The sequence below is a fragment of the Scophthalmus maximus genome, chromosome 2, assembly GCF_022379125.1.
Source record: "Scophthalmus maximus strain ysfricsl-2021 chromosome 2, ASM2237912v1, whole genome shotgun sequence".
NCBI classification, from domain to species: Eukaryota; Metazoa; Chordata; class Actinopteri; order Pleuronectiformes; family Scophthalmidae; genus Scophthalmus; species Scophthalmus maximus.
Window position 1 is genome coordinate 8,747,233 of NC_061516.1, and position 72,089 is coordinate 8,819,321.

Genomic DNA, 72,089 nt, shown 5'->3' on the forward strand with positions numbered 1-72,089 from the left:
CTTTCCATTACAAGAGCTCTTCTTAAAGCCATTTCAATGAACAATAAATGATTGGGGACAATACATACAGTCTCATTTCAAAGTGTCATGTTAGATTTGGAAGTAGCTCTGAATACATTTTTTCACAAAACAAAGACACATTTCTCCCATGGTGCTCAGGCATCATTCAATGTCTATTATGACCAATAGGAGTGATTACATCAAACAAAACCGTATTCAGTTATAGAATGAGCATCTGAGTGTATAGTTTGAGGAGAGACTTGGAAATTGTAAACGTATCCTTTAACTTGCTAAGAAACAGCATTTACTGTGGTGAACTACTGGTGGAAATTTGTTCTGAAGAAGTTAGTCCTTAGGATTCAAGAGAATACGTAGTCTAAGATGCCCCTGTGGACTTAAATTGATGGAATGAGGTCCAAGTTATCTATAGTCTTGAAGGACATAGGGCATCTTTTCTCCATTGAGAGAGAAGTTAATGGCCAGAGGCAAGACAATGTTATGACTGACCAGAAGCACAAAGCTACAATTATCAACCACATAATCACAAAACTCCCACGTTTAACTTTCTTCTGTCCTTAAACAAATATGATCACTGTCAAACAGCTATCACGTAGTTTCATTTAGGTGTGTATGAAACGTATTTTGTCGATCACTTATTTTTTCTGTAAAACCACTGACATCATCCAAAAGGGTGTTGAATCAGGAGCAACTGGAGTTGGTTGTAGATTCTTATAGTCCAAGTAGTCCTGATTCAGTCCTGATTTTAAATAACTATGGAACTATGTTCGAGAATGAATGAGAATTTCACTTACTCTTACACCTTTTTCTAACAACTGTCAATCAATCTATTTTCTCAGGAGGAGACATGTCTCGCACATCAATTCAAGGGAGTGCTGTAAACAAATTAGAGCCATTTAACCAGATTATTGGTGTGATGCTTTGTTACCACTTCTGTGGTCAGAGGGCATAATTTTAACATGTGTGGGAACTAGCCTACGGACAGTTAACCTTGACCACATGTTCCAACACTCCAAATGGACCCTTTAATGACAACCCACAGTAATGACTGTCTTCTCTTTGGAAGGAATGCACTATGAACATACACTGCTGCCTTTTTGGATTTTTTTTTTTTTTTTTTTTTAACTCTTGTCTTGTCTTACATTAACCTCAACGTTTGCTTGGCATACAATAAAACATGATTTAAGTAAGCAGCTTAATGCATTCCCGCTGCACAGTGCAATAAATACAGCTCTTTCTCAGCAATGCCTGCAGTTCTTGGTTCATATGATCCTACAGTAAATGCTATCCTGTAAAAGCAGTGATTCATATTGTGATTCAAGTATTTAGGGCAGGGGCGGAAGTATACTGACATTCCTATGTGGAGGAAACTGTTAGACATGCCATGACGTTAGTACTGACAGATTTGCATGGTTTTGTTACAAGGTATAAATCACTAACAGCACAGGGTTATAGTAATGTTCAGTTTATGGCTAAATTAGAGAGCACAGGGTTTTCTAGTGACCCAAACATTAAGTGTGCTGTTTTTCTCTACATGGAAACCAGCCCACCTTTATGAACTGGTCGAAGAAATAAAGGTCTAATTCATCAATCGGTTACTATTACCATAAAGGCAGAGTTAACATAAAAAACCAACAAAAACAAATTCAGATATGATCATATCAAAAAATACCAACTTGATTAATAAATAGTATCTAGATTAATCTGAATTTTTAAAAAAAAGAATTAAAGATGTTCAACTGTGTCTTTTTTTCTGGCAAAATATATCCTGGTATATGACACCAGGATGTATTTGCTTCATCAAGCAGGTGATACCTGATGACAACATGTAGTATTAGTAGGCCTTAATCACGATATGTTCTTCTTCTTCTTAGCAACTATCCTGGAAACATCTCTAATGTTGCAGAATACACCTCAATGCACCTCTGTGATTAATAACCAACGCTGTGACAGATATTCTGTGAATAACACTTTCGATGCCGAGCGTTGCCTGCTGAAATACCCGGGGCATTGTTTCAAGCCAACAACTAAGATTTTATAGCTGCCTTGCACTCTGACAGGGATTACAGCAACCAGCTACACGTAAGTGCAAGTCATTTCAGACAGAATGATTCACAATTGTTGTGTCAGTATGATCGCTCTGGGCAAGTTTTTTTTGGAATACGTTGGACTGGATCTCTAATGCAGACACTCTCTCACCATGTCACCATAACTTCAGCAGTGTGCCTCACTCAAATATGTCTCTGAGGTACATGCTGACGGATGATTAGAACAGCGGATCAATTTTCCTGCATCTTAACCAGCTGTGATATTCAAATGCTGCCTTCATTTTTTATGTATTAATAACAATATTCTGATAAAAGAATACATACTCTAATACACAACTCTAAAAGGGCCATTCTGCCCAACATGTAGTTTTACTCTGATACTTGAAGTGCATTTTTCTGCATTTTTACTTTCACTGAAGACATCGGAATTCTGGAGAGTAGTTGAACAAAGTGATACAGCAAATTTGCGTTTGATTAAAAAAAGTAGTAAAAGTACTTTCTCCTAAACTGGCTTTCATGATAGCATATATTTCACCGAGAACCCGAAAGGATGAGGCCACTGTGACATTTCTGGTTGTAGGAAATGCATTTTTCAATCGAAAAATAAATAATATCTTACATGCTCACTGGGGAAACAATGCATTGTTTGTGCAATGAAAGAGACTAGACTACAACAAATAACCTGACTGCCATGAAATGACCACAGATTGTCATTTTACACTTTCTAACATTGATTTTTCAGACATTAACTGTTCTTAAGGGATTGTGCTCTGACGAATAGTGGAGGGACATAGATAAGTGCAACCCTTTCTTTTTTTAACTGGAAGATTTTTATTAAGGGGAGATAATTCCATGACAGACACCAAAAACATGCATTAACATACCACTGCAAAGCCAAGGTTAGCGAACCCGGACCTTACTCGCTTATTACCCCTAACTACCCCTTTGGAAACATCTATAATGTTTGGCACACAGTCCTCTAATAACAAATGGCTAACAACCAGTCATTATGGGGGTTTGAGCTGGAGATTTACAAATCTAAGGTTTAGGGGCGTTGGACATGTTCCCCTCGCTTGAAAATGGTTATTCCGTCAAGGGCATGGCGAGCAGCGTGATAAAATCTTGTGATTTATTCCTGGCGGCTGATAATTACTGGTGTCTTGTCATATGTCAAAAATGAATGGACGGGGAGAGTCCGAAGCTGTAGTCGTCATGCTCTTTACACCACAGCAGTAAATCTGACATGTTTGTGAAGCCATAAATCACAGCTTGTGATAGAGCCTGGGTACTCCACCGAGCTGAGCAGTGTGGGCTGAACATTTCAAACAGTTTTAGCTTTAAAGGTATGCAGTAGATCAGCAGGGTTATTTATAAGGTAAGGTAATTAAGATGTTATTTTATGACTCCCTAAGAATGGAGCATAGGTGAAATGCAAAAAAAATAAAATAAAATAAGCGAATGCTTAAACATCATCATTGTGGTTTGACTGCCTTAACCACTATAAGATAGTACACCTTAGCAAATCTTTGGAATATTCGATACACATATAAACTGTATCATATTCAGGTTACAACTGGAGTTTTTGAATATTAACTACCATGAAATATTGTAATAATTCAGCTTTTTTAATTAACAAAGATTCATAGCAAATCTTAGTGGATTAAATGGTTTTGGCAAGTTTTAAAATTCAGAAAACACAAGCATAGTGTGGTATGCAAGTTTGACTTATGAATGGCTTTGGGGTTCAGGTCTTCCAGTTTCAAAGCAAAAATAATTTAAATCTATTACTTACATAATTATAAATGCACAGCATTTAATAGAGATTATTCTGCAGAAATAAATCAAATATGTTCATTAGGCACTAAATGTTTAGCAATAATAGATTGTACAAAACCTCGGGAGGTATCTAAACATTTGCATTTATATATATATATATAGTATATAGTTATATATTAGTTTATATGTGGGGGTATACAAATAAAAAACTTTAGAATCAGTGAATAATCCAGTCTATGTTGATCTCCTGGACACAACAGTAGAAAGACCAGACTGAATTTTCCCACCTCAAATCAATAGCTGTACTTAAAGGACTGAAATTCTGGGCTGCAATTGTTTTTAAAGGTTGGCGTCTCAGAGCCGCAACACATATAATAAAAAGAAGAGGGCAGGAAGGAAGCAATGCTTCTCAAAGACCCCCAGTTCAGTGTCTGAGGCCCTACCCTTTAGTTACCTGACCCGCTGCACTTGGCCAGAAGCCTAGCTAAAGGTCAGTGCAATCACCTTTCACTGTCCACTCCAATAGCTGATACAAAGATCCTTCATGTGGATGTATGTTTTTCTCCAACTCCAGTTTCCAACTCCAGACTCCAATTAGAGAATTCCATGTAATTCATCAGCTTACTTATAAATAAGAAAAGGATTGAAGTGATTTTTAAAAAGGCACATTTTTATCTAAAAAAACAAAGAAACCACAGCTTTACTAGCATAAGACTATGTAAGATCGATAGCCTAGGCCAGCAGTAATTGCAGGCTCTAATTGTAAAATTTTTGCCCTTGTTTTTTCCCCCTCTTTGAAGTTTAAGGCTCTGTCTACTCTTGTCCTCAGGTGCTGCCCAGGCCTGATTTATGGGGATGGGTTCCAGGGAAGCTACTCTAAATTACATGGCCCTTAAACCTGAGCGGAGAGAGACAGGGAGAGAGGGAGAATGGCCACTCTAGAGACAGCTAATTGCAAGGACAAATCTAACCTGCAGTGGATAAAGAGGTTCTCTCTTCCCAGACCTGAGAAAAGGAGAAATGCGTACAATAGATCAGGCCACTTGGATGATGCAATTTGTCACTTATGTCCCTGAGATAAACAGTTATGGAACACAGGTGTAGATGAACATTTGTTCATTACTAATGATGGTTAAAAGAAAAGAGATATACATGGTGCAGAGAGAATGTCGGTGGTCATTCCCTCGGAGTGGCTGATACAGTGGCATCCTTTGTAATGGAGGGAATTAGAACTCCAGCAAATTGACCAAGTGACTCCCAAACTGGAGTTGTATCATCATTTTATGAGTGAAAATAAATTCCTCTATAAAGGTGTTATAGGAAGTGTCAAATTAGCAGCTTTTTCCAAATAATCAGTGTGCTTTGCTTATGTGTGTACACTGGTGCAATGTTGAAACTGCTCTGTAAGATCCTGTAAGAGATGTGAGGAAGAGTCAGAGTAGGAGGAGGAGGTGACAGTGCCATTTGCCTGGAGGGCGCCCATAAACCTTCAGTGGGAGAGAGAGAGTGCACCATTCCTCAAAGGTGACTGTGCCATGTGACTTCAAGAGCTTTTAAAAGCAGGCCAACCTGTCTTGTCGAGGTACAAGTAATCACAAGGCACCAGAGGAGTCAGAGGAGGAGAATACCTGGGCTGTCGGCACAGCAGCGAATACCGACAGCCCCACAAAGACAAACACTGAGGGAGCGATCGCAGACTGCAAACACTCTTCACTTCAACTACATTACAAGTACGGGGACTTTACTCAGACTTGTCTAGTCTCCACTGTTATTGACAGAATGAGCTGCAGCAGTGTTGCAGGTTCAGAATTCTCTGAGGAGGAGCTGGAGCTCAGTGTTCTGGACCAAGGAGAGGATGAGGGAAGTCCCAAGGGATCTTTCCAAGACAGTGAGAGCTCAACCAGCAGCCCAAGTGACCTGGAGGAAGGCCAGACCAAGAAGCGCAATCGACCAGTCCGCTCCAAAGCTCGGCGAATGGCTGCCAATGTCCGTGAGCGAAAACGCATCATGGACTACAACCAGGCCTTCAATGCCCTGCGCGTTGCTCTGAACCATGACCTCAGTGGCAAACGGCTCTCAAAGATCGCCACGCTGCAGAGGGCCATTAACCGCATATCAGCTCTCTCCGTATTCCTGAGCTCCAACCCTCCCTGCAAGCCCTGTACGCACCTGGAGTGCAACAAGGCAACAGTGGGGTCAGCTGGGACGGGAGCCTCTCGAGCAGAACAAACCAGGGTAACGGTTCCTCGTCTGGAGCATCAGCGTTACATCCCCTGGCACGCGTCCATCTCTCACCAGATGCAGCCACAACAAGGGCCTCATGTGCAAAGGCTGCCCACGGAGCCACACGTCTACATGGATAACACTGTGTCATCATGTCCCCCGTCACCACACTATCCTTGCTATCCCACTGAGGGTCAGCTTTATGCCTCACATGGACACTGCAGCAGCCCCCACAACCACCCGCCCAGTCCTCTACGATACCCTCAGGTGGGCGAGGGGTTGGGGTACCAGCCGGGGATGTGGACCTCCTGTACTGAGGGTTACATTGACACTTTTGTTGAACCGCCTCCCGCTCTGGGGTTTCCATGGCAGGTGAGCTACAAGCAGGAGCTGGAGCACGGCGTCTCTCTGTGCTCTGACGTACTTTAACAGGTACATCCACCACTGTGAGCCCTGAAGACTGCTGACAACACCAGTGGACTGTTAAATGATCTCAGGGAGAAAAGTGACATGAGGTCTTTTGAGCTTTCTGCTGTTGCGATCAGCTCAGTATTACAAGGACACTCTCTTATGGTAGAGCAGAGTCATATAAATGTTACTGACAGATATGAATAAGAGTGCAATGGCAATCTAGACTGCAGAATGTCGTAAATAATGGCAAATGTATTTCACAATTCAAAATGTTAAACTTAAAGAATGTTACGCTATCTGCTGTAGATAATTGACCAACACAACTGTTTTCTAGTTGTTAAAGCTACAAAGGCTGAATTATTGAACATTACTGTGTGATACCATAAAAAGTAGACCAGTAGTAGTAACCAATAGTGATCCTACATGTCTGCTTTACTGTTACGTTATTGTGTCTTTACTATAATTTCAAGTAAATGAAATATGATTACAATCATAAGACGAAGTTCAACATTTGTAAATGTATTTATTCTCTGTATGGCATAAAAAAAGGCATGGCTGTTTTTAAAATTGTAAAGAGCTTGTACATCATTTTCTAAACTTCAGAATTAAATGTTAAAATTATATGATTCCTGTGATAAAAATGTTTGCTGCACATTTATTTGGTTTTCAAGACTTCCACAACACTTTGTTGTTGTTGTTGATGTTGTGTGTGTGAGAGGGAGTGTGTGTGTGTGTGTGTGTGTGTGTGTGTGTCTACATGTTTGATTATAGCCTGAGGTGAGAAGCCTCAACCTTTTTGAGTATGAGATGACAGAGGTCCTTCACTCATTGGTAAAAATGTCCTTACAAGTCCCTTCTTGTCATTGTTGTTGGGAGAAGAAAAGTAAAGGTCTTATTAACACAAAATAAAAGCACGGGGCAGTAGCTGGAAAGACAAGACTGACATTGGTTTTGCTATGTGAGGTAAAAATTGTGAGCATTGAGGATATGAGAAGTGTGTGTAGTGTATCATGCACACTATGCTTTTCTGGATGATTTTTTGCTTTCTGCACAGAAGCACACTTTGCTTAAACCTACTGTGCCGCAACAACAGCAAATGAGATCACTCCTAGCGATGGGTCAGTGGTCCGTCAAGAAGGTCTGTCCGTCAGATAGGTCAGCTGTACATCCAGACAAACTAATTCTCACCGTGACCTCTCCTCCTGGAGAGGAGTTAGTCAATAACAGCTCTCCCTCCCCTGCTGAGCAGCATGCCATGGAAAACAGGTTTAATATTAGACTATAGGACGCAGCCCCCCGACAGATTTATGTGGGCTCAGGAAGGAAGAGTATGCCCCGTCATCAGTGCGGTGAAAATCCCCTGTCGGGCTGCACTGGCCCGCAGGTGAAATTGGGTGTGGGAGAGGGTATTTTTGAACATCCTGGAGGTCTCCTAACAAGGGCCTCAAGATGCTGCTGAAAAGAGCCGGCCCACTAAGAAGCACTGCAGGCTGAGTGTAGAAATAAATGGTGTGGTACAACAACAATTAGCAGGCAGGAAGGAAAGGGAATACAGACAAAGAGATGAATGGAGAGGAGGAGTGGAATAATAGGAAGAGGGAGGATAGGTGTTAAGACATAGCAGGATAGTGACTGCGCTTTGAGACTGTCGTTCAGCTTCTGCACAGACGTGAATCACTGGAAAACCTTGACTCACAGGTGAATGCAGCTGACAGCTCTCAGTGACGGCATGTCTCTCTCTTCTCCTCTTTTGGCACAAATGCAGATATCCACTCGCAACAGTAAATGTATCTATTCGTCTGGGTTCTCAAGAGACTCCAGGAGTGAAAGAGGGCTGCAATGCTACTGACACTACGTCGATTTTCTAGTTCTTTTTGCTGTTTTATTTCACGAGGGAATTTTTTGTTGTTGTTGTTGTTGTTACCTAACGAAAAAGCTGAAAATGAAATGGCAGAATAGAACAGATTAAGAAGTATTTTCACTGTGAACTAGAATATGCTGACAAACACCAGATATCTTTTTATTTCAGTTGTTTTTCTAATAAAGTAACTAAGTAAACAATTTTTTTTAAAGTGACCTGCAACAAATTTATGGTGAATATTGCACAACAAGTCCAAAACTTAAACTTAAACTGCTGCACTGTATAATGTAGAAACAATTAATCAATTACTCGATTATCAGAAATTTAACAAGCTCATCTGATTTCTCATCTTAGATTTAAAGGATTTTCGTTTTTAAATGTATTTTTTATTTCAAATATGACGACAAACTGAATATGTTTGTGGCTTCAATGTACTAAACAGAAGAAGAGCAGGCTATTTATCAAAAGAAAGTATTTGACAATGAGAGATTATACAGTGCAGAGTGACAATCCCACAACTGTGTACAGTCTCTGTGCTTTAACAGGTCAACTTTTTTATGTTCAGTTGTCACTAACTTGAGGACTTACCTCACTTCTCCGATGTAAGCCTGTCAGTGATGCATCTTTGGTTTTTTTTTCAGACTGTCTCACTCCTTTGACACCCTCTGCTGCCAAAAAAGAAAACAAGAAAACATGAGAGAAATGATGCCGAGACAGGAGGGTGTGTTCGGTTGATATATAGGGATGAGTCAGACTTCAGAGTGAAGATGCATGTTGATGCTCTACATACTGTGCCCACCCCTCTTCTCCCCAAGCACACACACACGCACGCACACACACGCACACGCACGCACACACACACACACACACACACACACACACACACACACACATACTGATATCTATTGATATGACGTCACGGATGAAGGAGACAGAAGTGAGGATGCCAGAGGGCGTGATGTGACAGACTTCGTTTGTTCCCGTAACATGCACAAACACATTATATTGTATGTCTCACATTTTCTGTGAGACTGTGGCAGGACATTAAATCAAATGACACGGACCTGTTGAGTTACCCACAGAAGTTTATTCTGAAAAACTCTACTTTTCCTTTGAACGGAATTACAGTGTGTTCGTGTGTGTGTGTGTGTATGCAACAAATACATCCAACCATGCATTTCTTCTCTCTCTGTCTTTCCCTACATTTTCTATGTATTTCTACACTGTCAACTATCAACAGTTGATAGTTGACAGTGTAGAAATAAATACACTGTCAAGTATGTTACGTGTCAACTATGTCACATGAGAAAGTATGTCTCATGTGACAAACATCATCCGATTTACATGATGCACGTACGAGGACGCGGGATGTGAAATCCGCATCATGCCCCGACTTGCAACATGTGAGCGAAGGCCTGCTTGACAAGACATGCTCTAGTTATTAGGGCCTGAGCGCCGACCAGCAGGATCCTGGCGAAGGCCCTTTTGTATTTGCCCTGTTTATTATTAGGCCCCGAGTGCCGACCAGCGTTAGGCTGGCGAAGGCCCTCTTGTATTTGTAAGGATTATTAGGCGCCGACCAGGAGGAGGCTGGCGAAGGGCCTCTTGTATTTGTAAGGATTATTAGGGCCCGAGCGCTGACCAGCAGGAGGCTGGCGAAGGCCCTCTTGTATTTGCAAGGATTATTATTATTATTGTTCTCTTTGCGCATTGCCCTCATTTTTGACTGCCTAAATGTGAATGTGCGCTCCCCAAAATTTGCCAACTGGCCAGATATCGGATGTAATTTGCCTAAAATTAATCTCAAGGATGTGCATGGCAAAAAGGCCTCGACAACGCCAACTACAAATTTGCTAAAATTGAGCCCCTCGTTCAGGTTTCATCTACATGGATGAAAACTGGCACAAACATTTATCATGTCGTAAACACACTTAAAATTTCATTGGAGGCAGGTGCTAATCTCAACTGGAAGTCGGCCATTTTGATTTGAAATCGACATTTTGGCACTGTTTTTGCCATTTTCACACCCTATATTTTAACGAACTCCTCCTACAGATTTCACATGACCTTCTTCAAATCCTGACTTGTCGTCAGAGGGCGTGGCCGTGATGGCGTGGCGAATTCTGATCATTCGCCATGAAAGAGGAAGTTGCTCGTAATCTCGTAATCTTGCTCGTAATAGAAATCTGTGACTTTTCGTCAAACGCCCTCCCCAAGGCGTGTCGGCGAACTCTGATGTGCCGCCATGAAACATCAGACTGTTATAACTTGGCCATATGTGGCAGATCCACCTAAAAATTAGGCAGTAATGTTGTGAGACGTTGATGATGTTATATTATGAAACGTTTGAACATGTGTTAAACGGTGTTGCCATGGCGACCTATAGTTCGCCATCAAATACGAATGTGTGTTTGAGGGACTTGGGGTGGTTAGAATCTCATGAAACTTGGCAAACAGCTTAAAAGGGGCAAATCAAAATGGCTGAATTGGCTGTTGTGTACCTTTAATATTTATACCCAAATTTTGTGCGTTTCCACTTTGATGTTCATGGTTTAATGTACATATATATTCAGTATCATTATGCAAACTGAGCAGAACAGATCCTCACATGCACATGAAGCCTCATTACAAGGATCATATATTTTTGCTGTCGCCTCTATGTCTGATTTGCCAAGAGGATGGAGGTCAGAAAGGGAGCGAGAGAGAAGGGAGCGAGAGAGAAGATCTGCTGCAGTTCGGCCCTCCCACCAGCAGTGTTAGCAGCCTCGCTCTTTGCCTCCAGGCCATTACATCCACCCTATTGACCAGCCCAGTCAACCCACAGCATCACCTGCCTCGTCGGAGCAACTCATGCAGGTGGGTCGAGCCAAACTAAGTACTGAGGAACAGCAGCACTGTTTTAGGGAGGGAGGTGTTTCTACTGTGGAGAATTGGGACATTTACTGAGATGCTGTCCAGTAAAAGACAGAGCTCACCAGTGAAAGGGAGGACATTGGTGAGCCAAATAGTCCCTAAGAACTTTAGGTTTCCTCCCATCCACTCACAACTGTACAAGTGTTGGTGCATTCCCAGCGTCATTCTCTTCACGCTTTGGTTGATTCACGAGCAAATGAAAGCTTCATGGACATTCGCCTAGTTGCTGAACTCAAGCTTGAACGTGAGCAGCTCCCAACTCCTCTGGAAGCTAACGCAGGGGGATGAATGGAAGACTGATTTTAACACCTCCAGTGGACATTATGAATATCTGCTCATGCCATTTGGACTAACTAATGCTCCAGCAGTATTCCAATGTCTGGTTAATGAAGTGTTACGTGACATGCTGGACAAGTTTGTGTTTGTTTACCTTGATGACATTTTGATCTTTTCCCCAGATGAAACTTCTCATATGCAGCATGTGCGGCAGGCGCTCGAATGTTTGCGACAGAATGATCTATTTATGACAGCTGAGAAATGTGAATTTCATGTTGACACTGTTTCCTTCCTTGGTTATGTTGTCTCACCAGCTAGCATACAAATGGACCCAAGCAAGGTCAGTGCTGTGGCCGACTGGCCTACGCCCCATAGTCCTAGGCAAGTCCAAAGGTTTCTTGGGATTTGCTAATTTTTATAGAAAGTTTATCCGAAACTTTAGTGTCACTGCTACCCCACCCCATGCTCTTACCTCAGCTCATGTACCCTTCTCTTGGTCTCCTCAAGCAGGAACTGCATTTAACAGACTTAAGAAGAGCTTCACTTCAGCCCCCATCCTGGTTCACCCTGATCCGACACTCAAGTTCGTGGTTCAGGTGGATGCCTCGAATGTGGGCATCGGGGCTGAACTCTCCCAAAAGTCTCTCAAAGATTGGCGACTACAACCCTACGCCTTCCTCTTTAAGAAACTTTCACCTGCTGAGAGCAACTAAGATGTGGGTAACTGTGAACTGCTAGCGGTAAAGGTGGCACTGGAGGAGTGGAGACACTGGTTGGAGGGCACATAGCAGCCGTTTCTAGTCTGGACGGATCACAAAAATCTGGAATATATCAAGTCAGCCAAACTCCTCAACTCTCGCCTAGCAAGGTGGGCTACCTTCTTTAATCGCTTCATTTTTGTTCTGTCTTATCGCCCTGGTGCCAAGAATGCTAAGCCTGATGCACTCTCCAGACAGTTTGATCCTAACCCAGTCCCTAAGGCTTCCACTCCCATTCTGCCCGCTTCCTGTTTTGTTGGTGCAGTCACCTGGAAGATTGAAAAGAAAGTATCCGAGGCAACTGCTGGTATTCAGACCCCGCAAGGGTGTCCCCATATTCGTCTGTTTGTTCCTGAGTCCCTTCGCTCACAGGTGATTCACTGGGCGCTTACATCTCTGATCTCTTGTCATCATGGTGTCCGCCGGACCCTGTTTGTGGCTAAACAGCGGTTTTGGTGGCCTGCGATGGAGAGGGAGATTAAAGAGTACGTCGCCGCCTGCAGTATTTGTGCTCGGAACAAGACCTCACATTGGCCTCCCTTTGGTCTCCTAAGTCCGCTTCCTGTCCCCTTATGCCTCCTGCTGAAAGATAACACCACAGTCATGACTGAAGTCAACTTTATCCCACTGCACAAGATTCCCTCCGCCAAGTAAACAGCGGAGGTCATGTTGTCTCAGGTTTTTCGGCTTCATGGATTTCCCAGAGATGTAGTGTCTGACCGGGGGCCTCGTGATTTGTCTAAAAATTCCATTCTAGTTTGATATAACTGCAATGTATCAGACATTTTAATATCAATCATCTAAGCCTCTGAGCCATTCTCCAAAAAAACCTCACTCCCATCACATAAAGAAAGGGTTGTGTGATATGATATTATGTGGAAAACAAATGTTTATGGCTCAAAAATAGAATTTTTACAGCCTTTGGCTTTAGCATTGAAAATTCATGTAGCAATTATTCTTCACACATACCTCATCTTGCTTTTGGCCATGGTCTGATTCAATGTTAACAGTTCTCTTGTAGTGTGTGCTGAATATATTGGTGCTGGATGAAATGTAATAATTTAGAGTCCTGTTTGCCAGACTCAGCTAAAATGGAATAATTGATGGAGTGGATGCTGATTCAGGAAGACGAAACCGTGGATGTCTTAAGCAGAAGTATTTATTATAAGAGCTCAATATTGAGGAGACTTCCGGTTCGCTACACAGATCAACAGAAGAACTTAGTGTGGATGAAAATGAGACAGGCCTTCGGACTCCATGAGTTGTGGAGGCTGGAGAAAGCTCTGCTGGGAGCCCAGCCAGCAGAGAGTTGTAGTGGTACAAACATAAAGTGATGACTAGAATTTGGACACTAAAAGATGGTGGTGATTGTGGTTGAATTGTGTGAATTCACATCAAGATTCTTGGTAGTAGGAGCAATAGACTGTGTGGTGTTGTCATTGAGACCAACAGGTTTTGCAAAAGTTAAGATTTGCAGAATAGGGAAGAAATATGTTGAGATTGATGTGGTTGGCAGGGAACCAGCTGCAGATGTCAGCACAGCCAGCAGAGGTGCAACCATTGATGTATGTTGATCGGAAAAGAATGGTTTGGTGTTGTCATCATTAACAATGGTAGAGCAACTTGTGGGATGTGATAGCTGAGTTGAGGGGCAGCAGTGGGGATGTGAGTGGGAGTGACTCCAGGCGTCTCCAGTGACGTGACATTTTTTTCCAGAAGTGCATGAGGTGGGGGTTTGGTTATGACACGCTATAGTGAAGTAGGATCTATCAATCAATAAATCAGTGATTTATCTATTGCTACTAACCCTCTGCCACAACACCCTAAACAGGTCAGTAGCATCTTTTTGTGGCTTTTTATCTGTAGGACATTGGTCAGACCGCACCTAGATTTTCATCAATAAAATACAATTGCTTCAAAACTATAATTTAATATAATGATTGCAAAATTCATAGCAGATTAGCTGCTGTGTGTTGGACAAAGTAGATTAATTCAGTTCACAATAAAGTAAGCTGAGATGCAGTGATATTATCAGATTAATAAGATAACGGTGTCTTTTGAAGAATTTAAGCTATTTCCCAATTGTTTTAGTCCTTGAGCAATTTGTACAAAGACTGTTGGAGCACCCTCTAAACAAGTCATCTGCTAAGATCCCCCACCACATTCAATGCTTGCTCAAGAAGGCCTAACTGCTGCACAAAAACTTGACTGAGCGCCTCAGAGGTTAGCCATTTGGAAATGAAGTCACCCAACAAATTCTGTCAAACAGACAGTCTGCAGTGCTGGATGAGGTCAAGAGAGGAACTGCTCTCATGATGACAAATAGAGGATTTCTTGGCCTCAAATTAGAAGACAAAAGAAAGAGAATATCAGTTATTATGTAGGATCAGTGGGGTCAGAGGAGGATAGAAGGAAGGAGCAGAAGTCGCCAGCAGCTTTATGGGAGGAAGAACCATGTGCAGAGGATGTGTGTGGCATCTCGACAAAAGCAAAGTGGGATGCATGAATGTACAGGGGCAAGCTGAGAAGATAGAGGCTGGTTTTCATGGAAAATATATGTTCTCAGTGAATTGTTTTGCTGAATTTGCATCTGAATGAGGAAGCAACAAAAGAAGAGGGGAAAATGGAAGTGACAGACAAATTCACGCCAAAAAAAAAGCTTTTTGCCACATTCTGTCGCTAGCAGGAATATTACAATTCATTTTTCTGGGTGGTGAGGCAGCCAAGCTGGAGGAGGAGATCATGACAGTGAAGGTGAAAAAGAGAAGTGTAGCCTATGAAGTTGGAGAAGACTGATGTCCGCAGACTCTGCTAAGCAGTGATAGTGTGATGTGAAACCAATTACGAGTGTTAGTTCTGACAGGAATTTGGAGGATGGTGCAAGTCATAATTCGGGCTTAATGCTGCTCTCGAATTGAGAAAGAAGAAGAATGACAGTACTGTAGGTATAGAGCAGAGCAGAAATGTAGGATCGAGGAGAGAAAAGGTATTTTGGTGAATACAGACAGCAGCAAGTTTTTCTGTCTTGTCTGTGGTGAACAACGTGTGGCAGGCAGCACAGAAAGGGAGACAATACAAATTAGCTCTGTTGTCTGGACTGCCGACTGACAGCTCCAGCTGTCCCCCCACACATCCTCCGAAAAAGCAAGCAGGGGGTGAGAGTAGACATAGATGGATACTGTGAAGGGAAGAGTAATTAAAGCAAATAGGCAAACTGGTGTGGATTTACTCTGTCCTTTCTCAGAGGACTCCTGTGGATAAGCTGCTGTGTTTTGGTGCAGCTGTTTGTGCAAAGAAGGTACAAGTTTGCAACTTTACAGTTCAACCAAGTGTAAAGGCTGAGAAAAAAAAATGATATTAATGGTGATTGTGATAATATATTGAGTGTTTAGCTCAGTGGAGGAGGCAGTGCTGCTCTTTATAATGTGAAACCTACAGCAAGGCATTTGTCAATTTAGTGTGACAGCAAGGCAACAGCTAACTGCAGCAAACTCCCACGAGGAACAGTTTTAAGGCAGAGAAATGGAATTTGATTCCTGTAGCACTTTTCTTAAGAAGAAAACTCACTGCGCTTTACATTAGAGTTCTTACTGTAGAGCGTTGAGTGATGAGAAAATGTTCAATTGAATGCAAGAGCAGTGACAACCACACACCCTCCAAAAGATACTGACAAAACACACACAGTAATCTTCTCACTTCTCTCTTGCACAAGGCTGTCCGGTTGTCTCCATTATCTTAATTACAGATTTACCATGAACTCTGGCTAAAAACATGACTAAATAAGCTATGACTTCAAACTCACTGTGGAGAAAAAGTGATGGGACATTTTGCTAGGTAAATCCATTGAAGAGTGCAACAATACAAAACACTCCCAGTATGATAAAATCTGCTGTGGCAGAGCTCACCAGTGAGGTGAGATACAAGAGAATGACTGACAGGTTACTGCACTTTGCCTCCTCATTACTCACTCCACTACGCTGTTAGGAAACCCCAGATTACAAGGTGTCACTGACAGGGACCAAGCCGTCAAGGCAGAGAGACACAGGTGGTTTCTTGAAAAAACATTTTTTCCATTTTATTTGCAAAAATAAACAAATGCCAAAAAGGCTTGAGACAAAAATATTGGGCCCATAAATTAGGTTAACAAAACAGAACTAAACTCAAAACTCAACAAAGAGAACTGAGTAGCACTAACTGACCTCCCAAACTAAGAGGTGAGGGGAACATATATAGTGGGCGATCAGGCCATTTAGATACACGAGGGGAACCAACCTAAATGCAATTATTCAAATTAACAACAAGAAACATGTCAGTGTAGTTATACTGAACATAAAATTAAGAAAACTACAGAATTAATTATCAAAAACACAATTAGTGAAGAAGATATGAATCAGAAATTAACTAAATAGAAATATAGCCCCTCCCCATGATGCAAGAACAATATGGTACGGTCCAATTGGCAACAATCTGTATTTATGCTGGTTGAATGCAGGTGAGAATCCTTTTGGATGACCAGCCAGGCAACTCAAGCAGGAGCCCCTGGAACTGGTAACTTAAAGAAAACTGCATTACTTCATACCAAATTAAATACCTTAAATTACTGAAAAGCTCAACAAAAATGACAAAGAAAGTTGACTAAATGTGTGCACTCCAAATAGATAAATGTATGTTCAAATTGCCAACTAACATTTGTGTGTGGTTATTTTATGTTTGTGCATTTTGTGCGTGGTGCTAAATCAATAAGTAACCAAAACAAAGGAAGTTTTACCACAATGTTTTGTGGTTCAGTGTGTGGCTGTTGGAGCAGCCATCACACCTACCATGGAAATACTTGAAGGCAGGAGTGACTCATTTGCAACTATGGAAACATGGTTGCTATGACAATTCCTTCAAACGAAATACATTACATTACTTGTCTACATCATTCTAGAGAATGACAGGCATTTTCTGACTCTGACCATACTGTATGTGTCAGCATATTCAATTTTCAATTCAATTTGTATAGGGCCAAATCAACACATATGTTGTCTCAAGGCACTTTACATAGTGAGGTCAATATTACAATATTACAGGGAAAACCCAACAAATCCCACAATGAGCAAGCACCTGGCGACTGTGGAGGAGAAAAAACTCCCTTTTAACAGGAAGAAATCTCTGACAGAACTGAACTCAGTTGTGGGCGGTCATCTGTCTCGACCGGTTGGGCTGAGGAGAGAAATGAGGGAGAGATGATAGGTGGGCAGAAAGGGGGGGAGAGAAGAGACAGGGGGAGAGAAGAGTGAGAGAACAGCTGTACAACTTTAAAGTCTACCAGACTGATACTTATAATTAAGGAAATAATACTGACACTTATAAATGTAATGATATTATTATTATTAATAATAATAATAGTAGTAATACTTCTAATAATAATGGGTTTGGATCCTGCAGCTGTGGAGACAGAGATACACTAGGGGAGAAAGAAAACAGAGTTAGATACATGTAGTGTAAAGACATGGGGGGAGAGGGCGAGAGATGCCCATGATGTAAGTTCCCCCAGCAGTCTAGCTGCATAACAAATAAATGGTTCAGTAAACACCTGAACAGCTCCAACTATAAGCTTAATCAAAGAGGAAGGTTTTAAATGTAGAGAGGGTGTCTGCCTCCCTGACCCAGACTGGGAGCTGGTTCCAGAGGAGAAGAGCCTGGTGGCTGAAGGCTCTGCCTTCCATTCTACTCTCACAGACTCTGGGAACCACAAGTAGTCCTGAGGTTACAGAGCAAAGTGATCTATTGGGATAAATATGGAATTATGAGCTTATTAAGGGCTTTGTAGGTGAGGAGCAGGATTTTGAATTCTATTTTGAATTTTACAGGAAGCCAATAGAGAAATCTTATCCCTTTTTCTAGTTCCTGTCAGAACTTGTGATGCAGCATTCTAGTCAAAGGTCATGCCCTGGTCAAAAATAACTCCAAGGTTCCTCACCGTAGAGCTGGAGCCAAGGTTATGCCATATAAGGTAATTATATGCTCAGATATTGTTCTCTGAGGTGTTTAGGGCCGAGTACAATGACCTCGGTTTTGTCTGAATTTAGAAGTAAGAAATTATGCCATTAAGGCCTTTGTCTTTAAGACAGTCCTGACGTTTGTCTACCAGATTAGTTTCATCTGGCTTCATAGATAAATACAGCTGGTCACTTCATGACTAACTTTTGTATGAATGGAAGAGTTGTTGAGGGAGAGAGTTGTGAGTGTTTAGACTAAACAAGGGAGAGTGGAGCGGATAGTTGTCCCACTAGTTAGAGGAAACCGCAGAGTTAAAGAGAGACGAGGAGGAGCGGTGGATAAGCACAGTTCACAGAAGCAACAACAACCGGGGGTGACACACTGTGTTACCGCAGTACGTCAGCACGTCAGCCTTATCTCACCTGAGCATACACTAAGTTATTTTAATATTTGGTCTTTTAACTATCTGTGTAGTCCAGAAGTAGAAATATGTCACATTGTGTAGGCATCTGCTCCAGATGATCTCTTAGCGCCTACGTTTTGTCAAATATCTGAGCAGTTTTATAATATGACAAACAGCATGGAGGACTGCCAGCGCTGGAGGGAAGTGAGAGGATGTAGTCAGTGTGCAGGACAGATATACAGTCGTGAGCCAAAGCATTCAGTGATTAAAGACTTTAAGTGGAATTATAATACACTTGGAGCCAATGAAGTGATACAAACACTGAAGCAATTCGTTGGTCTGAGGATTGTGAATGATCTGGAGCCTTCCTGTTGTTTGTTTATGTAATCCAGTAATCTAACAGAGCTGAGTGCACAACATCTAGCATTTTACCAGTTAAAACTAAGATCCTTATAAGACAGAGAAATATGCAACTGTGTCATCTGCATATGATTGATGACATTCTTTATTATTATTATGTCGCTAAGTGGGAGCCTGTTGAAATCAAAATGCAAAACTCCAAGAATTGACCCCTTTTGGAACGTATGAGAAATTCTTTGTTTCAGCAGATTCAAAACCACTGGGGTACACTCAGAATGCTCTATGACTGACAGCAGTACGGTGACAGATTGTGATGGCCCCTCCCACTCTGTTGGTGGCGCTCTGTTTTCAACCTGTGTCTGTCCCCATGCAGGAAGCAGAGGCAGAGTGGCAGAGGTGCGTCCTGTCCCAAATCTACCTCCGTGATTAGCCGTCTTTATAGAGGGCTGGAGATATCAGTTCTCTCTCTCTCTCTCTCTCTCTCTCCTCCAATCCAGGAGGGTTCTCGGTTTTGTGGTGCATGTTTGGTTTGGGTGCTTTTGTTTCTTTTTTATTTGGACACTCACATTACACATATCAACACTCATGCACTCACTACACTACTGCTAAAACAGATGAAACATTTTAGTTATGAGCTATTTGCTTACATTTAACCATTGAATGAATACATTTATATTTCTTTAAGCCTAACAACCTGTGTGGTCTCCCTTGTTCGTCTGAACCGTGAGCGGTTCATGAAACAGATTGTAAGGAGTTTCAGGAGGTTTGCAGAAAGACAAGTCGAAGCAGCCGATGGGCAGTTTCAGCGGGAGACGTTTATTCCGCGGTGTGGGTCAAAGCACAGAGACGATTCAGAGTGCATATGGGTGTACAGTTCGTTTGTACCCGCTATCTACGAAACAGGCAGCGTGAGATGTCAAATGTTTGATTGTCCACACACATACGCATCTGCGTCATCATACTAGATATCGTCGACATGACACTGGTCGTCTCTGTCATTATATTCGATAGCTTCCACAAGATACTGGTCACAGCAAGGACACATTGGTGCCAGCATGATTATGTTCAGCACCAGCAAGATATTGTTCACAATGCATACAATCAGGACACATTCTGCCACTGTTTGTCGGAACCTTGAGCAGTTCATGAAACAGATGAAGCAAAACTAAATCAAATATAATTAGGAATCAATCAGTCATTGATTATTCTGATAAGGACTGTTTAAATGCTGTGGTTATATCTGAAACCTGACATAAACACATTGTAAACATTGTGGGTGGAAAGCAGATGTATATTCAACTTTTTACAGTACATTGTTCCAGTCAGCAAGGAGGTGTTGATAATGATCAGTGTTACAATGTTGGCAGCACATCAGACAGACTCGGCTGTCTTGGCCCTCTCAAAAAGGGTCAATTGTTAAAAACATTCCAAAATAAATCATTGGTTAACTTTCAAGTACTGCTCCAATACTTGATTGTGGCTCAACTGATCTTAGCCATAAGACCATTCCTCTTTTACTTTTTATCATTTTAAATAATTTCAGCAGTCAAAATCGATTTCTTATTACTAACTTGAACTGGTTAAAGGAAAACTAATCTTTAAACTTCTCACCTCCAGAACTTATGCACAGTTTTGCTGCCTTACATCTTGAGCGACATTCATGAGAATCCCTCCTCACTCTTGTGTGTTCTTCTTCATTGTCTTGAGTATGCCTGGCATTTCTGAGACATCGAAGGACCTGAAAACCTTTGCTGAAAAGTAGGATTTTTTTTACTGGTTGGAGCAGCAGGTTGCACATTTTTTGGAATACTTCTTAAATTCAGCTACAGTAAAAGTAAACCACTTATAGTTCTATATGAGTATATCGAAATAAATACCCCAATTACATGGAAGACTGGAGGGCGATTATATTCATATGGAGGGTAGAATGAGAACAAAAAAAATATGTGTCCTACTGCTTCTGCACTGTATGTGTTGAACATCAAATTGTCTTTACATTGAACATTTTCTTCAAACCACTTCACTTACAGTAGACAAAAGTGAAGTTGTTTCAAAGGCCTCCCAGGTCAGATTAACATTAAAGACTCATTAAAAGACACTGTGCCCTTGAACAGAGCATTGGCTTTGCTGCGCGCTGTTCGTGGCAGGACGTGTGGGCGAGGAGCTGTTCGTGGTGCTGAGCAGCAGCGAGGTCAACACAGTCAGCCAGTACACGTCCGATGACAAATGATAAGACCCCTGGATGTGGACCTTCAGTGCAGATGGGACCAGGGACAATGTATGGCTGCCCCCCCCCCCCCCCTTTGTGGCTTTGATTGGCCTATAAGTGTGACCTTGTAGGATCTGTCCTGGTCACACTCAGGCTGTATTCGAATGGTTCGTATACTTCTGCAGACCACACTGTTCGCAATGAACCCGTGTGTGTGTGTGTGTGTGTGTGTGCGTGCGCTGAAGCCGCTGTTATGCATGAGGCTCCATATGAGCAGTGCACAGCTGCGGACTGGCGCACACGAGTCTCCCGTTCGCACAGTGGAGCTGTGACGCTTAGATCGCCAATGCAAATGAGACAACCCCCCCCCCCCCCACACACACACCTCCTCGTCTCGCTCACTAACACACTCACACACTGCCTGTGCTTTATACCATGCCAGCCATTCAGAGCAGCGGAACTGGCTGAGAGAGAGAGAGAGAGAGAGAGAGAGAGCTTATATAACGCCAGCTCTGGGAAATGCTGGAGAGGTGTGTGTGTGTGTGTGTGTGTGTGTGTGCGCGCGCGCGCGCGTCTCATTTGCATTGGATCTACGCGTCGCAGCTCCACTGGTCTAACTGGAGACGGGGGCCGTTTGTCGGACACTGAGCTCGGGGAGATCGCTCGACGCGCTCCGCCGCCGGAGGTAAGCCTCGGTCAAACCGCCCCTCTCCTGTAAATGGAGGCACGGCAGAGGGCTTTTTAAGATGGAAGATCTCGGCTCCTTAAATAGGTGACGCGTGTTGACTCTCGCCGCGGGTTCGTTTATCCCTCCAGCTCCGCTCCATCCCTCCGGACCGGAGCAGGCAGCGCCTCGGACACGGCGCGACGCGGCGCGCGTCGTGAGCGATGTCGTGCGTAAAAAACGTGTTTGAGTTGAACATAACTTGGGCACTCGGACTCGATCGGAGACTGCTCATTGTGCAAACTGTTGCTTCGATGCTCCGGAGCACTACCGCGCCCCTACTTCTTCCATCTGTTCGTTTGGAGGCGGGGGACGGTGCAGTCGGAACGAGACGGGCCTGATGGAAGTGGAGCTGAAGGACACGACGGTGTGTGAAAGAGGCACCTCCTGAGTGGTGTGCAGACGTAGCTGTCACATGGGAACTTGCATAGGCTGTAAGTCCAACAAGCTGTATCAAAGAGGCGCTTTCAAGAAAAACCATCATGTCAGGGCAAAGACACAGACAGGATCAGGACAGGGCTACACTCCACAAACCATCTATCTATTCATATCACCCTGTGATCACCAGGGTGCTTCACATCCGAATTACTTGTGTGTGTTTTACCAGTTATCCATCTCTCCACAGAAGAGTCTGCGTACTGCTACGATAATCACCAATTTGTAAGTGCCCCTAATGCACTCTCAATACATTTCTTTTTGATCACATCATGTCATTTCAGGGTGATAACTGAGATTTGAATTGTGAAGCTGGGAGATATTACCGGCGTCAAATTAAATATAATCTGACAGTGCAGGAATTGGGCCTGGATGAAATGTGAAAGAGGAACAATTCAGTAAAGGTTAATGTCATTTCTTAATTAAAAAAAAAACAAAAACATTACTGTGATAGGAGAGCACAGTTCCAGCACACTGATGAATCAGGAACTGCAGACTCCAGGTAGGGTTTTGAATTTCAAAGCAAATGGCACAAATGAAAGTAGCGAAGCAGCAGACACCAAGAAATGAATTGCTGCAAGACAGAAACATAACCCCATATGTGAACATGAGCTGTTTATCCATATGTCAGGCATATGCAGTTCTTTCTTTACCTTTGATTGTGCTAACAGACAGGGAAATACACTTGTGCTTTAAATCCAGCTACTTGTGTCTCTCTCTGATTTTGTGCCCCAGCTTTTCCTCACGGATCATCCTGGAGTCAGTGACCAGAGCCCGGATATAGCGTCTCTCACTGTCGTAACCCATTCAGCGTCTCACTGCTGCTATTGGTCATTGTGGCAATGAAGGACCAAGACGCAGTGTCTACACCATCGCCAGACGTCGCCAGACTTTACAAAAATAAAGAAATTGTAGGTAGGCATCTATTTCTCGGTCACACTCAATTAAATGGCCTTCCACTGAGGTGAGGGACAGTGTACGGCGTGGGAATGGTGGCGCCTCTCTACAAGCTGCACTGCCTCTTGAAGAGGGCTCAAATGCTGCTGCTCTGCCTGGGCATCGCCTATCTGATGGCAGGCAGCATCCTACTCCTGCAGCGCTCCACCATCAGAGTCGCACAGCCAAACCTCGCCAGCCTGCCGCCCATGCTGTCCATCGCAGCACCTCCTACCGCCCTCAGGATTGCAGGCCTGGCCGTGAGGGCACGCTCCAGATGGGCCGCCATTCAGTCTGTCTCTGGAGGGGGAGCCAAGGCAGGACGACACTGGCCTGCTTCCCGGAGCCTTGGGGTCCAACACTTGCATCGCCGCTGGTTTCACAGTCTGCTGCCAGAGAGTCCAGAGCAGAGAGTCTCTATCCACAGGAACAGCCGGCACAAGGGTAAATAACTATTACAGACTAGCTTTTGCTGTTCTGTGAATATATTAAATTAAAACAAACTCAACATTTAAAACTTAATGATCAGTCAAAAGACTAACATTTTTCTCCACTCTTATGGACACTGTTTTATGTTTAGTCCAGGTCTCTACTGTGGAATGAAATCAGAGTTACAGCTTTGTAAGCATCATTGCAACTTCTCTTATAGCCAACTAGCCAGCGGGCAAACAAAGTAAAGTCACCAGTATTAATGTCAACATGTGACTTCTGGGCACTGCGTGTCCTATTTACATTCATTAGTGTGCAAGTAAGGTGCTAACAGCTTGACACAGAGTTAACTGGGTACTACAGTATGCTTAAATAGCTGGTCGGCACTATGTCAATACAAAATTAGTTTTTGCTCACAAACTGCACAGAATTAAACCAAGTCCTTTTCATCCCCTTGGTACTGTAAAGTACAGATTTAACAACCTGATCAGCTACTTATTATCTGCTTTTCCATAACCCGTGAACCTCCAATATGACTGCCACATGATGCTACCTGACAGGCTTGTGGTTGTGTGGTCTTCTCACAAAAGCTTCTGTGGTTTTGCCAATAATGAACTGCCTCTGTGTATCAGTAGCAAAGGTTGTGCACCTCTCCTGCAATTAAACTGAAGCAGATATCACTGCAGAGTCAATGAAAAAGATCTCAGCTCTAACACTATCTTGTCATCTGAAATAGAGCAGTGGACGAGGAAATGCGAGGGTGAAATATCCTGGCGACGAGACGTGGACTGAGATGTGGTTTAAGTGAATAATATATGAAAAAAGCAAATATACAAGTCTATTTTCTATTCTGTAATTTATTTATTATTATTTTGTTTTTTAGCTCAGGTGGCCCCGAGGTGAGGCAACACACTCTCTGCTTCCATAGGGTTTCATCAGGTTTCACTTTACATTAACGAACAGATGAGCATGTCCTCAGAACATTTAGAGGAGCTTCATTATACATTTATATGAATTTTACGTGTGGGTGCTTCAGATCTTGTAGATGAAGGAGAGTGCTCACTGATCCTCTCAAAACCAGAGAGGGAGAAGGCAGGCAGATACTTATTTCTACGTCTAGAAAATAAACTAGTGATAATGAAGACAAAAATCATACAATTCCTTGTGTGTACTCCTAAGAATCCTTCACCATTACTGAACTTTACGATATCCCTGGAGAAGTACTGTGCTGTTTAATGGTGCCTGTCCGTGCCTTAGGCATTTTGTTGAAATGATAAATACAGTGGAATTACTTTCATTGCAACATTTGTTCCTCCAGCTCATTCTTGAAAAGCATCCTATAAGAGCTTGTAATCCTTTTTTAAACTGACACTACATAACCACTCAGTCACTTAGCAGGGTAATAAAGATATATAACAAATATTCAATATTAACAAATATTCTGATAATCAATTAATGCTTTAAAGAAGTGGAACATATTTAGAGATACACTTATCTGCTCTCCTGCTGTGAGTTAGATAAGATCAGCATCACTCCCACATCTGTCCAGTAGATATATGAAGCTTCAGCCAACAGTCAATTGGATTAGTTTAGCAGAAACAGGTGGAATCTGCTAGCCTGAAGTTCAGAAATCCACCTCTAAAACATACAAATTAAAACATCTTGTTTGTTTTATTCAGCCCAAGAGTCGCAGCCTTGTCTTCATGGTGAGGTTGCCAGGTAACAGGTGGAGATCTCCGCAGGTCATACAAACAAGATATCGCATGTTATTTTTAAAGATGTTGGTACATGGATTTGACTTTTCCATATTTTTGTGCTAAGCTAACTCAACAGTCTGCTGGCTGTAGCTTCATATTAAATATATGATGGTATAGCGATATGACAGTCATACCCTTCTTCTCTAGAGAGAGAAGAATTGTATTTTCCAAAATGTCAAACCATTGTCATCTGACAATAAAAAAATGAACGCATACATCTGCTGGTCCCAGCTCCTCAAATGTGAGAATATTCTTTCTTTTTTTGTTTTTTTCCCTTCCATTTAAGATAATGTAAAAGGCACTTCTTAGAGACCAAAGTCTCTGATTGGAGTCAACAGATACCAGAGGTTTACATGAATGTGATAATTTAATTTTTAAAATGTCCCACAACTAAATGTTCCTAAATTACCTTAAACTTATTATTGTTCTGTAATTAATCAATATGTAGTGGGTGGTGCAGACTTTATACTAATACATAGATAATATGCAGGATTTAAGTCCCACAGTTCTAATAATTAGTCTCCCCCTTCTCTTATTCACTGACACAGTAGTAATAACATAACACAGCGGGGAGCAAGAGTTTGCACATGCGTTTTCCAGTGATATTCATTGATTCAGGAGCCCTGATATCTATTCAACATTTTATAATGTTTTGATTTACCTGTTTTAAGATGTTGCTGTTTTAGGTCATAGGGGCAGTGCAGGTGATTTGCACTCGTGATTTGATTTATCTGATGGATCAAGGAGTTATTTGCAGTTGGTATTTATGTTTTTTCAGGGTTTTCCTTTATCAGACATATTGTTGAGATTACCCTCTCTGACCCCAGCTTTGGTCAGCCAACCATGTGCTGAGACCCTCTCTGCTGTGGTTTTGAGGACTCCCCTCCTCGTACATTTGTGAGGACATTATAGACCCTGCAGAGACCGTGAAACTTCTTCAGCCTATTTTAATGAACACACACAGTGCACATCTTAACCCAGGCAGAAGCACATGTCCTCAAACTCAGTCTGTCATTAGCCTCCTCCATCCAGTCCTGTGGGGAAGAATCAGCTCCAGCGCAGCCATCTGTCCTGGTGTTTAAGAAAGCTACACAGTGTCAGACCTAAGTGCGGTCTTCCCTCCATTAACACTCAGCTGTGTCTGCCCGGGGCTTCGCCTTCACTTTGATCAAAGCAATGACCTGCCCTGCTCGGTGAAGGGGGTAGGGGACCTCGAGGTTATGTCTCTTGAGATACTTCTTGCTATAGCCGGGCAGACCTGGCCTTTTGCAGCTTTCCGGCAGCAGCCGCTGTTGTTCAGAGGACAAAGCAGACTGATTGAATCTTGAATTCGATATGGTGGTGCTTGGCCTGGCAGAGATTTCACAGACCAATGCGTGCTTCCATCTTGTCTGTGAACCTTGCTGCTGAATCTCATCAGTCCTACTGACATGTATCTCCTCTAACACTCTTTTAAATCCTCACTTTGACCGATTATTTTTTATGCTTTTAGTAAATGTAGAGGAACACAAGCTGCATCCTCAGTGTCCTTGAAACCTATAAAACATCTAGGAATACAAATTCATGTGAAATAAGCCTGAAAGCCAACACTGGTGAATTTTCTGTATACGCTCTATGCACCAAAAGACTGACTTTGAGAATGAGTAAAAACATGCAGCGCACAGCCTGAAAATATTCCAGTCTCAGACCCAAGGGGAAAGATGTAAATGAAGCCAGCAAACAAAATAAATGCATTATCCTACCCTCCACACAGATATTCATAAAGGTATTTATAAAGGAGAATTCTATGTGTCAGCTGAGCAGGCTTTGAGGTGGCAATGTGGCAAAGACAAGGGTAACATCTAAGACTGAATTCGGGCGACATTTTAAATGGAGCCATAATCTTGTCAGCACATCACAATAGTCTGTCATAGCCTATTAAGCATTACAGGGACGTGCTTTTTTATTCTGGTGCAAGTGAAAAGGTTCACAGTAATGTAGGAATAACAAGAATCATCACTGAATGATAAATTAGGACTGGTCATGTTATAAATTAGGTATTATAGCTCACAATACATGCTGGTGTGTATAATTACTGCGAGTACGTGGTGATGCGAAGGCTGCTTTGGCACTGTTATGACAGTACCAGTGCCAGACTGAGGGCGGAGGAAGTCTGGTTTATGTCCAAATCTAGTTAAAGTGCAGAGTGTCAACATTCACATTCATCTTATTGAGCAAATTGCATTGTTCTCAAGCACATGCATGCAATTTTGATTTTGAGCTGTGTAACACATAACAAGGGGAATTTAAAATAATAATTATTAGAATCATAGGGATGTATTTATTTATTTTAAATTTTGAATTAGTTAAACTTTTCTTTTGGGAAAATATGCAAAGGAAATAGCTTAAAGGATAAACCTGAAAAGCAACAATATTTTTTGGTGTATGCATGTTATTAAGATGATTATTTTCAATTCATCTTTAATTATCATGACTTATTTGCAGTCATATAAAACAACTGAAGTTATCCCTCATAATTTAGAAGCTGTAAATAAAGATGGTTTAGCTTTAACTAGACCTTGGTTTTTTGAGTGCAGTTGCTAAATGGAGGTTTTCAAACTAAAGGTTCTCTTTGTTTATCTGTTTATCTTGACACATGCAGGAACCTACATCGGTTGCTTTCTGCACAACGCCAGTGATCGAGCCCTGGGAGGAACCATGCTTTATGACCTGCGTAAAATGACCAGTTCTCTGTGTCAGGACACCTGCTCAGAAAGGTAATGCGTTTGCGGCATGCCCCTGTGAAGGGACCACAGAAGGCCTGCTGTTTGAGTAAATGCTTTGGATCTCAGTCTCCTCCATGAATGCCTCCTGTGTGTGGACCCAGCTGAGAGCCAGGTGGCTGGATGACAGTAAAAGATGAGGGGGTGAGAGAGGGAAGAGTGAAGAGCAGAAGGCTTGATCTGTTGCAGAAGAAGGAAGGAGGGAGGTGGGTGCGAAAGAAAGCTTAATGAGCTGACTACAGCAGTTGTTGAATAAATTAGCGGTTAGATATGGTGTGGTGTGGTAATCTCTGAATGGGTCTGTGTGAGCTGAGTTAGCAGAGTTGTAGTGACTGTCCAAACCTGCGAGACAATGTGGCGGGGCTGGTGGACTTCTCAAAGAAAAACTCAGGGAATGACCTGCCTGAATTATTCCTTTTCATATCTTAGCAGCAAAGAAGCAGTGTCGCCCCACTGAAGCAGAGCAGCAGAGGACAGATGGAGGCAGTCAGACTGAGAGTTGGTGCCCCCCCCCCCCCGACCCATTCACAGGGAAAGCAGTCAAACTCGTTACCAGAGCGGTGCAATTACCGCGATGAAAAAAGGTAAAAAGTTTATAAAAATTAATGAGAAAGCTTCAAAGGACCTCGATGAAAAGGTCAATTCTGATGAGGTCTCTGTCTCTCCCAAATAGGCCGGGGAACGGAGGGGAAGAGGGATGAGTCACAACAGCTTCGGTGTGTAAAGTACAGATCAGAGGTGACCGCAGTTCAGCCAGAAAAAGACATTACATGGTCAGATGAGTGCAGAAGGAAGAGTACTGACAAATATCACAGGGGATGGACCATACTGCCGATTTAATGCCAGGAAGTTTGAGTTAATTGATAACTTTGAAATGTTACCTAATGTCTGCAGGGAAGGCGAAGCCTGAGGGCAGTAGCTTGAGGTTATCTGCTGCCTCTTGTTAGAGTAATGACGCCGCGTGCGTGTGTGTGTGTGTGATTAGTGGTTACCAGTTTGCAGGTCTGGAGTATGGAGCTGAATGCCATTGCGGGAACCGGATCAGCAGCCTACGGGCTCCTGAGGAGGACTGTGGCCTGGTCTGTCGGGGTGAGAGAGGGTCTCCATGTGGCGGCGTGGGCCGACTCTCCATTTACAAGGTGGAGGAGCAGCTGCCGGGTCACAGAAAATGTGAGTGAGCTTCCCCCCCGGGAAGGAGCGGGACTGTCTTCCATCCATTCTCTGCACAAGCTGCAATGTGGTTGACTTCACAAATGAATGAAAAAATAACTAAACTTGATTCATGGTAAATATTATTTAGTTTTTATTTAAATCACTGTGTGTTTGTATCCCCTATGGCAATATTCCCAAATTAGCAGATTTGCAGTGAAATACTAAAGTCAATGAATAAAAATATTAGGTATGTTATTTTGTAAAGAAGCATTCTGTTGCACTGCGGGACAGCTGAATTTCCAAACAACTATAAGCTGAGGTCTTCTCACCTCAGTCTGTGTTGAGGGAAAGGCGTGTCAGCAATTATTTGACCTGTTTGCCGTAACCAATCGTTCCATCACTGCTGACGGTCGTCATGTCTGACTGCCGTGCATCTGCAATACACTTGCAGGGAAGAACTGAGAACTGTGAGCTGGCGTCAGTAGTCTTGGAGAAGCTGCGGCACAACCGCACATTTAACAGGACTTTGAAAATTTAAAATGAAAATGTAGTTAGGGTAATTGTTGCCTCATTTCTGTTAACATGATGTATTGAAGACACGCCTCTTGCAACACCCTTGGCCTGGGAAGAGGGAGAGAGTCAGATAGCTTCACCAGACCTAATCCTTTGATTACCTCCTGAAAATTGTCGTAATGTACAATAAATACAGTTAAGCTGTCCCACTAAGCTTTGCTGTTGTCCCACCTCATGATTTAGGCGTATTAAACAGGTGTATTTTATACATAAAATCCTTCTCAGTGCAGCCTTCAACTTGATGATTTATGAAATATGTTGAAACATCTTTCAGAAGAATATTCTCTGAGGCGACAACTCTGGAGTGTTTTCTGTGTGAGTCAGAGTTGTAGACTATGTCTGTTGTTCATTTTGCGCATGTAAAAGATGACTATTTCATCGATGACTATGACACGTTGTGATACACTATGATTTTAAATACAGTAGATTAATAGTTTACTCTGTGTTACTGGCCAATTTTATTATGTTGTATTATTTTATATTATGTTATAAATTCCTCAAAGTTAGATGGTAAAATTAACAAAACTGATTATCCATGTACTTCAAATTTTTATTTTAAAGATATGCATCCCCTTCTTGTTGTTGGCAAGGTCAAATCTATTATAGGAGCCTTTTATTTCACATAGAGTCTTAATATTCATGATGGTTCTGTGTCTCTGGGAGTTTGCAGCTGAATTTTGAATGTATTATATACCAGAATTCAGTCAAGTGCAGGAATAAATTACAGAAAAAACACATTGAAATGGTTGATAATTCAAATTTAACCATGAAACCAGACCATTTTTTGTTGTTGTTATTTTAGAAAATCTAACCATTATTTTCTCAGTCAGACCTTTACTACTGCTTACAAAGTGGGTGAATCCTACCAAATGAATTGATTAATAAATACACATTCTGCCACTAGTGCGTAACCATTTCCCCGTGTATTTTTCTTTTCCAGTCAGAAATGTTCACTACCGTGGCTGCTTCAAGTTGCCGAAGAGCACAGTGGACACTTTCCCTGTCCACTCCTTTCAGCCCAACCTAACAACACAGTCCTGCATCGAGACCTGCACTGATAAGGTGTGAATTACTGAAATTACAGACTCAATGATCAATGTATTGCACAGTCTGTATCTCTCCGTGGTGTGCTGGCGGTTCTCCACACCCAGGAGGTCACATGTGGGCGCACAGAGCGCCATGAATTTTGCTGAATGCTTAAGGTTTAATGTGCCTCTAATTAGAAGTAATCTGGATCCTGCACTGAGATGTAACTGGATGCAGCTGTGAACAGCTGGAAACAGAAGCGGCTGGTAGACGTCATCTGATGGCAACCGTAATGTGATTGTGTGTGTGTGTGTGAGTGATTATGCGTGTGTGTGTGTGTGTGTGTGTGTGAGTGATTATGCCTTAAGATTTTTGTAATTTCCATTGCAGTGTCTGTACTTGTTCTGTGACATTGAGCATTCTGACCTTCTGTAACTGGAAAGGGGACAAAAATAATGAAAAGTGACGACTTCCCGGTTGAAGTGAGCTGACACATCAGCGTTGGGTAGAATAGAGGTATTTGGAGAGAAAAATAAATATGACAAGCCACATAAAAACATGGAGAGTGCCTGTGCTTTCGGTTTGCAGGAGCTGCCACTGGCTGTGTTCAAGAAGCTGCACTGTTTCTGCACATGGACGTCGCCTACGTTCAGTCTCAGCTCTGCTCTGAACAACAGCAGCAACTCCACACCCACAGCACCCACTGACCATGACCACTACCGGGTGTATCACACACCTGTGCTTGGTGAGCCAGCCCTGTGTCAATCTTCTCTATACGTGACAAGGTTATGTTTAAAACTCCTATCATTGTAAAGCCTCAATCTGACTGGGTTTACAGAGCGAGAATTGACAATGTCATAATTACCAGACCGTGTCTGTGTTTTAATCCTGTTCCGTCCTGCTATGTCAGTCATTTTTATGGATCACAAACAGCAGTTAAAGTTCCAGTGTCTCTTGCCTCCTGTAAAATGGCATGTAAAACAATCTAGTCTAAACTATTCTATGTCCTGACACTGTCTGTAAATATTGTCTTTTTCTTAGGGGAAAGAGCGCTTAGTGCATGACTGAGACGAAATGGAACTTGTAAGAAGTGTTCGTCTTAGATTTAGATCAGATTGAAAACCCTCAGCTTTAATCCTCAGATCCATTTCTTTTGTTCTGTTTTAACTTTGTCCTGAAAAAGAATCCACACTCTAATTATTCTGCTCTTGTGCCGTTCAATAACTGGAACTGACAACAAAAGCTCTGTCCCTCCAGACTCCAGGTGCAAAGACAGGATGTTTCTGCCTCAGAGATCCAACTCCCTGGTGGCTCTTTCCAGTTTTCCTGGTGCAGGCAACACCTGGGTACGGCACCTCATCGAGCTCGTGACCGGCTACTACACTGGCAGCTTCTATTTCGATGGCACGCTATACAACAGAGGTGGGGCAGGACCACAACACTTTCTGAACGAGTGTTTAAGTGAGTGCTTTGGGAAATGTCGCCCCCTACTGACCATTCATTTATTCTTTGGTGAAAGGTTTTAAAGGAGAGAAGGACTACTGGAAGAGTGGCCGCAGCATCTGTGTGAAGACCCACGAGAGCGGTCAGAAAGAGATTGAGATGTTTGACTCTGCAATCTTACTGATTCGAAACCCTTACCGCTCCCTCATGGCTGAATTCAACCGCAAGTGCGCCGGACATTTAGGACACGCCACAGATACACAGTGGAAAAGTAAAGGTAATACAGTCCAATCCACACAGACACAATAGCCTAGTGCTTTATGGCTCTGCTGAAGGATGCTGTGCTTATTGCTAGATAATGTCCTATTGCGGATGTTACAGCAACAGTGGACCTCAGGGCATTCTGTGATTGTGACTGTGAGCGCACAGCAAAGCAGTTGGATTCACATTTATACAGTACAGCGAAGACTGGACTGAGTGTTACAGCTTTCATGCCACGGGCAGCAACAAGTCATCTATAGACAAAAATCAGCAACTGTAACAAAAAGGGATTACAGCATGGAAAACCCCAGTATCCACTGTAGTAGTGATCGGGTCAGAGGCGGACTGGCCATCTGTGTGATCTGGAGAATCACAGAACGGCCGGTAGTGCAGGGCAGCTGACGGCCGGCACGCATGAACGTTTTTTTTGGTTTGTTTTTTACAATGGCCGGTAGTCCATGGTGGCTGGAGCTGGATTTATGCTCGACGCATCGGCCCCATAGACTAATCGGTCCGTGCGCACAGCGGCTGTGACGTCACCGCGGCACCAGGCCCGTTTTCACTCGCGCTCCAGGCACGTCTGACATAGTGCAGTCTTCTCCTGAACAAAAGGTTTACAAGATTGGGATCAGGAAAATTCAGAGTAGCCTCCCTGCTGCCCTTATATGTAAAATGTATATCAGAAAAATCATCTGATACATTAAAATATCCTCAGGAAATAATCTCTTCCAAGAACTACAGCACACAATTGTGTGCTGTATATAAAAATATAAATATATATATATAACCCCCTAAATTGCTGTCAAACTTCCCCAGATTGATGGATTTAACACAGACATGTACACTGCATTTACATTGAATCTGTTGTTTGTTGACAAAATCATTCTTAACTGTACTCTTCTTCACCTGCAGAATGGCCAGAATTTGTCTCCAGCTATGCCCCCTGGTGGGCGTCCCATGCACTGAGCTGGCTGAAGTTTGGACGCCGCCTGCTGGTGGTGCATTACGAGGAGCTGCATAGAGCTCTACTCCCTCAGCTCAGTCTAATCACGGGCTTCCTAAATGTCACTATGACTGAGGAGAGGCTGATTTGTGCGCAGAGCAACCAGGACGGGCATTTCAAGCGCTCTGTGGCACAGCAGCCGTCCTTTGACCCCTTCACCCCTGACATGAAACAGACGATTGACTCCTTCATCCATACTGTCGACCAGGCACTGCACAGCAGGAACTTTAGCGGACTTCCACAGGAATACCTCCCCAGATGATGATCTGAAAAGGTCATAAATCCAGTCCACCCGGGTCGTTCTTCATCGAGCGCTCGGTGGGAACAGACACACACTGGCTGATAGAAGTGGACCACCGGACTGTTTGATAGTCCAGACTCACTGTGAACAACTGTAGAGTCATGGAAACACAGCAGAGTTCAACGATGAAAATTCATTGCAAAAATCCACTGGTGAACAGTGATGAAAGCCTCAGGGCCGGGGACTGCCTCTCTGCGAGCAGCAAAGATGACGAATACTCAGAGAGGATTTAACATGATTTGTTGGACTGCTGCGTTGGGATTATCCAGCAAAGTGCCCGACTGCAAAGATATGAGAGTGTAAATCCAACATGGACTCATTTCGGTTAAAGAAGGGTTTTCTGTGACTCTTTAAAAATTCACTTTAGAACATATGTATTATGTTTCTAGCATACAGCCATGTTAAAAAAAATGACATGTCATACAAAGACACATAATAGACACAGAAGCATTATTCTGATTGCGCTGTGTTTATGGGAGTCTTTTTCTGTGTGAATAGCTAAATTATGTGACTGAATGGACTGAATGAAAAAAACTGCTTCAAACTGTAAATGACACCCAGCTGATTCATTGATGACTATTCTATTTTATTAAATGCGTTCGGTTTGAATTGAATGATGTAAGTTTGCATTACAAGTTTTGTCACTTCTTTGGACCATGGTGAGGCACATTCTCCATCAGTTTGTGTATTTTGCTATCAGAAGTTTGTCACGACACTTCCAGTGTCAAAGTTGAAATGGATTGTTTGTACAGTCCTCATGCTGTTACCACAAACAAGCTAAAACAAGACAAACTTGTGCAAACCTGCGTAAAATCTTCTCTCACTTGTTCAGATACTGTACAAATCCTAACACTTTATTTATACCCTATATTGACAGGTAGAATAGTGCCACCTGATGGTTGAATTGCACTCACAGCACCTGTTTTCACTTGAGCTTATAGAAAAATACAATGACATGAATATGACAAAATGGCTAATTTCAGAGACACAATGTCAAGAAAACAAACTTATGCAATTAAGTGCAGTAGACAATATTCACAAATTTTGTCTCAGATAGATTTATGCGGTCGGGTTTTTACGGTGGCCCTGAAGTGCAAATCACAACGACTTAAGAGAAATCACAACACTGAAAGAGAAAACACAAGGCGAAAGACAAAACCCAACGGTGAAAGAAAAAACACAAAGGCAAAGAAAAAGAAAAAACACAACGCCGAAAGAGAAAACACTACTGATGGGTTGTTGTTGGTAGCCCCACACACAAGCCACATTATCCTCCTTGAAACGCCATCAATACATCCTGAGAGGGCCAAGCCAAAGGGTTTCAGTTTGTCCTATCAATCTACATGCCATATATAGTTTGGACCCATAGAATGGTAGGTACGCTTGATGTTTTTTTCGAACTCCTCCTAGGCCATGCATCCAAGCTGCACGAAACTTGGCACGTAGCATCTCCAGACCAAGCTGCTCCAAAGGTCGTCAGGGGGGGACTCGCGGAGGGGGAGGACTCGCCAGTGGTGGGGTGATCGCCAGAGCTTGGACCCCGTCATACACTGCTTGCAGTTGTAGTTAGGGGTCCAAGCCCGAAGGGGCTGGGAACCGCATTTGCAAGGCAACGCGGTTCACAGCACCAGCGGTGCTGAGAACCCTGTTGTAATTGCAAAGATTCTTATTCTTATTATCATGTATTTTCGGAGATAAAAGTCCCACCACAGTGCCATTTTCAGGACTGGGCCAGAACCCTGCCCACACCTCAGGCACAAATATTCACACACTTTCACCCATAGGGGGAGCTATAATCAAAAAAAATAGTTTTTTTGGCTTGTAACTCCCATACCGTAAACCTCAAAATTCTAAATTGCGGAAGTTACGCCGAAACAAATTTGTGTAGCTAGCGGACAAAACACTAACTTTTGTATATCTCAGCCTAATTAAATGCTATCAATGTGAAACTTTTGATTCTTGTTTGCCAGGACACTCTGAGCTTTGCCCACAAATTTGACGAAGATTGGCCTCTAGGGGGCGCTACCAATATGAGAAAGTTATATCTCATTAACGGCACATGCAATTTTTACGAAACTTCTAGGGTACAATCCAAAGCCACTCATAAAAAAAGGAAAAACAGACAATTTTAGAGTAGTCTTCAAAAGTCCTACCTCACCGGTGGACTCCAATGATGAAGAGAGAATAGGTGATCCTTCCCTCAGGATAAAAGTTATCAGCTTCAGCTCCTCTGGTGAGAAGGTGATCGGGTTCAATGTTGGCTCGCCATCTCCTCCGTCAAGGAGAATTCAGGATCCAAATCCAGATCAATAGTTGTTCCCAGGAAATAAACCTGGTCGAAACAATGCCGCTTCAACGCCAGAAGCGGTTTTCCTCTGGTTCACAGGTTGTCCTTCACTCTTCAAATAAAGCATAAAACTATCCTTTCACTCCCGCTTGTAGTTCAACTAGTTTTAATCAACGTCTCTCATTGTGTTTTATTTGGCCTCAATGGCGTGTCGAACTATATACTTTTTCCTCCCGGAGGTGGGACTTAATTTCCCTCATCCAATCAGGAATCTGCATTCCTCGACATAACCAATGAAACGATTCAATGCAAGACTGACATTGATTGACATACTATTTTAGCGAATAGGAATAGTGGAAATAAAATACACAATCAAATAATCTTATAATAATACATTCTAATAATCTTAACATCTATTGAGTCACAGGTCATTACATTATCTTAATAATGTATTTATGTATTCCTTTTAACCCTCTATATGTCACTGGGTTACACCGCCATGAAACATCAGACTATTATGACTCCACTCCACGTGCTCATGTCTTCACCAACTCTCTCAGGAATGATAACAGTCCCACCCTCAACACATTTGCATGTCAACATTGAGCCACGGTCATAGCGCCACCTACTGACAACAGAAAGTATGACTTATGTGACAAACATGATGCACTCAACGCATCGTGTGCGCGGACGCGGGATGTGAAATCTGCAACACGCCCCTTGCGTCACGTGAGCGAGGGCCCAATGACACTGCTCGCGGTTTGAAAAACTGCTCTAGTTATTCTTATTCTCTCTATTTTTTTTTGCAATTCGTATATTTTACATATAAATTGTATAATAAGTGTGCTTTGTGATACGTCCTGCTGTTACACAGGAATTCCCCAGCTTGGAATAAATAAAGTATTCATCTATCAATCTATCTATCTATCTATCTACAGCCCCTCCCTTCTCTGCCCTCTCTCAGTGTCTGCGCGTTCCCGCGCCTGGTGTTCCGCGGGCGCGCGCGGGCGCCTTCTAAACCTGCGTGCGCACTCTCTTGGATGCCGCTGATAGACAGCCTTTGTTCAGGAACTGCTCTTGCAAAAAAGACTTGGTTTGGTAATGGTGGTTGTTAAGTCTACCGCATGATGGCGCCAGAGCACTGTCTAGTTCTGAGACAGCACTGCAGCGCTCTCATCTGATCAGCAGACAGTGTTGTCTGCTGGGGTACTGGACCTGAGGATGTTGATCCAGAGAGAGACAATATTACTGACTCATTGTGACATTATTATCAGTGAAAGCTGAGGGACACTGAATATAGTGTGACAACATATGGTTATTAGTTATTACATGGGCCCATGAGGTGCTGTCAGTCACTTCCCATCCTAAAATATTTCCATCTTTGCTTAGACTTGACCTAGCTTCTTCTCACATATGATACACTGGCTCCTTAACGCACCGAGGACACAGCAGAACTCAGCCTTCTCTGTTCCGGCGGCTAATTCTGACACAAGGCTGTCTGACAGGCCTGAGCAGCATCACTGCTCTGTGTTTGCTGTCTGGTGTGTAGGCACCAGTGAGCCTGTGAGGGACGGAGACATCTGTATAGCCAGGTTTTCTACTCCTGCAATGCGCTGCTCAGTGCGCGGGGCAGGACACAAGGAGGAACACGCTCGCCTGGCTGCGTGGCGAGTCGTGGCTGCCATCATAGTTGTGCAAGACAACTATGATGAAATAAAGATGAATCAATGAATAAACTATAAACTCTGTGTGTGTGTGTGTGTGTGTGTGTGTGTGTGTTTGTGTGTGTGGACTAAATCACTGGAGTGTATTTCATCATTTCATGTTGATGTTGAGAAGAAGGATTACATGAGAAGCAATGCACTTTCTTTCACTGATGAAAGGTGTAAGATGGGAAGAACTGTGTAAGAATAATAACAGAGCAGACGAATATAATAGGCGCAAGTGCTCCAACTAAAGCTGCTGGGCTGTGGAGATTTAAAGGTTAAAAAGGATGTGACCAGGTTCCAAATAAAGTCTTGAGGTATTTTATGGGGGAATAAATAAATATGCTCCAACATTATGACTGAATAAGAAGAAATATTATTTCGAAAGAAGGTTTATATTTGTTTGATAAAGATTTTGTCTTTAGTTGTTTAAAGAAAGCCTGGCTGCTGAGATCCGGAAGAAACCAAAATGCAGAAGATTACCGTGAAATCAAAACTGAGTATCGTAGTGAAAATGATGTGGAGCTGAATCTATCCAGGGTGAAAAGATCTGTTTACCCAAGGTGTGGTCTCTTACTATACAGAAACAGTGTGTTGTGTTAGTGCTGAGGAATGAGTTAGGCTTTGTGAGTAGAACTGAAAGAGATTATTTATTTCATCTGATTGAGATATTATGCAACGGCTCTACGAACTTGACCCTTGCCTGGTCATGTAAAATCAAGTCTAGGGTTGGTCTCGATGGGTTAGGTGCTAGGGAGAGAACTAAGGTAAAGAGGAGGAAGAGATTGAGGAAGGGGACAGAGTAAAAGAGAGACCGGGAGCAGTTGTTTATTTATTGTAATTAATCACTGTCACACTGGTTATTATAATGACAATAATAACAGCAATTACCATGGGTGTAATGGTGCTATCAATAATAACAACAGCTATTATAACAGTACAAAGTAATGATAGTAATAATGATGATAGTATTACAAAATAATAGACTAACAGTTTAGTGGTAGAGGCAGATCTTGGTGCTGCAGCTCTTGGCTCTGCCGCCCATTCGACTCTTACAGACTCTGGGAACCACAAGTCATCCTTAGTTTACAGAGAGAAGTGTTCTATTGGGATAGTACGGAAATATGAGCTCTGTAGGAGTCTACCATCACACTGGCTTAATCAAATGTATCTTGTGTGTTTTGGACCCAATCTGTTGATATAAGATGTCAGAATGAAAGATTAATTGTCTGGTCATATAGGCAAAGTTGTGCTGGAAAAAAATAAATTCCACATATTTGCAAGGTAAATCTTTTTTAAATGTGTTGAAAAAATAAGCTTTAAAATCAGTTGGATATTTAACTTATATTTCAAAACATCATTTTCGATTGCATGTGATATAAAGCATAAAAACTAGAAAGTTTATATATACATCTGTTGATTTCAGCCAATGTGGCCGATGGGTTTCGTGTGTTTTCAAGCCTCATTTGCAACATTTGATAAGCTCCCCCCCCAGCTTAGTGTGAGATTCCCTGAGGCCACTGCAAAGAGACGCAGTCAGCAGATTCTGATAACATGTACGAGCATGTACATTTTACTCATCAGAAATCAAATTCACATTTGAGCCGAGCAACGGTTAAATTCCCAGGCTTCAGTGAGGTCTCTTTAAGATCAGCGGAGCGCTCCCAAGCTGCGGCTGAATCACAGGCAGAGGGATTTCAAAACAGCTGGGAAGCTTCGTCCTCAACCACCCTGTATGCACCTGAGCAGAGCTGGGTGTCCCTCTGCATAATAATGTTTAAAAAGTTTTCATGCGGCATTCAGGTCATGTGGGCCTAACTGAAGAAATGACTCCATGATAAAAGGCAAAGGCTCGGACATGTTCATGTTTGATGCACCGTCATGACACAGTGACAGCAGCTGTCCTCCACACAAGCCTTTTCACATGTGCACTTGGTTATGGAGTTCATGTTTTGCAGCGAGCCAAACATAGACATGTAGACCAAAATTAACAAATCCAGTAACATGTATGCTCTGGTGGCATTTGAACATATCAGCAAAAAAAACGACTGAGGTGAACGTATCATGCTGCTCTTGTTGGTGACACCGGGACTGGACTGGCTGAAATTGTCACATGACTCCAAAGCTCAGCTGATTGTTTTTCTTTTGTTTTCATATGAACATTTACCATTCAACCCATATTACATGAATGTAGCTACATTACATAAATGTAACCTGTTAAACAAAATAACAACATATTAAAAATACTTTTGTAATGTATTTGCAAGAAGATTTAAAGAATTTTGACTTCTGTAACTAGTCTGTAAACGGTGAATGAATATTAATTAACATAAGATAGTACAGTTTTAATCGCATTCACAAATTGTTTTGTTTTTAAAAGCATTCAAAACTCATGATGACAACATGAGCTTCAATGATCAGGATAAGAAAAATATTAATGTAAGCAACACTTTCACAAATTTCTTCTGGCACTTTCGGCTGCATCTGGTTGTCTTCATCTGCAGCCTGACTTCACTCAGATGCTACGAATACATTATAGTGAGTTATACTTTTTTTAATACTGCTTATGAATTCTAACACCATAGTGGTGTTAAATTCAAGTGAAAGCAACCAGGCAACTACTTCTGAAAATCAAACATCAGTTCATTACATTATTCTGTGTTGAGATGTAAATCACTGACAGAAACAGGCTGTGATATGTCACACATCACTTTCACACATATTCAGTTTATACATTCAAGTCATTATAATAGGTGCAAGCCTGTGGTCATGTTGCTCAGTGGATTCCTTATTTTTTTAATGTTAACGTTAAGTACGCAGAAGAATTCCTCTGTGTATATTATATTACCTCACACTGACATGTGCAGGGTTTGTTCAGCACTGAATGTGTTTGATTCCCCCGCTGTGTTCTACTGAAAGATCTAGAGCTGGGCCTGGTCCTCACAGCTATCATACATTCATGGATTTTTAAAGCCGTGGCAGCAGTTGTTCCCCCATCAGCCCTTACCTGTGACAAAAGAAGATACACCTTCTGCAAATAAGACAGGCTGAACATGCTGTCGAAATGTTCATGTTGTTTTGCAGGCATCTGTCATTATATTCATTTTTGCAGGAAAAGCATATCAACATTATTTATGAGAGCAGACAGTTTTCATATTCTGATCTGCTTTATTTAAAAGATGGCAAAAAAAGCATGACCTATACACAGCTTCATCACTTGAGGAAGAAGCGTGTACTATCTGCATGCACAGACAATGTGGAAAAACAAAGATAAATTGACTTCTGTGCTAGTAGTAGCTTTACAGAAAAGAACATTTCTTCTTTGGATACATCAAGTATCAGCTCAGTTTTTCTACAGTGGAATGAATTATTCGATCAATGGGGAAATAATCTATAATAATAATAATAATAATAATAATAATTGATATAAAAAGCTTCATTCATCATATAATAATAAAATATAATTGATATATATGTTATATGTTACTAATCAATCCTTTAAAGCAAGTGTTTATAAACCAATAGTTTGTCCCTGTACTTTTCTTAAACTAATCGATAATTTGATTGACAGAAAATTAACTGTCAACGATTTTGAGAATTGATTGTTTGAGACTAGATTCATTTTCTGTGAGTTTGTTGTTGTTTTAACAACATTATATAATGGTCTTTCAATTATTCGATAAAATAATCACATTCGTCATTAATAAAAAATAATTGTTAGTTGCAGTCGTAATTTCTGTAATCTGCAAAAAATAATTTTATTGTTCCGTTTACATGTAATTTAACATCTAACACTGTTTTACACTGAGAATATGTATATCACATACAGTATATTCAGTTATATATTACATCACCTCTACTGGAAAAAAGTTACTCACAATTGAATCCATGGTCATAATTACATATTGTGTTAGACTGTAGTGAAGGTTCTCATGAAAACTTATTGATGACATTTGATCATTTGACCTGAGCTCGGTGCATTTTTAATTTCATGTCTTCTTTGAGAGTTGCATTTGAATTTCCCTCTGTAGTCAAACTACAAATGTACATGATCTTTGGTTTGTTGCACCACTGCAAGTCTGAGTGACAAGTTTGTGACAGTTACAAAGGCACATGAATGAGGACTAAATTAATCCTCATGCCAACGTTTATCTGACGCCTGGAACCCAAGACAAGAAATAAAATCACTTGGAGGGATGAAAAACCAAGTGTGTGTATAACAAAAACGGTAGAATGTCTGACATCAGCTTTATAACACAATTAGTTATGGCCAACCAAACAGCATGTAATCCATTTATTACACGTATTGTGAGGAGGACTTTTATTAAAAAAAAAAAAAAAGCTTAACAAATGAAACCACTGCAATGTCACCGAGTATTAGTCCGTAATGTGACCCCCTGACTAGATCTGACTTGAATGATGAGGTCATTTTGACGTATTCCTTGATATGTCCAGCAGTGTGAGAGGTATAATGTTTTATAAAGTGTTGCTGGTCAGAGTTGAGGGCTGGTGGATGGTGAGCTCATGTGACACACAGCCAGTGGTGGCCCGGGCTGAGTGCCGTGCTTTGTTCCCATTGCGGGGTTAATGGTTTTCCGTACTGGGTGGTGAGGGAGGAGCAGCGCAGCCTTTTTCTTTTTTTCTTCCAATCGTTCTGTGTAGGAAAATTAGGATGCAGCCTCTGTTGTCTGAGCCGGGGAGCTGTCTGCCACTTTCCCAGCAGCCTTTGGGCCGGTGACAGGGAGATGGATGATATCTGCAGCCTGGCTGCACTGCTCCCCCAAAGTGCGCGCGCACACACACACCCACACACACACACACACACACACACACACACACACACACACACACACACACACACACACACACTGTATCTGTCCCTAGTTCTCACACACAAATGGAGGAAACAAAAACACACCTACACATAGACTCTCTATCCCCCTCTCCTTGTATTTTCACACACACACACACACACACACTCTTAACCAGAGTGTGAGTATATGTCTAATACAGCTCTCTCTTTGTTGCCTCAGACATATCAAGGGGAATGAAAACCTCACAAGCAAATGGAAATGTTTGGAGGGTAAACTGCCGGATTCTTCCACTGTTTGCTTACATGGAATAAAACATTAAATCTCAAAATAACCAAACACACACAACATATTCAACAGAGACATTTATTGGAATCAATATTTACATGATGAAAAGTAGAAACTGTAAAATCTACAATGATTACATTTTCTATTGAGACATAAAATGCAGGTGAAAAATTAAATGTATGCATTTTGGAGACAAGTAAAATACGTTTTATATAACATTTTATTAACACAGACAAAAACTGCAAAAGCCACGTTATTACTACAATAACTCAACTAGCACATCTCAGCCCATAGTGATACTCTTCCTGACTGTTTGGCTCTGGGAGGCTGGACTTGAACCTGAACATATCTGTTCATACCTTACAGAAATGTGTGTAAGTGTGCATGGGTGTCATGTCTATTCCTTGCCTCTCCTCCTTTTCTCCCTCCTGTTCTCATTGTCCTTACCTGCTATCCTGCTCTCGGCCATTCTGCTGATCTTCCTGCATTCAGGACCGAATCCAGCGGCCATGCCACCTGAGCAACAGCCGCTGCATTCTAATGAGGGGCTGCCTCTTCCTCCTCATCGCTCTGGAAGAACAGAGAGAATGGGAGGCTATGAAAGGACGGTAGAACAACAAGGAGTGGAGCGGGCACAAATAAGGCGAGAGTGGTGTTGGAGCGGAGCAGAGAAGAGGAAAAGAGGGGAAAATGGTAAGAGGAGAGAGAGGGAGGGAAGGGAGGGGCGTGTGAAGGGAAACATCCATCACTGTTTTAAGTGACTGCAGTGGGATGGAGCTGTGTAAAAGGTCATCTGGTCTCTTTCTGTGCACAGTGGGCACCTGGGCCGAGCTGCGCCGCTTCCAGATGACTCCGGGCTAATTGTCCTACGCACGCCGTCTGTTACAGCAGTCCGACACTTGTACTGACTCACTAGTCTAGTGCAAGTGCAAGTGCGCAAAAACAAAACGAGGCCAGCATACACCCAAACTCTACCCTCTTCTATTGTCTGTCCCCAAATGGATCACACTGAAAAAATATTCAAAAGTAAGGTTTTCTTTTTGCATTACAAATGCAAGTGGTGATTTGTCTTACCTCTGAGCGCAGTGAAAATCTCTCAAATCACTTGTGATTAATCAAGTGTCCACCCGTCTACGAGCTGCGTGGATGCACTTGAGGGCACACAAGGAATTTGTGGTCATGACCTGTTTCAGCAGGGACACAAAGCAAATCGGTGTCACTAGGCTCTCTGAACACGTGTGTTGTGTATGTGTGTGTGTGTGTGTGTGTGTGTGTGTATGTGTGCGTGCGCGTGTGCGTGCATTTGTGCGTGGCTGAAACTGTGTGAGCTCCGATTGGACATCTCTGCCAAAGACAACAGTCCGGTGGCCAATGGGTTAAAAGCTTTTTCTTGTAGCGAAAATGCTAGGCCAGCTATAGGTTGCAGGTTGGCTATCCAGCTGCTCGACAGCCAACTTGCAAGACAAAGTGTAATTATCCCAGCCAGTTACAGTTCAATAACTCCATCAAGCTGCTCGCCAGATACCAGGTTTCCCAGGCAACGCCTCCGAAGTGAATCACAGATCAGAAAGACAGGAGCGATAACACGGGACCTAGGGAGGGAGCAGGGCCAGAAGGACCAAGGGGGAATACACCCCTTAAATACTGTTGACCTTTTAGACAGTACACACACACACACACACACACACACAACAAACCAGGTCTAAAAGCATTCCAGTTGGCTGTGCTGAGACCTCTGGCCTGCCGTGCAGCCACTCGAGCTTTGTTGTTTGGTTTTCAATCATCTGCCTGACTTTCCAGACTCCTGCTCTGTGCCCACAGGCACACTGCGAACATCATCGGGTCTCAGTGCAGCTCGGCCGTCAGCAAACACCCCACCTCCCACACCGCTTACTGTAATCTGAAAAAGTTAATGGAGTTTATCTCTCTCATCACTGTCCCCCTGAGAATAACAGAGAAACTTTTGTGCTTTCGATGCACAGGGATAATTACATTGCAAGTGGCAATACAATTTAAACCCTTGATTGAATTAAAAACAAAATTGATTTGCCCTTAGTGCAGACTTCAAGGGAGGGGGCTTTGTGTCTAAAATGTGTGTCTGCATATCTCTTTCCGGTGCATGTGTGTGGTGTCATCGGCACACTTTTTATGTGAGTGTGTTCAGGTGACTGTCTGGCCTCCTGCCGCAGTGTCTGGAAACTCAGACAAAACCCCAACACCTCCACCCCCTTCCATTCCAAGCTCCGCTATCAGGCATACCTGACACCCCCCCCAACACCACACACACACACACACACACACACACACACACACACACCTGCACTTCTTCCCCCACCCGCTGTGATAAGAGATCCACAGAACACTGAGCTGCTTCACCAGACAACAAAACCTGACAATCATTGCGAAAGAAAAGAAAAAAAATAAATTCCTAATTCACTAAATCCATCTAATTTCCACATCAACTGACCACCTCTGAACAATGGAGTGTAATCTCGCACACACTTCTATCTACACCTATTCAGGGTCTGAATCAATCTTTGCTGCAGTAGCTTGTAGACCAGGTGAGTATAGAAACCACATCAAGAATGATGGTTATTTAGTACCGATAAAATGTTCACCATATTCATGTTGAGCATTTTGCTGAGACACAGTAAATTTGTGTAGTGTAGAAGCAGATTCTAAGATCTCACTTGCTAAATTTTCATCAATTTGTCATGTCTAAATTGTATTATTACAATGCTTAGTGAAGTAAAATAATATGATTGGACCTGTACTTTGTAAACAGTTCATACATGATTTCATTGAAGACAACCACTTCCACATTTATTGACTGCATCTTATTATATAAAAATGAAAAAAGGTCAAATTAGTATTTCAGAATGAAACAAAAGTAAAAGCACTGATCTTACTTTGGATGAACACTATTCATATTTCAAACTTCGGTAATGCACGGATGAAATTAATGAGAAGAATCAGGTTTCTCATTCTGCATTTACTACGAAAAAGATTCATTTTCAAATTAGCAGAAACAAAAAACCTAATGCTAGCAACCTGTTTCATGCACAATAAATCTAAAAGATCAGATATGGAAAAGTGAATAGATTCGCTTTTGCAGGCAAATTTTTGCAGCCTTTCCCTGAAGAAGATATATTTTATTATTTGTTTTGCCTGTTCTGTCAGATGCACTGTAATGTTTAGATGGCACAAAAGATATAAATTTAGCAGTTGCTCATTGAAAACTAGTTTGACTTTGAAAAAAGTTTCTATTCCCCATTCAGTCGAGTTACAAAGTAGCCAGGAGCAGATTTTTTTACGGGGTGATGTTTATTGGAACCTTGGCGGATTGCTCTGAGCAAGCTGCTTTGTTACTGGTGGGGGAGCAGTGAGGATTTCATCAGTGGGTTTGGGTGCTGCCAGACTTTGCTGCGTGTCAGACAGACCCTAATAAAACTGTCTGGCTGTTTTGTGGGCACCAGCTCTGCTCCGGCTGTGCTGCGTCTGACTGTTCAGCGCTTGTCGCACTGTGTCTGGCTGTTTGGTATTCATAGGGCATGGCACTCCTTCAGCTGTTGCTGGGGGCTCTGTGGCATAGGCACAGACTGATTAGTTGGCATCGGCATTGTTCACTATGAAACCAAATGGGGAGAAGGGGAGGAAAAAAAACATAATTAGGGAGAGGGAGACTGGGAAAAAGATGGAGAGGAAGGTATTAGAGAGAAAATCAATTGTTTTCAACTGCATTCCTAATATGGGTAATTCAGCAGATATTAGGTTTTCAGAAAAGCATGCTGCCTTTGGTAAAACTGAAAGTTTAAAAACCAGGTCAAGCTGTAATGGTGAATGAATTTCATACCTTTCAAGATCACATAGGGAAATAACAATCTTTTTTCGCAGACCTAATGAATTGTAATTGGACTTCTATATCATGTTCTGAGGAGACGAGTCCAATGTTTTCATTTTATATTTAATATTCAACCTTTGTATCGTGCCGTGTCGCTGCATTACAATGTCTGTGTGCGACGTCCTAGGCCTCCACTTTAAATATTGATTCAGACCATTAACCAACGTGGTTGTGACATCTCATGACAATGGACAATTCAGACAAAAATTATCAATTTAAGTAAACATTAACACTGATTAAACATCGTAAAACTGTGCTCATTGATTTTTTCTTCTTCTTTAAAATAGTGTAAGTTACATTAAATTTTTTCTCTGACTTGGACAGAGTCAACAACTTAATGCACAGGAGATCACTTTCTGTCTATTGACAATTAAAGTACATGTTTTTTAATCGTCCAAGTCACTATGAAAATGTATTTGTTAGAAAACGAACGATTGCTCTGTAATTGTGATCATAATCAAAAGAAACTGTATGCTTGCCAGACCTAAGGTCTGTTTATATATTCATGAATTAGCAAGTAAAAATATATATTTTTTTATAACTCTTCTTCTTTTGGAGTTGTTTCCGATGTTATATTCTAATATTTGGCTGACGAATATAATCATTTATTTATTTATATAACTGAGATTACAGATCAAACATATGTTTAAAAAAATAAATAAAGAGTAAATAAATGAGTTAGCTGTTTGCAACCGATTCGGTCAGAGAACTGCTACAGACAGAACAATAAAACGGCTGTATTACAATCAGAAAACAGCAGCGGCAGATGTGGCATCAGTTTGAGACTGCTGCTGGAGTGTCCAAATGAAGCTGCAGTGAGCCCATTCAGAGCGACTGTCTTGGTAATGGTGGATCAAATATATAATGGCTGGGTTGATGCTGTGCAGTGGTGGTGACAGGGGTTGATCAGCACAAGTCTGGGCTGTGGTGGTTTGGAGTGGTTGGTGATCTGTCGTTTCTAATCAGATTGTGCGTTACTTGAATTCAACTCAAGCAAAGATGTTGGCACAGGGAGACATTATGGTGTTGGATGACAACGCAGTGAAGCGGTGAGAGGTATTCAGATATTTATGCCAATGACACTGCGAGAGGCGTTTTTGAGGCATTTTTTGGGAAAACAAAAAAACAAAATTCTGGCTAAATCAAATATGCACATTCCTGCAAATACAATATCCGTTGATACATGAAGTGAAGACGGAGCTGACTGTACAAGAATCCTACAAACATTTCCACTTTATTGTAGTCCAAAACTTCCTTTCCACGTCGTCCCCGCCACATGTTTGTTTTGTAACTGTAAAACAGCTACTGCTTCATCCGGGGGGCGGCTGTGGCTCAGGACGTGGAGTCGTTCGTCCACCAACCTCCCAGCTTCCGCCAGTCCACATCCGTTGTGTCCTTGGGCAAGACACTTAACCTTAACGTGCCTCTGACGGCTCTTCCGACCGTGCATGAATGTGTGTGAATCTGACAGAAAAAGCGTGGTAAATAGCAGCGCTGTATGAATGTATGTGAATGTGACTTTCCCTTGAAGCGCTTTGAGTGGTCTATATTACTGGAAACGCGCTATATAAATACAGTCCATTTACAGTCCATCCCGACTGCGCCCTGGGAACATTTGGTAGAAAGTCGATTGTGCCCTCCGCCCGCGTCCCAAGAGCCTAACCCGTGATTTTTAATCAAGAGAGCTCACAAGTTAGGGTCTCAGGGAGCAGGTGAAGTACGACAGAGTCTACTGAGGAGCCGCAGGCAGCTGCAGGGCACAGAGTGGCACTGACACCTTTCCTTCTCTGTTCCACACACACACACACACGCACACACACACGCACACGCACACACACACACACACACACACACACACACACACACACACACACACACACACACACACACACACACAATCTATTTCTCAACGACTGCCACTTAAAAGTACCCAGTTACTGCCCAGCCTATTTAATGGGCTGCAGTCAGAAAACAACACAGCTCTGTGCCCTGGTCAGAGGAAAAGGGCACCATGTTCCTCCTTTCCCCAACTGAAGATAACCTATCTTGTCCACAAGGCTCAGCTTGATTCCTGTGCACACAAAGACATGTGACAGTAGAAACATTTTCAGACAATGGCTTACACGCACCAGAATTACAACGAGACACTAGACAACAGCAGCTGCATCAGAAGAGAGCAGAGATAACAAAGGAAGACAAATAGGTAAATTAGATGCACATAGCGGTAAACGCGTTGGAGACGGCCCGATTTCAATTAACTTCATCGCAGCGCCCAGACAGAAGCAGGAGCAGGGGATCAGACAGACGGACAGACGGACGAGCCTGCACTGCCTGCTCTGTGCTACTATAACTAGCCTTTGTGCTGGAAAAGGAGAAGCCCCCCAGCCGAGGAGCCGGGCTCGCCTCTTTGTCCTAAAGAGCGTCGGCTGATCACCACTCTACATTTCTCCCGTCCAGGATGGCAGGACCGCCGCCAGTTGGACCATCCGCCAGTTTGCACTGACTGACGGAGGCAGAGAGCCACCAAGTAGCCGCAGCCTCTGGCTTTCCAACGCAAGGGGCAAGCAGATAAAAATGAATGAATAATAATGATAAAAAGAAACGACCAACAAACACAGAGCTTCGTGGCTGCTCGGCACTGATGAGAATGCAGGTAAAATTCCACATAAGAACCAAAGCGATACCGCAACACGGGAAGAGACTAGGCTTGTCTCCAGCACAGGTGCTGGGTTTCGAGATGCCTCCAAAACTTGTGACCCCCCCCCACCCCGACAACTTTCCAACACTGACTGCAACACCCTTGATGCCAGATCCTCCCGAACTTTGCTGGGCACGCAATAAGTTGTAGGTGTCGAAGGCAACAAGCTTGCGTGTTAAAAACGAGCCTTGGGCACAGTTTGAGCCATAAAATGCCTGAACTACATTAAAGATTAACCTCGTAATGTTGAAAACATTCTCATGTCATTTTTGCCTGTCATGTACTAAAACACCAGTGACTGCCCCCACCCCCTCCACTACCTCCGTCCCCCATCCCAACACCCACCTTATAACTCCTCCCCCTCAGAAAAAAAAATAAAAAAATTGGATAGACGTCTCTGACTGTCTCCTCTCTGGGGAACGCCAGGCAAAGTAGAGGCTTCCGGAAATGAATGCTCCGTGCCACCCGACACGTCGCCTCGCACGCTCACTCTTCTGTCTCCCACCGACTACGCCTTTTGTTATCCGCCTCCAAGCTGAGGCTGGGGAAGAACATAGGGGGAAAAAAAGGGCAGCAGCAGAAGAAGGGAAAACAGGGTTGAAAGAAAGAGATGGAAGGAGGGGGATGGGGGTGTACGAACCCGAGGTGTCCGAGGGAGGCTGCAGCCAGACGCAGGTCAGTGAGGTGGGACAACCTCCCCTCCCACAACCACACAAACAACTACCCCTCAGCACACACCATCGCTCCATCCCAGCGCTTGCATTGTCAGCTCCGTCTAAGCATCTCAACACCCCCTCCACCTCCCACCCACCACGACTCCCCCTCCTCCTTACTCCAGACACTGGGACATCAGCCATGTCGTGACACTGTCATCTACACCCTCTACTTTTATTTTTCCACCTTGTCCTCTCCTGTATCGCCACAGGTCCAACACGATAGATTGCCATCACCCAAAACAATAACCTAACTAAAAAAAACGCCGACAAAAACCTCTGCTTCCCCCACCTGCCACAAAGATTTCGGACACACACACACACACACACACACACACACACACACACACACACACACACACACACACAGCACCCCCCCATTTGACCCCTCCACCCCCCCAAGCCCTGCTTCTCCAGCATCTCCTGCCCTCTGCCTCCACACCCCAAGCCCCCACCCACCCCCCTCCCTTACACCAGGTCTGTACCTGTCTGCTTGTCTCGCTTGTCTGTTATTCCCTGTCTGCAGCTGCTTGCCCAAAGTGAGATACTGCAGCAGGAGTCTGCAGCGACAGCCCTCGCTCTTCCTCTTTCTCTCTCTCTCTCTCTCTCTCTCCCTCTCCCACACCCTCCATCCAGCTTTTGCTGGTGAACACGTTCCTCCCTGTGCTGATCAATTTCTTCTTTTTTTTCAGCAGCTCACAGACACACACACACACACACACACACACACACACACACACGCACACAGACTGCAGTGAACCGGTTGGCTGTGGAGGAAGATGCACTGTAGCAATCCTACTGTCTTGTAACATGGACGGAAACATGAATGCAGCTTTGCACTGATTCCTGCCCACACACACACAAACAACAACAACAACAACAACTAATCAACCTATATAGCTACAGAAAAGAAAAGAAATTCAGCGCAGACCGTCATCTGAGACAGACAACGCACAAACAGGAACCCTCACACAGACAGAACTAGCAGCTCAAGCACCGGCAACAAAAAACCAACTGACGAGAACTTGAAAAAAGACAGAGATACCCATGCCGGGCTTGACACAGACAAACTGTCACACACACAGCAATGTGGTCAGCGCAAGTATGATCACAAAGGGTCACTGTCACAATATTTTGACCAAGACTTGAAGCAGACGGCATCATAAGGCACAAAACAGCTTGAGTCAGATGGAAGACAATGGCTAATATTGTGCACTGCATTTTTTTTCCTTCTTTTAGACATAATGTAAATATGTAGAAGGTATATTTCTCGAGACTATCTCTCTCTATTTTGCAGGGTCACATGAAAGGTAAGTGAAATATGTTCACTAAAGTTGTTTTACTTACAAGAGTAAATATTCTTTCCTTGTAAATGAAACGTGTTTCAGATGGAACAACTGCCTCACTCATGGTTACAGAAACCATACAATATTTCCAGATTATTTTTATATCAATATATTGCAAATGTTTTTTCAATTTATTTTCGTAGTAAGGGATATTTATATATATATATATATATATATATATATATGATGAATGGTATGAAACAATGCGTGAACTGTGGGCGTTATAAAAAAATCTTAAAGAAGACATTTTTCTCTTTCTCCTTCTGTTTGAATGGGATCTGCCCTTGACAGCTTTCACTAATCTCAGACCTTAATCAGTTTCAACACCCTGGATAGATTAGGGTTATGACCCTGTGTGACAGAAGGGGCAGGGAAAGAGATCTGCAAATGTTATCATTGATTGATTATGCCCTTTAATTCAAATGGAAAACAGCAGCTTTGTAGCTCAGCTGCAATATAGCAAAGGCTGAATTGGAAAATGTCACTTCATCAAAGACGGCCAATGCATTGCTATCTTTCCATCCTGCGGAAACATAAAGAAGCAGGAGAGGGCCAAGACACCAAGAGGTGTTCAAGTAAATCCTGCAGCCAATGTCAAAACCGTGGCCAGGTTGAAGTCTATGGGGGATGGTTGGCCATCTCAGACTGGCTCAGTGATGGCGGTGGTGATGCAGAGACAGGGGGTTGGGAATGTGCTGTATGTTAAAGCAAGCGGGGCCAGCAGGCGGCCATAGAGGTGATCAATCAGCTCCATTACAGCCATGTCACTGCAGAGTCTAGAGCTGTCGTCGCATTCCGCCCATCACCCCTCCTCGTACACACACACAAACGTTGCTCTCTTTGTTTCTAGTCTAGACTGGAAATGCGACCAACTCATTTGATGAAATTGGTCCACAAGAGCACAAGAGACAAACAATCCAGTTGCTGACAATCAGGGCACGTAGGTATCTTATTAGGGTGGGATTTGCCACTGATCAGAGAATACACAACCAAGTTGTTGTGACAAAGCTGACGCTGATTCTAATTCACCCTCTTTGAAATGTGGTAGGGAAAAGCTTTTCAAAGCACCCACAAATAGGACCGGCTCCATTGTGATTGTTAAGTAGCACGCAGACTGAGCTAAGCTACATTATGCAGCAGACACTTGCAATGACACCGTTCCTTTTTCTACAAGACGCTCAAAATATCTCCAGGCAGCGTGGAGATGCATATCTGTGCCACAGATGCCGGGCAAGCATCAGACAGGTATTGAAACAATGGACTTATCTTAGTCCGTGCAAGCAGCACAGGATTGGAACATGGATCAGCAGATGTGGGGGGAGGCGGGACACAAAGAATATGAGATGCGCAGCGCCTCGCCAGCCAGCCAGCCAGCCAGCCAGCGGGACATTAATGACGATCATGTCTTGTCACACTAGTTGTCGGGCCAGTCAGCAGATCGTACACTTGTCCCTGCCCTTCTCCAATCGATGGCATTGATCCGTCCCAGGGGTCAAGGGGCAAGAGCATATCAATAGGAGGAGAGTGGCTGATGCAGCAGGCGGAGAGGGGCTCACTCCAGACAGATCAATGACAACCCCCGTCTGCCATTGGTGTGTTATGATTATTCATTTGCCATTAACCCCACCACATTAAGGGAATATGTTTCCTCTGGAAGAAATAGTCCTTAGGGTGCTCGCTTTTACAGGAAAGTGAGATTTTATGAGTTGGGGGAGCTGGAGTACTGGTCTGCCCAGAACTGAGAGTGTTCTGGTCACAGACGATTTGTTACTAAGCTTTCCACCTTCCAGTGACGTCAAAAACAAGCAGCCAATGGCCGCTCTCAGACTGGTTACAGATGCAGTCGGCTGATTTCACCAGTATTTTGAGCCTGATTGTCGCTCCCTGTGATAGATAAGGGTGGCTCTTGAAAACTGTTGGAAGAGAAAGCACCAGAGAATGCACTGGGTCAGTTCTTGTGTATATATTCCTACCCACATCTCCAAACAAAAATGCTTAAGTGTAATCTGCAACCTTATCATAATGCACAGTACACAGTATACTGTGTCCACTCCACTGACACATGGGGGCGATGTGTGTTTATGCTTTTCTAACTCAGTGAGATTTATCTCCAACTGGAGACATAAATAGCTCTGAAGGATCAAAATTTTCTATTTTCAAAGTCTTTCTCAGTTTAGCTGTACACATTATTGAAAACTGCATTTTGGCTGAGGTAATACAAATTAAACTCACCTAGGATGAAATTGAATTATTTCAAATGAATGATTCAAGCAATCCTACTGATTTTTGTTTTTAGGAGTGTTGAAATGAGGCAGATATGATAAATTGTCCAAAATACACAGAGTTTGGGCTTGTATTTGGCTGCTTTTTGTTGTGTCTCATTGATCAAATTTGGTGAAAAGGTGACACTGTCCAGCTACATAGCACTGCCAGCACTTTCTGATATACATTATTTGGAGTGCAGCATGCCAAATTCAATAAAGAAAAATCCTTATTTTATTAATTGTGAAAGTCAACTGAAGAATCTTGAGACCTCTGGCCAACTGACTTCTTAAAAAAGGCTGTAACAGCAGTGGGGACCCTCACAATTTTTTTTTGTGGCCTGAACCGCCCCTATCTAATCCCATCTTTTATTTGTTCAACCATCCCATAAATGAAGGCCGAGCTTGAACCAATGACTTTAAGCTTTTCTGCTGCGGCAGCTGGACAGAGGTTGTGCTGAGGCAGCAGGATTCTCAGCAGCAATGCTTTCCTCTAAACATCTGGAGGAATGATTGGAGTTCAGATGTGAGGGAAGATGACAAAATCGCAGGTCCTAAAATAAACTCTATTAAGGCACATCTTGACTCTCCATACATATAATTTGTTAAAGGTAGGGAAGATGCAATATCTTCATTTAGCTAAACTGGAAATTAAGGACACAGTATATTTCTAGATTTCATCCGGCGTAAAGTGATGCTTCATTTCAAGCTGTTGCAAAGCTGATCAGGATCCCTGGCCTCCAATGGAAGTCTTAGTATCACTCTAGATTTAATTCCTTATTAAGCCAGTCCCTTTGGCACTGTAGATTACATTTCTAACAGTTTTTGTGAAATAAATACAAGATGTTGCCTATACTGTTTTTCTCTTTCTCTCAACACTATAAAGATAATATATACAGTATACAATCCTAGGGCCAAAGGGAATCTAAAGAACAAATACAGCCTTGGGAGATTAGTTTGAAATTTCCAGGTATAACAACATCTGGCTTTGCATAAGGGTCAGTTCAGTGGAAAAACTAAGCATCAAACACCACAAAAAGATGCAATCTTAACCACTTGAAATCAAAGAGCTAATTGGATAATAACAAAGGTTGGAGAAAGGTGGTCCACTCAGACCTGGCCCTAAACACAGCAAAAACACTGCCATCCATCAAAATTGAAACAACAACACTGTCACAATGATAAACAGAGCAGAAATTACAACAACCCTCCCTCCTCAAGCTGCATTTCAAATCAAATCGTCCTGGGGAGTAACAGACTGTGGTAAACCTTGGTTTGATCTATCAGGCCATTTTTCTCGTGTGATGCTTTGGAGTCATTTTACAAGCCGTTGGCATATTGCCAGACAGGGATGAAGTCAGATGCATTCAGCCTAGTGGACAAGTCTACAGTAAACAGAGACTTCAGTGTCGCAGAGTCAAGCTTCAACCTGAAACTAGACCTCATATTACAAATGCTCATTGTATGGAATAGGGGACAATATATCACAAGGCTCAGAGACAACGTATAAACATTCAGCTTTTTCGATGATGGGAAACCTAGAATATTGCTGAGGTCTACTGGAGCAGCTTGAGGCAAACAGCTTTAAATAATTATAGGTGTGATAATCAAACCCCTGAATGATATGTTAAACAGAACAAGTCAGATTTATTATGATGACTGTATTTCACAATTGGTGTTTATGTCAAACCATCTGTGCATCATAATGTCCTGGCACACGGCTCACATGCGACTCACTCGGAAGACGCCACGGCCCTGTGCTGGCGAAACAGGATGAGGTGGAAAACGTGGGCCGCAAAGATGATATAATGAAGACAATAAATAAGGCATATCTGCAACATTTTAATTATGAAAATGCTACAGTGTTGGTTCAACAATTGAACATGTCATCTGGCCTGTTAATTAACACTTAATCTAAGGACTTGCCATTAGCAGGACTCGATATGTCCGAACTATCGGACAGACAGAGGAAGCCAGTAGACTGCTCATTTGTTTGTTCTTTGTGGTTTGCAGTCAACGGGACACATTTATGCAATCGATGCGCCAGGTTACTGAGACCAACCGCAATGCATTATGTCTAAAAATACTGCATATGTTAAGCTAACGCTAATTGAAGACTCTGAGCCACAGCAGGGTGGCTGACCATAGCTAAAGGTCAGCTATGAAATAAGAACCTCAGGGGGTCAAAAATTACATTAACATGAAGACCATTAATACTGCTTAGAGCCACTGTGTAATGGAATGTGGCTGAACAAGTCCACAGTATGCTGCACTATAAGCAAAGCAATTTACTGTACAGACTGATGTCATACGTGTACTCCAAGGAAAGCTAGAAGGTTGTACAGTTAACTCCCAGGGTGTAATTCTAAACCATACAACCTACTACCTCAACCCGGATGTACACATTTTCTAATAGGACTCCTCCCCTCTACGTATTTATATTATTTTATATCATCTTCAGCCCAAATGACTCCTTGTCCTCCTTATCTAACCACAAAGTTTCATTACCATAATCATCGTCATCGTATTACAGCTTTAATAACAAAAGTTTTTGCACCTAACAGTAAAGGTGGGAATTAGTGGGACATTAGAGCAACATATATTTTTTGCATAAATACTGCCATGGTATTATTCAAATTCCTTAACATATCACCTATTTAACTGCATTGTTAACATGAAAAAGAAAAAGAAGGTAAAAGACGACGTTCACACCACAGAGACAAAGACCCACAGAGGCGAGCTTGTGCTGTCAGATTTGCCACAAGATCGGATCTACGGGTTTGTGCCAAATGGTAATGTTCAAAGTAACAAAATAATTGAATAAAGGACTAAAAATGTAACATAGACCTGAGCACCGTCGTCTCTGACGATGCCATAAAGAACTATCTTGTGTACGTGGGATGTGTCTAAGATTATGCCATTTAAAGACAGATGCCCGTGTAAACCCCAGCTGAGAGTGTAGCCATTTTTCCAGCGTTCAGGTCAGGACAGTTTTAGCTAATTGAATGTCCGGAGGTACAGGACTGTGGGTTCAGTTAAGCTGACGCTTAGAGAAACTGCAGCAAGAGCCTTTGCTCAGATGCACAACCAAAAATGAAAGTGATAACTTACCCTTCATGGAAGTGTCTTGTTCATTGGCATTCGCTGCCTGGGGTACATTTTTCATTTTGCCTCTCTAAAAACAGGAAAAGAGAGATTTTTTTAAATTTCACAAAATGGTATATAAGTGCTGTTTTTTTAACACCCGTTACTGGATGAAAAGTGCTTTATGAAATACAGGACTTGAGAAACCAATGAGTGGTGCGATGGAGAGCAGAGAAATCAAGGAGCATTACAGTACACAACATGTCAGTAACTGTTCTGACAACATCAGATCCAGGGTAAAATATTGAATTACTGCATCTTAAATTACTGCGCCTTGGTCTGGGAACATCCCATGCCTCAGCAGTTCCTAAATAAGAAAATTAAGCCCATAATAATAACAATCAAAACTCTGTCGCGGACTGCTCTTCCAAACTAGCCCGAAGAACTGACGTATCAGTCCTCCTCCTGGCCAGCAGCAATGTGGCTGTGGTGAGGGGTTAGCTCAGACCAGCCCGGACCGCAGAGAGCAGAGAGCAGAGCCCGAGAGGGAGGCCAGTGCAATCAAGCATGCCACGGTCAGCCACCATTAACTGTGCCAGTGCCAGAGAGACACAAACAAAGGAATATTACCACGGCTGCAGTGCGACAAAGGAGAAGTGAAGTGAGAAGAGAGTGAAAATACCACTTACCCAGATTTTTACTATGCTGTCTGATTCACCATCCTTAATTCTTTTAATCCACTCCTTATTTTAGCTTGTGAGCAATGCGCAGCAAGCCTTACAACTGTCTGAATTTTTTGGTACTATGAGGAATGATGAAAAAAACACTAAAAACCCCCCACAAACAGGCTCAGGTTAGCGATGGGCTGTTTGTCCATTTTCTACAAAAAAAAACAAACAGGGACCCAGGGAGACTAAACAACATGAAAAGGATTTGCTTTATTCAAAGTTTTCCCTCCTTTCTCCGTCTGCGTGTCTCTCTCGCTTCGCACTGTTACAAAATCTTGGCTGGATGGATCACATGATTTCCTACCAGAAAGCCGCAGCATTCCCGCTAAGTATTTTGCTGACATTGTGACATCTGCTGAAATTTTCTGTCTAAATGAAAAGCCTGGCCTGCCCCCTTCCAAAATCTGGCAACTTCTGAAGGGTGTGTGTGTGTGTGGGGGGGGGGGGGGGGGGGGGGGGGGGGGGGGGGGCGGTGAAGGGTGGTGTTAGGAGTCATGGCAACCTCTACCTGGCAGACTTCCCAGCACCCAGAGGTGGGGAGAAGTAGGGGCTAATGTGGTGTCGAGCAGGAATGCTTGGTGCCTTCCAAAGTCAACTCTACGGGCGTGGTGGTTGTCTAAGATTTCAGCTCAGATGCCAGAATACAAATGCAAAAGACTGGAAGCATGACAATATAACGAAAAACGCAAACTATACGTCCTGATTCCAATATGACTGAAATGAAGTGTATGGGATTCTCCTCTGAAACACAGTTCATCTTGACCATGTGTGCACATTCAGCTAATGCAAACAGACCAGATTTATAATATGTACATTTAATTGAGTAAGGTGGAGTCCAAAAATTGGTGTACCGAGGGAATGTGGTATAAGTATAGGGAATAAGTTCATGTGACTGCATGAGCAATAATTCATTTATATTTTCCATACACTGCAATTGAATTCCTGTTGTAGTCCCATGTCTTCAGTGAAAAAATAAATATAGCAGGGATATCATTTCCAGGTAGACAAGCTCTGGCTTCCAACCACAATTTCAATATGAATCTTTTTTTCTCATGTTGTGTACTTCAACAGTTTAGCCAGAACAGTAGCCAAACACAGTCTGAGGGTTTGTTACGTTGACAAAAACATTCATCATGAACCTGTGACACACTAAAGAGTGAGGTATCAACCAGACACAAGAGCCTGTCATGCTCTCTCACTCAATTTAACACCAAACTGTTGAGCATCTGCCGTACTGGCCCAACTGTGGTCGTGATGAAATAAGATTCTCAGTTTGTCACTGGAGCAGGAGGCTAAGGCTGTTTGATCGTTGTGTTGCGACAATATGAAGTGTTTTTTTCACTGTGCTTTATTAGATTTGTGTCACTATAGCATGTGTAGAAAAGTTTTTTGATAGGTGCGGTGAAATCATAATATTTGTTACTAGGAATACTTAAGATTGGAAAAATATATACATACATACATAATACATACATACACACATATATATGTGTGTGAGAGTTTGATGATATTCAGTGTAGCTGCTGCTAGGAAGACTCATTGTTGTGCATATATTGGAACTATAATTTATTTGAAAGTGAATTATACTGGTTAGAGGAGACAGTAAAATTTAAGCAATCAAATGCAAAAACCATAGAATATTTATCCAAAATCAATAGTAGCTGTCTGTCTTATGGCTGCCACTGTCGACCGCAGACTGGTGAAGAGGCCAGGAGAAGCAGAGTACAATCTCTTTCTCATGCATCGAGGTGCATACAGCATGACTGCATCTTTGGAGTTGAATAGTTTTTTCTTGATTTCAGAAAAAATGAAGAAATGGTGAAAAATTAAAACCAAACACATTCCCCAACCAGTAGACACATTTAGACTTGCATCAAAAATATATGTGCAATGGGATTATGGTTACAGTAAAACAGTCTGCTGGTTCTTACTATTAACTATCATCAACACATGCTTGTATCAATAAGACTTTTACCTACACTTGATCAAATCTCTGCAGCCATCTATTTATATTTACTACAAATTAGAAACAGAAACTTCCCAGCTATATAATGCACGACGATGCACCTCACCAACTATAAAATTCATTTTGTTTGGAGAAACCTCTCTGTGCTCTTCACTGATGGTCCGTTTTGTCATTCTCCATAAGTGGCACATCTGCTTATTAAATATGAGATGAGTGTTGTTACTGTCAGAGAAGATAATGATGAACCACCAGAGCCACAAGCCTTTTGCACTTAGCTCACTAGTCATTTTGATTACGTTGATGCGACCTCTGAATAAAATGGCCATGAATCCTTCTGAGCTGCCCGTCTGCTCCAGCCTATGTTAAACAGACTCAGCTAAAATAGTACCAAAACATTCCCCCACTGAGAGGGTCATTTCATATCCTGGAAGGCAGGAGGCCAGGGTCAAAGTTCAAATTGGATGGTGGTTGGTGGGGGGTAAAGGACTTCCCTTGGGGATGGGATATACCATTGTGAACCAGACAGAGGTAGAAAAAAATCTGACATATTTCTCGACCTGATAATACAAAGGACACAATAAATATTTGATAGTCTGTACTAATCATGAGTTGTTCATTTCTAGTCTAGCACATTTTTATTGTCTTTACCAACACTCTGCACCCCGGCGCCAAAAGTCTGAAGGAAGATAATATGCGCCTTTTCACTCTCCTCAGGCACACCAGAGACACTGTAATTTTTGGTTCAAAAAAGCTCTTATCTTCATTAATTAAAATTTTCCCTCAAACCGCGACAGAAAAACAGTCAACAGTTTAATCCTGACAGAATGACAGAGTCCAGTCTAATGAGAGACATGCTCATACAGCCATTTGTAGCCTTAAAATATATGACTTGACTTGCCAAGTTCAGAAAAGAACAATAAAAAAAAACTAAATGTTGAAATTTGACATTCAGCGCAGAATATTTTGGATCAGTCTGTTTCCTGAGTTATTGTGCATACTGGAAAGAAACGGCAGATTGTAAATGGCGTGAAAAGAGAGAGTTGAGGCTGCACACACATGTAGAGGGGCCTAGTCTCACTGTGGCCTCGCCTGCCCTCATCTTTCTTAGTGTTCAGCCACTGGGAAAAAAAGGGATTCACAAAGTAATACTTTCAATTTAGAACAAGAACAGTATCATTAAATTACGGAACAGGTATGTGGAAACACTAAAAACAAGAGGAATATCACACACAAACATACAAAATGTAAATTCCGTTGTTGTACCATTTAAATTCAATTCAGAAATGTACCTCTGAGCACACAGAGCAGCCTCACGGGCATACAATATTGTACATGTAAACAGTACATACATACAGCTTAAATGGGCTCAAAAGCCAAGATGGACACTCAATCAAGAGAGCAGAGCAACGCTCCTTCTGTTGAGCTTTTGACAAAACAACTGCGATGCTGCTCCGTAGTCCGGCTTTAGAAGAGTAGGGAGTTGCTGAAGTTCATGATGATTGATAATGTTTTGCGGCTGCTAAACCAGGGTGTAGTGTTGCTTTGAAGGCTAACAGAGCTTTGCCGTTGCTTGGCCCACCTGTCTGTTGATCCTGCTGCCTAGCACCAGACCAAACACTGAGAGTTTCAACGAGGCCTATTGGCTGCAGCCGACTAACCGGCAGCCAGTCAAGAATCAGATCGTGTGAGTCGAAGTGAGAGGAAGAGGCTGTGCAGGGACAACCAAACCCCATCCAGACTCCGAACATGAAAGGACACCGAGACAGAAACTGCTCAAACTACACACAACCTGTTCAACCGTCAACAGAAAAATCTCATTGTGTTCTATCATTGAACACAAAGAGTGTCTTTCAGGATCTTAACTACAAATCCTTGGCGATGGAGCTATAAGCCTTTTTTTTGCTGGTATATGAAATGTTGATGCATAACAATAACAAAGTAAAAGGGCATCTGTTCCTGAATGGCACTGAATCGATTACCTGGCTTCAGACAAGGCTGCTACCAGACTCTGCTTTTACCGTCGCTAAAATGGATCAATACCTAATGAATTCCGAACGGTGGAGTCACAGAAACATAAATGTATCTTACAAATGAGTGCATAAAGTAACCTCTATGGATCAATGGATATGACATTACACACTGCCAGAGCAATGCATCTTCTTAATTGAGCTGAGCATTTCCAAAATTAATTCAAGCAACGATTAAAATGGATCGGACTGTGTGGCACCTTCGTCCTGGAAGCTCAGAGTGCTTTTTATTGTGTGCTCACTCACCTCCTGACCCGGCCTTGTGTTTTAATTACCACTGTCTCCTATCAGGCAGCTCAGACATCAAGGCAAAAACAAAGGAGAAATGAAATGGCTTAGTTAAGCATTTACATAGTGATATAATTAGCGCCAAACAAGGAGAAGGTTAGCATTGCCATCAAAGCAAATTAAATTAAACTATAGTGCGGCTACACAGACTCAACAAAAACCACAGATGAATGTTGTGTGATATGGTAGCAACTCTTTATCTGCTGTATTTTCAGAATGACTGAAAATAAAACATTCCAAATCAGTTTTACAAATATGATCACCAGAATGCCGCCTTTAACCAACGCCTACATGATTGTTTTAAAAGGAGATAGTCATTTCAAAGTGTTTTAATATTATAATTTGCCACTTAAACACCCAACTAGCCAAAATATGTTTCAAAAAGACAGAGTAGCTTTTGAAGTATCCCTGTGATATTTACCGTAGATAAATTCACAAATCATTATGCTCATTCAAAGTCCTGTGAGTAGGAAGAAGCAGCGTTTTGATTTTAACGTTTGCCGTTGCGGAGAGAAATAACAAATGCTCTTGACATTAAAAACCCCAACAATATTTAATCTGATTGCTGTACAGGTCAGTACATTTAGTTCATCTTTTGTATGACAAAATAATGAACAGGAGAGGATATTAGTTCCGGTGAGCTAAAACTGAAAGTGCTCATCAATACAATTCCACTACAAAACACTCGATACTAAAAGAGATACAACAGGTTGTCATTATTCTGCATAAAAAAATTTTTTTCTTTCTATTATTACACTTCTTCAAACAGCCTTTAGTGGCAAAAAAAAAACGTGGTTAGTAAAAGGTTCCAAATAATTCCTCCAGTGTGAATCTGGTGCATCCCTGAGGAATCAGTGCACATTCAATACTGTGCTCTGGTTCCACCCAAGATGAGTAATGATGCCAAACTAAAAGACAGTTTTCTGCCTCTGTCGGCCTCCTAGGATCTTAACGACAGGTGTGAACATTTCAGAGAAACTTAGGAAACATTCTATGGCACAAATGATTTTCTTCAGAGAGGCAGAGCATAATTGACAACATTAAGGACGACTTCTCATTTAGCAGACAGAGAAGGCAGTTATCATAATGATACCCTTTCTCTGCATGTCCTTACCAAAAGCTTTCCCAAAGATATTGCCTCTGCACAACCTTTCATTATCAAAGCAATCAGCTGACAATGGAAAGAAGAACATTTGAAATTACGTGAATTAGTGTACGGCTATGGAAAAAAGACTGCAGATTCAATACTTTAATTAGGCTCCTGCAAAACAATCACAAACAATTAGGCGGTACCAGTCAATAAGCTAAAACTCATAGGGAAGTAGTGATGAATTAATATGTGACGATTTTTAAATGGCTATTTCAACTCAGATGCCTTTCGTTCACAGTTGGGTACTACATAGTAGAAAGTCTCCACATCTCTTACTTTGGCTGATAGAGCACATGACTTGCAGGTAACTTGGGAATCAGCAATGCCTTCAAATGAAAACGGCCATTAGCTTGCAATTGACTTCCTAAGCACCGTCTGAGTGGCTCCAGAAAAATGCTCTGAATCTTTAAGAGGTCCACGTTGCACCAATCAGATATCAGCAAGGTCAACCCACAATGTTCAACAGAAAACTTTTCATCGAGCCAAACTGTTTTGAGTTATACCGGAACTTGGTAAGCTGTCAGATGTAATGAGAACATTGCCATACATTCACGTTGATGTCAGGATTAATTCCAAATTGAGCCACCATCAAGAGAGACATATTTTCTATGCATTTTTCCCACTTAAAATACACCGCTGCTTACAAAGAGGCCCTCTGAGTAAATGATTTCTGCCTTTCTTTGGAAATATTGCCCCATTTTAAATTGTATTGCCATCCAGAAAACATGATGATCAAGAAGAAGATCCACAACAGCAATATTTCTGTAAAAGTTTGACAAAGGACTGGCTTTAGTGGAAAACCCTGACTGGCAAAGTTAGCTCCCATTTATATTTATGATATAGTTTCAGATTATATAAAAATAATCACTTAAAAATATTAATTAATTTGCTAAATTGATATCTAAAAACTGTACTTCACCTAGAACTTTTCATTTCCACGCACAGACAACAGATTGAATTAGAAGATTTGTTTAAATGATTATGCTGATGTTAATCCCTCCTCCCACAAATATCAATAAGCTATATTTTACTGTACTTTATTGAGTTTTTCATTAGTTTAATTTCATTTAATTTCATGTTTGAATTACGGATGACATGTTTTCAGGGTGGAAAGCTCCTTTGGATTTCATTTAAAAGAACAAATTAATTTTTTTTTCTCAACACAGAAATGTGCAATTTAAAATGTGCTGAAGTCAAAATAATTCCTTGTTTTCAATGATATGGTAGAGTGCTAAAAATCATTCAATTGATCTATCTTTATTTCAAAACAATGTAACAAGTACAAAATTCTGAGAATATAACTATGACATGACATAAAACAAAAAGGTGAGCCAGATCATGGTCAAGTATAACACAAACAAGAGGGCCGTCGGCAGCCTCCTGCTGGTCGGCGCTCAGGTCCTCATAAAAGATGTGGTGCAACCACCAGCGGCACTGACAAGTGTGCAAGACGACGTTATGTACTGGATTTACTCTGCTAGAACTCTATGATCTTCAACATTCACATAGATCCCACAGTTTATGGAGGATACTTCGAAATGTTAATAATAGAGCAGAACCCACAGCATGAAATCGCATGCAGCTGGTCAAGACAATAAAGTCAGGCATCTGCGCAAAGTTCATGTCCATCCATTCAGAATCAAACCATTTGTCTTAGATAATCATTTCTATAGCCAGCTTATACAAAAGCTTGAACTATATGAGTGTGGATGTGTGTGTGTCTCTGTGTGTACAATAAGAGGACCTGGAGTAAATTCTGCAGAGATGGCTCCTCTCACCCCAGAACTAGCCTCACAGCCTTGTCAGTCAGCCGTGATGGCAGGCAGAGCAAGCAGGATGGGACAAACATGGATTATAAAGCAGCATGGTGTTTCCACTGGGGTCTCCCCTGCTGGGCTACATGGTCCCAGCTCCCTTTGTCTGCTGTTAACCCGTTAAATCCCGCGGAAGAGCCCATTCAGAAATGTGTCACACACCCTGGGGGTGCATTTTGTGTGGAATAATCATCTTAAAGAGGTTACATAGCAATGCCAGTGATTCCAAACTGTGCCCCCCCCCCGCCCCACACACACACACACTCGTCACCCCTGCACCTTATTTCTTTCATGGGGAGTTTGCAGTTTCAATTATTGCCAACTTACCTTCATGCAAACACCTTCAAACAACATTCTTTAAGAGGATGTCCCGGTGTAGTCAATCAGCACCAACACACTCTGGTTAAAACAACTCTTGCTGCCATTCTTCACAGATGAGGTTAAGAAGGATATTGACTTATGCATTTTACATGAGGATAAAATGTGCCTCGTTACTCTCTGGATACACACTGGTATGTAGCGTTCCAGCATTACAGACCAGGGACTTCAGTCTCTCCCATACTGTCGTGTGGAGCATACTTTGCAGCTGACTCCATCCTGACTGTGTGTGTCTCTCCTTGCTATAGACAGAGATAGAGTGAACATGCAGGAAATGTTGCGGGTTCACTGAGAGAAAGTGTAATTATACTGCAGTAATGCCCTCCATGATTAATGATGTGGGCCTCTGAAACCAAACCATCAGGCCAATAGCAAATTACCACCATAAAAATAAACCATGATGTGAACAGGTCAGCGAGGCCAGAGCACAAAATGTCTCTTAGAGTGTATTTATATACAGTGTACGAGCGAATGGGGAACGAGCTCTAGTAACCCAATTAGTGTCTGTCCACTGTCAGAAAGCCTCTCCCTCTGCATCCATGTTACACACTTCTGTAGCCATACGATAGTGATGTGTTTTTTTAATCTTTTTTGAGAGAAGATGAGGTGCAGTCAGACACACAATTAGAAGGAAAAAAGTGACATATGTGTAACATCAAGTGTCTTTTCAAAGGAGTGCTCAGCTACTCTGAGTAATGTCAGTGGAGCAGAGAGAGAGAGAGAGACAGAAAGAAAAACAGAAAAACAGAAACAGGAAGACATTTTGTATAATTCTTTGTGACACTGTACCATTGACACTGCTCTGGTGGGCAGGGCGGTGCAAATAAATATCAAATGTACAACTATGTGACCTAATGCTTGTAGCACGAATCGTTCCTAGAAATACAGCACAACTTTACTTGGCCGAATCTGAAGAGCACAACACACCAACGACTAAACTTCTCAACACAAAATTCCTGAAAAGTCTCTGAAGCATTGCAGTCAAGTTCACATTTCTTGTCCAAAATTGGTTCCCATAACTATAGACAGACAAGTACACACACACACACACACACACACACACACACACACACACACACACACCCTTCTAGGGTGGAGAGCACTTGACTCGTGCCCAGATTGAACTCTAATGCACTCTACTTGTATAAAGATGATAACTTTTTGTAGTTAAACGGCAATGGAGTATTTCACTGAGACATGGCTCTCAACGTAGCAGCAATCAGGGATTCTTGTGGTTATGAATCAGCATTTGGAAAGGCCTGAACTGGTGTCATAAACATGACAACTATGCAATCATTTGCCAGTGCTCAAAGAAACTTGCCAAATTGTTCTGTAAGTGTGTTGTGTAACAGATCATAACGTGAGTGCAAATGAATAAAGAGTAATTCATCTCAAACATACACAAATCTACACCCACCATCCTCATACGTTAAAAGTAAGTATTCTGACCACAGTCACGGGAACTTCAACCTTTCAAAAATAACAAATTAAAGCAGAAGACTTCAGAGCTGATGGTGTTTGAATGTGAGCATCTGTGTTTTTCTTTTCTTTTTTACTGCCGAAATCTGCACTCAGATCACAGAGGGGAGTCACTGGTTGATGAATAAAGAGCTACCTGTCTGGACATCATGCTACACTGATCATTATCCCCATTTTGACAGGGATTTTTCTTTTGCTTTTCTGTCTGATAATTCATTTGTATGGTTTACAATGGAGCTTCACACTTGTCAGCATCCCTCTAGGTGGCATCTTCATAAATTCCAACATCTACATGAAATAAGCAAAACACCATTTTTTTCAGTGCGAGTAATCCATTTAACTTTATCGCACATTCAAACTGTTAATTAATGACCCATTAAATGCATGGCCTGTGGTTTTCTTATGAGTATGAATTTGAAGTGTTCATGCAACCTAACATCAATCAGATGAAAGCCTGACAAACGGCCCCATCCTTTTTTAATAACAATAAATCAAAGCGCGCACATGGACGTCTCTTTGAGACAGAGATAATCAAAAGCAGAGAGTGAGATGGCCAAACATCATGTCTAATGTCCCCACGAAGCAAGGATCAACTGTTTCCAATTAGGATTAGAAAAGCACATGCAAAAAATAGAATGAACCCATCAACCCTGTGTGCCTTTGCGTATACACACACACAAATATATATAGTTCCTGTTTAGGAAAAAATCTAATAAAGAAAAAGGAAATAATTTTTACGGGCCTCTCTTTACCCCTTAGTTTCACTCTTAAACAAGATGTAAGAAAATGCTTGCACTTGCACAAAGTCCATGTTAGTTTTCATTTCTCACTTCTTTCATTGCCATTTAATCCAGTCACATCAGTTCCCTGAGCAGGTGAAGTCAGCCAAAGACTTTCCCACGGTCTGAGAGCAAATCCAATGCCCCAAACCCTTCCTGAGGGCTGGCCATCTGTCCGCTCTGTTTGGAGTGTGTTAGGGGGTAAAGCGTCAGCTGCATGACCAAATTCAACGTTCCAACACTCCCCTCCTTCACAAGCCTCCATTCAACTCAACTGAACACGAACACACACACACACACACACACACACACACACACACAGATTGTGCCCAAATACATACAAATCAGATCAACAGAGAGATGTGACTTCTCACATTCGACAGATTTTCAGTCCAAAACCTTCACACACATTCTCTGTTATTGTTATTACTGCACACAACTGATCTGTCGACACCTGCCCCCTCAAGCTGCAGTTCTGCTTATTAAAATGAATAAAATGTTACAGAATAAATTCCTATGAAAAAGTAAAAATGTGCTCAATGCATAGTTACACATGCCGTCCTCCTTCTATGCTGAAAACAGTTGCAGGCTGGGGAGAACCCTCATTAACATGATATCTCTGCCTCTCAACAAAGGAGTTCACCGCATAAACCTTGACCTTTGCTCCCTCCGAGGATAGATCACCGGAGCTGCTGACTTCCACAGAACAATACAATTTCACACAAGCAGCTCAAAGTGTAGAGCCAGCAAATTTGAGAACATCCTAACAGCTCGTCGAAAAAATCATCTTACTTTGAATTTGCAAAGATCATGTGACGCATTTCTTTTTTCGCAGGCACATGCTGCCACCCCCATCCCAAAGCGGTCCACCCCCCCCCCCCCCCCCCCCCGCCTCAAACTGACATCTATAATTTTATTTTCCTTCTCAAAGAGCGACTCTGCCGCTGGTGGATATGGTCCTCGCCCCGGCCTGACGCATTTTTAAAATGCGTGACATTGCCTCTGTGGGAGCATGAGAACAGAGCTTCCTCAATAGTAGGGTCCCCATACCCGGCCCGTAACCATGGAAGCAGATGCCTGCCCTCCCGGCCCTCCTTACCTCCTGTCGATCGCGGTCTCTGAGCTGCTTCGGCAGTGAAAAGAGGCTATGCCTGCCTTTCTCCTCGCACTGACCGAACTTGCCCCACTCCTCAAAAGGAGCCATTGAACAGGTCACTGGTCTAGACTTGTTTGCACGGTCCAGGGAGCAGCCTTGATGTAACCCTTGCTCTCCTCTCTCTCTCTTTCTCTCTCTGCCTGCCACACCAGCCGCCCAGCGACTGCAGACTGTGGAGGGGTGGCGGGGGGGACATTGGAGACGTGGATTTGAAAAGGAGCCCGTCCGATTTTGCCATTGTGCCTTTTCATTCATCGATCGAATGAATATCGAACCTTCTGTCCCTGTGTGTGAACAGATAGCTTAGCAAGCATTATTTCCCCTGTCTCTCCAGGTCTGTGCTGTGGGCCCAGAGCTCACTTACTTTTTGTAAGAATTTAATTTTTGTTTTAAACATTTTCCCTCTTTAATAATTCCTGCTAAATTTAATTTTGATGTGATTTGATATTTTGATGGGATTAATGCACAAATTAGGTGTAGATTTGATCGCTTTCAACACTAATCACTAAATAATCTAATTAATTTAACTTTGGTGTATTTTTGCCATTGTAGTCATTTAGTAAACAAATTTCTACATGTGTGCAAAAAAACCTTAAATTGAGTAATGGCACAATAAAATCATCAATCTTAACATTTTACAATTGCAAATGACATTGGGTTTCACCAAGGTCTGAAGCAACTACACATATTTAATTGTTAATGCATCTGTGTTAAATACTGACATCATCAGAGACAAAAAAGACCTCAAAGTGGACTTTTGAGCTGCTGTTTGTGGTAGAAAATGATTGAATTGTTTCCTTGTTTTCCAAAGCAAAAATGTCATCATTTTATAAATAGAGAATGAGGATTAATGCTTAAATTGTTGGATTATTTTATATTTATATTTTCAGCTCAGATAATAAGACATATTATTCACTTGAAATAATATAAGAATGTTATTAAGTGGAAAATATACTTAATTTGTCATTTACAACAATTACTTAGATATAATTGTTTCTTAAAAGCAGCTTGAAATTCTTTGAACAATTTATATTAACAGAGTGGGTGTGTTTATATATTGACCTCTTGCAGTAAATTGTTATGGCCGAGTATAGGTGACTGGGGGGGGGGGGGGGGGGGGGGGGACGAGGGCTGCGATGACAGTTTTAGTAAAAGGTGAAACGATCAATGCCGACATATCAATATTGTTCAATCAGGGCTGAGGCCACAGATAAGGTAACTGTTTGTGTTCAATCACATTCATCAAGCAAAACTCGTTCTATTGTTTAAATGACACATGATTTTGTCTTAAACATCGTCTTAAAATCAGTGCTGAAAGAAAATGGGAAAATTCATCCCTGGTGTGTTTTTCATAATTTATCTGATACATTAAAATTGTAAATGGCCAAAATCTAATCAATAAATATTCACAAATCAGTGTTTGCCGTCTTGATAATATTTTTAGTACCTTGCCCAATCAAATTCATGTACATTCAAACTGCCAGAGGAAAACAATTATATTCCAAATGTATTTAGTTGCATAAGTTTAAAATAAAGCACAAAAAAATCAGAAAATCGTAAAAGCATTAATTGCAAATAAAATTTTAAAAGTCTGCAGAGACAAACAGTTACAGCTTCCATGCTCCGTGTGATAAGTTGCTGTGCAGGGGCCAATCAAAAGGGGCACAGAGGGGAACAAAACAGGGCAGAAAATGAACAAATTCAAAGGCAGAGGAAGGAAAGCAAAGGAACCAGTGAAGTAAAAAGGCAAAGCCATTCTGCTGAATTCAATGTAATGGCCATCTTCAATACAATTGAATTACTTTGGGTTCTACGGGATTATAATTCAATGAGATTATAATTAAATAAACATCTACACAAAAACCATAAGTCTTGACAAATGTTTGTCGAAATAATACTAAAGGCTGCTGAATAATTCTGTTTCAGTGCCATTATGTAATCAACATAGAATGTCATAAAAGCAGAAAATTCATGATATTGTAATTGTTTAATATTTTATATGCCTATTAACAATAGTAAAAATGAGTAATCGTTTCAGAGAGAAAATTTAATAAGGTGTTATTATTTAACATTGATTTGTAATGCAAACTCAAATAATTAAATAGAAACATCAAAATAAAGATATATTTTAAAATGACCGCAGAGCGAAATTTTAATGAAGGACAACAATGAACAGAGTTGGATTTCATTTCATTGCACCACTCACTGCCACTCTCACTACACACGCACATACACACACACACACACACACACAAGGAAAACAGTTCTGTCAGATGTTCCCTGTGACATACATGTGAAACAGCGTGTCATCATCACCAGCATCCTGCCTGGAAACAGTGGCAGCCGAATGCCAAGTGCAGCTCCACAGCCTCTGCTCTGCCGCTGAAACACGACCCAGTGTCGGCGGCACACACGCATCATCATAAGGCAGAGAAACTAACCAAATACAAGGGAGAGTTTGCAAGGGATGAGAAGTTCCAGCTCCCACTCTCTGATTCCTGATTTTCTTTTTCTCTTTCGTCTCTGTACTGATCCTGTGCTGGGTTTCCTGAATGCCATAACCGTGTGACTGCAGCTTATATATCTGAGCATTTTAATGTAATGTTAGCTCAGCATAGAGGAGGACCATGGCACTGCTTTTGGTAATAACTTTTTGATCATAATGAATATAAGAATTAGCTTAATTCTCATTACCCACTGAAGTCAGCAGTTATATTTCTGGCTAAACTCAATACAAATTACAAATATGAATATTATGTCTGAATAATTTCTATAAATCATTATAGAAGACATTTTCATATCTTGGTGTAATTAAGACAAATTGTCAAATTCTAATTCCTGTGGTATTGTTGGTGCTAAGATTAAACGATCTCAAAGATACACACACACACACACATGTATATATATATATTATATTAAAAGCCTCTAAATCTGCATGTAGACCATTGTGAGATAGCCTCCCCTGAAATCTAAACTTCAAACTAATGAAATTCTTTTAGGGTTGTTAGGGTGACAGACCTCACTGATTCAAAGCCGTGAAAATCCTTAGGGATATTTTGCCTTAGAATTAAGAATTGATTTACAAAATAAATTAAAAATAAATAAATAACTGAGAAGAAAATAAAATATGACTGCTCAGGTCAAGGAGGAACCTCTGGATGGAATGACTGGCTAAAATGCCATTTT

The 72,089-nt window shown here is 42.0% G+C and overlaps 2 protein-coding genes and 1 long non-coding RNA gene across 9 annotated transcripts in view; 2 read left to right on the forward strand and 1 right to left on the reverse strand.

The window, feature by feature from the left end:
- Positions 1 to 5,443: 5,443 nt before the first annotated feature.
- bhlha9 (basic helix-loop-helix family, member a9) lies at positions 5,444 to 7,118 on the forward strand. The gene has a single exon (XM_035626015.2). The coding sequence runs from the start codon at positions 5,622 to 5,624 to the stop codon at positions 6,492 to 6,494; it is 873 nt and encodes a 290-aa protein (XP_035481908.2). The 5' UTR covers positions 5,444 to 5,621; the 3' UTR covers positions 6,495 to 7,118.
- Positions 7,119 to 21,644: 14,526 nt separating this feature from the next.
- Positions 21,645 to 34,657, forward strand: wscd1b (WSC domain containing 1b). 5 transcript variants are annotated; one of them, XM_035626912.2, is made up of 10 exons: positions 21,645 to 22,399; positions 22,591 to 22,625; positions 23,136 to 23,780; positions 28,164 to 28,278; positions 29,270 to 29,454; positions 30,950 to 31,071; positions 31,624 to 31,780; positions 32,293 to 32,457; positions 32,555 to 32,755; positions 33,652 to 34,657. In XM_035626912.2, exons 3-10 carry the CDS (start codon positions 23,390 to 23,392, stop codon positions 34,002 to 34,004), a joined length of 1,689 nt encoding a protein of 562 aa, XP_035482805.1. In that variant the 5' UTR covers positions 21,645 to 22,399; positions 22,591 to 22,625; positions 23,136 to 23,389; the 3' UTR covers positions 34,005 to 34,657. The 5 variants fall into 5 exon arrangements, with proteins under 5 accessions (XP_035482805.1, XP_035482807.1, XP_047186545.1 ...); XM_035626914.2 differs by having other exon boundaries at positions 21,645 to 21,926; XM_047330589.1 differs by having other exon boundaries at positions 21,645 to 22,625.
- Positions 34,658 to 43,197: 8,540 nt separating this feature from the next.
- LOC118301393 overlaps positions 43,198 to 72,089 on the reverse strand; it is a 42,731-nt gene continuing 13,839 nt past the window's right edge. The window contains exons 2-4 of one of the 3 annotated variants that reach the window (XR_004790305.2): positions 57,166 to 57,229; positions 44,210 to 44,319; positions 43,198 to 43,705 (exon numbers count right to left, since the gene is read on the reverse strand). This is a non-coding gene — a long non-coding RNA (uncharacterized LOC118301393). Of the gene's footprint in view, positions 44,320 to 57,165; positions 57,230 to 57,827; positions 58,135 to 72,089 lie in introns of those variants that run through there. The other 2 variants (XR_007030421.1, XR_004790304.2) reach the window with 2 other exon arrangements.

Bases quoted from the DNA above. Each gene is read 5' to 3' on its own strand.
- wscd1b (XM_047330589.1), top strand. From the start codon at position 23,390: ATGGTGGCGCCTCTCTACAAGCTGCACTGCCTCTTGAAGAGGGCTCAA. The intron at 31,781-32,292 runs GTGAGCCAGCCC...CTGTCCCTCCAG, and splicing joins GTATCACACACCTGTGCTTG to ACTCCAGGTGCAAAGACAGG. The intron at 32,458-32,554 runs GTGGGGCAGGAC...CTTTGGTGAAAG, and splicing joins TGGCACGCTATACAACAGAG to GTTTTAAAGGAGAGAAGGAC.
- bhlha9 (XM_035626015.2), top strand. From the start codon at position 5,622: ATGAGCTGCAGCAGTGTTGCAGGTTCAGAATTCTCTGAGGAGGAGCTG.